Source organism: Chiroxiphia lanceolata, chromosome 10 (assembly GCF_009829145.1).
Source record: "Chiroxiphia lanceolata isolate bChiLan1 chromosome 10, bChiLan1.pri, whole genome shotgun sequence".
Taxonomy (NCBI): Eukaryota; Metazoa; Chordata; class Aves; order Passeriformes; family Pipridae; genus Chiroxiphia; species Chiroxiphia lanceolata.
In genome coordinates this window covers 21,584,576-21,655,506 of record NC_045646.1, presented here as the reverse complement: position 1 = coordinate 21,655,506, position 70,931 = coordinate 21,584,576, and the positions used below count along the sequence as shown (strand labels likewise).

Genomic DNA, 70,931 nt, shown 5'->3' with positions numbered 1-70,931 from the left:
AGCTGTGGCTGTGGACTGCAATCCCAGCTGTGCCCAAGCCCAAGACAGAGTCTTCCAGTTTATTTTCATACCCCTTGCCCCTGGGTGGGAAGTGTGGTCCAAACGTGTCCAAACCTGGAATTATTTTATCCCTACAAGGACAGATTTCATACCCGAGCTCACCCAAACCAGGATTTCAAAGGCAAGTCTCCATTTTTCTTCAGCAAGAAAAATATTCCGACAGTATTTTCCTTTGACCTTCCCAAAGTGTTTTAATAAGACTGAAACAATCCATATTAACTGAGATTGAAATGTTTCATTTCCACGCTGCTGCTCCAGCTCCTGTGATACGACACGAATAGAGCAGAGCAATTTTACAAATGGTTTCAATAATGTCCCACTAAAGTGTGCCAAAAATCAATTTTCTGAGCAGAGGGCTCTTTTGCTTGAGAAAATATCCCTGGGGCTGTAATTCCAGGTTGTGTGGAGTGGGTGACCTCTGAGGACACCCTGCAGATCCCGCTGCTCCAGCAGCTCTCAGGTTGGGATTGGAGGGCAATGAGACCCTCACATTGATCCTTCACAGCAGCTCCTGGTGCTGCTGCAGGAGGAACAGCAGCAAACACCAGCAGGGGTTGGTCCCTCTCCATTCAAGGCACGAATCCATGTCCCTGAAGGGCAGGATTTCCATGCACCCCCTCACCTTTGGATATCTCACCTCTCCAGGGTGTGCAGCCTCCCTCATGGCACCCACGGATGGAGTCAGGAAGAGCAAAGAGACTTTGGGCACCCAGAGGTGCTCAGGAATCCTGCAGTCACCTCCTGGGCAGCAGCACTGCCCTGGGAACGGAGCAACAGCCCAGCACAGGATCCTTTGCACTCCCAGATTTCCATGGAGCTGCTGGAGCGAGTCCAGAGGAGGCACCAAGAGGATCAGAGGGCTGGAGCAGCTCTGCTGGGAGGAAAGGCTGGAGAGTTGGGATTGATCAGCCTGGAGAGGAGAGGCTTTGGGGGGAACTAAAGGGACCTAAAGGGTCTACAAGAAAGATGAGGGGAGGGCCTGGAGGGACAGGACAAGGGGAATGGCTTCCCACTGCCAGAGGGCAGGGATAGATGGGATATTGGGAAGGAATTGTTCCCTGTGAGGGTGGAGAGGCCCTGGCACAGGTTGCCCAGAGCAGCTGTGGCTGCCCCTGGATCCCTGGAAGTGTCCAAGGACAGGCTGGACGGGGCTTGGAGCAACCTGAGCTAGTGGGAGGTGTCCCTGTCCATGGCAGGGGTGGCACTGGATGGGCTTTCATGTCCCTTTTGACCCAAACCATTCCATGGTTCTCTGATTTTCACCCCCGATATTTCCAGCATTCCCAGCCATTCCCAGCACCAGGATGTTGCCCAGGGAAGCTGTGGCTGCCCCATCCCTCCGCACGGGCAGAGCAGGGAGGTTTCCCGGGTGCTGTTTCCAGGTGTAAAGTAACCTTTCCTCCTTAAAACCTCTCTCTCAGACCGCATTTTCCTCCTCTCCCTCTCTGCAAAAATCTTCCTGCCACCTCCTGGAAGGATCTGCAATTGCTGCGCTGCCTGTGAACAAGGGAAACGGGAGCTGCTGGAGAGCTCTCCAGCTCTGGGAGTAGGTGGGAGCTCCCACAGCCCCTGTCCTGGTTTGGGGCGGGTTCCCAGCCCCTACACTCTGCAATCAAACCCTCTTTTCTGCTGCTGCTCCCTTCCCTCCCCACGAGTGCCTGTCTTGCTTTCAAGCCGATGTTATCGGTGGTAAGTGCCAGTGCTTCCCCCCAGTCATTGTTTTCTTTTCAAGGAAAAGACAGTAAGGGAATTGGGCTAAAGCTCAGGAAATTAGTGAGAGCGATTGAGATCCACCCCTGCCTCACCCTGTGCGCGTGTCCAGCCAACAATCCCGACGGGGAGGTGATTATTTGTGTTCCGAAGCTGATGCCCAGCAATTCAACCCGGATTAGGTGTTATGCAAACACCTCTGGCCCCAAAAAGACACAAATAAGAGCACAAAGAAATGGGTGATTTATTGAGGTGCCAGGAAATATTGGAGCTAAAAGAGCAACGAAGCAATTTTGGCAATCAGATAAATATTGGGATGCATTTAGACAGTGATCTCAGGCACAAAGTGGGATTTTGGGGTTGTTCTGTGCAGGGCCAGGAGCTCAGTTTGGTCCTTGTGAGTCCCTTCCAACTCAGGATCTTCCATAATTCCTATTCCGTGGTGCAATTTCAGCAGGTTCAGGATAACTACATTTAACACCGACTTTGTTTTAGCTGGAATGTTACCTGGGATAATCCCCTCAGTCCTGGACGCTTGTTCTGAGCGTTATTTTGGCTCACTCATTCCCAGACCTCTCCAGTCACCTTCATTTTGACTTGGGAGAGCACAATCCTAAGGCATGTTTTGTAAACACAGCCCTGGCTCGGAGGTGCAGCCACGGGAAGTGCTGAGGGCAGGGAATTGCACTGGATAACAACACAGTTCATCGGGGTTTTTATTATAATTATTGTGCCAAAGCTCTGCAGAATCTCTCCCATATTTATCAAGAATTGATCCTCCATGGAGAGAAGGATCAATGAATCTTCCAGCAAACCCGAGGCCTCTGGCCTTGGATATTTCCAATATTTAGAGGGCTGATTTAACCCCCAAGGCAGGATGTGTGTGCACACCTATAGAGCTGGACAGCACATATTGCTTCAGCTGGGAGTCTGGGATGTTCCTGCACCTCTGCATCTCCTCTAGTGCCCCCAGAAATGGTGTTGGGGGGAACAAATATCTTCCAGGTCGTTTATAGTCAGAGGGCTTTTCCGTTCCACCGATTTCCAGGATGGCATTTCTCTCTTCAATCCTTCTGCCACTTCCAACTCCCCTGTCTTTGAGCAGCTGCTTTGAAGATTTTACAGGTTTTTCCCTGCCTGGATAGTAATTGTGTTTGTTTTTCCAGCTTCCTGGGTTTTTCCTACAGAGCACTGGTTGTGTAGAAAAGGAAACAGGGAATTAATGAAACCTCATTTTCTCTCCGAGTCCTTATTTGATTTTTTTCCCTTTGCTCCACCACTGCTTCCCTCTGTTTCCACACCTCCCTGGAGAATTTATGCCCAGTGCAAAAACAGGTGAAGAGCCATTTGTGTTTTCTTTCCAGGCTTCCAGGAGCCGAATCGTGGCCCCTTCACACTGGGGGGAATTCAGAGTGACTGTGGGGAGGAAAACAGTCACAGTGTGGTCACAACACCTTCAGCTGGAGACCAGGGGGAAAGGCAGATTCCTCCAGCTCTCCCTGTGGGAGCTTTTCCGAGGTTTGATATCCATTCTGGGAAGGCTCATGCAGCAAGTGAGGGCTCAGTGCCCTTTTTGGGATCAGGGTGTTACTGGGAATGTCTTTGGGGATGCAGTGGGAGGGGGTGGAAGGGCTGTGCTGCAGCTCCAGCTCACACTGATGCCTTTCCTGGGTGCTCCTGGGCAAATGGAACGTGAGCTTCCCTGCAGCTTCCCTGCTCTGAGCTGGTGCCTTCAAACACCAGGGGACACTGTGAGACTGAGCAGTGACCAGGCTACTCATGGCCTCAGCAGCACCTGCTGCTCCACAGCCCCCCAGAGACACCCCCAGTGACCAGCAAACACCTCCAGAGACACCTGCAGTGAAACCCCCTCCACAAACACCCCATGACCAGCAAACCCCTCCAGAAACACCCCTCGTGACCAGAGAACCCCCTTCAGAAACACCCCCAGTGACCAGAGAACCCCCTTCAGAAACACCCCCAGTGACCAGAGAACCCCCTTCAGAAACACCCCCAGTGACCAGAGAACCCCTCCAGAAATACCCCTAGTGACCAGAGAACCCCTTCAGAAACATCTCCAGTGACCAGAGAACCCCCTTCAGAAACATCTCCAGTGACCAGCAAACCCCTCCACAGACACCTCCAGTGAAACCCACTCTAGAGACACCTCCAGGGACCAACAAAGCCCCTCCAGAGACATCTCCAGTGACCAGCCAAGTCCCTCCAGAGATACCTGCAGTGAAACCCCCTCCAGAAACACCCCATGACCAGCAAACCCCTCCAGAAACACCTCCAGTGACCAGAGAACTCCCTTCAGAAACATCTCCAGTGACTAGAAAAGCCACTCCAGAGACACCTCCAGGGACCAACAAAGCCCCCCCAGGGACACTCCCAAGGAAAATCCTTCCAGAAACACCCCCAGTGACCAGCAAACCCCTCCAGAGACATCTCCAGTGACCAGCAAAGCCCCTCCAGAGACTCCTCCAGTGAAACCCCTCAGAGACACCCTCAGTGACCAGCAGAGCCTTGTCCTGGCTCCTCCAGGCCGGGCAGTGCCAGGTCAGTGTCCCTGGGCAAGGAGAGGCCGTGTGGGACCAGAAGAACAGGATGAAAGGGGACATTTTCCTCCCTAAGGGTGACATCCCTCAGGGCAGGGCCCACACAGTGGCAGCTGGGGGATGCCCCCCAGGAGGACCCTCCCTCTGCCTCTGAGGCAAATGTCAGCTCTTTCCCAGTGCATCCCAGCCTGGGATCACAGCCTGGAGTTCCCCAGGCTGTGGGGGAAGCTGGAGGGGCTGCTGGCATCAGATGGAGCAGGGAATGGAGAGGGTCAGCTTGGCTGGGCCTCTCTGCTCCCACCAAAAGCACCTCTCCATCTCATTCCTGAGCACAGCTCTCCATCCCACCATCCCTGAGCATACCTCTCCATCCCACCATCCCTGAGCACAGCTCTCCATCCCATCATCCCTGAGCACAGCTCTCCATCCCATCATTCCTGAGCACAGCTCTCCATCCCATGATTCCTGAGCACATCTCACCATCCCCTCATCCCTGAGCACACCTTTCCATCTTCTCATCCCTGAGCACACCTCTCCATCCCACTGTTCCTGAGCACACCTCTCCATCCCATCATTCCTACCTCTCCATCCCACCATTCCTACCTCTCCATCCCCTCATTCCTGAGCACAGCCACGTGTTTGATCTCCAGACCCTTGTAAGGACCAAGTGCAGGCTGGAAGGGGCTGGAATGTTTGGCTGCTTGGAGCAGAGTCAGTGCTTCCCCTGGCAGACCTCCCTGGTGGCTTTTAGTCCAGGATCCCGCTGGGAAGGGGGTTGGAATAACTCCCAATGATTCCCATTCCTCCTCTTTGCACGGCCTTCAGGTTCTGGTCTTTATTTACACAAGTTCATCCTGGAGAAGGGAAGTCTCCAGGGACACCTTAGAGCCCCTTCAAGGGCCTAAAGGGGCTCCAAGAGAGCTGGAGAGGGGCAGGGACAAGGGATGGAGGGACAGGACAAGGGGGAATGGCCTTAAGCTGAAGGAGAGCGGGTTTAGATTAAATATTGGGAGAAAACTCCTCCCTGTGAGGGTGGGGAGGCCCTGGCACAGGTTGCCCAGAGAAGCTGTGGCTGCCCCTGGATCCCTGGAAGTGTCCAAGGTCAGGTTGAATGGGGCTTGGAGCAACCTGGGCTAGTGGAAGGTGTCCCTGCCCATGGCAGGGGGTGGAATGAGATGATCCTTTCTAAGCCAAACTATTCTGGGATTCTGGGATTCTAAAACTCCTTTGCCTCAGGGAGAAGTTCAGCAGCCCAGAGGACATTTCCCCTCGGAGCAAGATGGAAACCAGCCCTCAGTGCCCCCCTGAGCCAGCCCAGGGAGGACATGGCAGCCCTCCCTGGGGGAATTCCATGGATCTTTGTAAAACAACATGGGAATGTGGAAGAGGGCAATGAAAGCAGAGTCACCAAGGCTCAGCTTAGCAAAAGAAAAGCCTGAGTTTAATTGCTTTGCTGAATCAGGGCCCAAAAGCAGCTCTGTCTCCGTCCTTTGATGGCCAGGATGGTGATGCCATGGGATGAAGGCACCTCCAAGGGGTTGGAAGGCCAAGGGTTTGCAGAGGAAGACCTGGCAGAGCAATGCTGGGCTCTCCAAAGAGCTCCTCCCACACAGTGAATTCCCCCACAATTAAAGATATATCTGTTTGCTTTCAGGAGATTGATCACACATTTAATCAGCCACTGCTTGGATATAGAGTATCACTGAAAGGGAGAGATAATAAAGAAATCATTCTTTTAAAGGAGTAACTGCATTGCAGATCAATTCCTTCAAAACCTTCATGTGCACAGAAATCCTCTGGGATGAATATTTCATAAGGGGAATAACACTGTTAAATTAATAAAAACCCTGCATGCCTAGTTATGAACTACAAAGATTGCTGGAGTTGTTCTAAAAAAAAAAAAAAAGTCCTCCTGTTCCTCCTTTGTACATCAATTTATGACACAGCCATGGCTGGAGCCCCAGGGAAATGGAGCAGGAAAAGGGACCCTTTTGATGTGAGGGCTTCTCAGTAAGTGGGAAGAGCTGCACAGACATCCCTGTCCACTGAGGGCAGGAGGCCCTGCTGGGAAGGGGAAGCTGGATTCTCCAGTGGGAGAATGGACGTGCTAAAATGAATTGTGCTGAATGTTCCTCTCTGCTGGCTCAGGCTGTGGGGAGAGCTGGAGTGACCTGAGGAGAAGGGATTGCTCCTGTAAACCATCCCCAAATGCTCCTGGGCACCTCTAGTTTCAGGGCTACACCTTCCAAAGCAGTGCCTTGGCTGGTGGGGGGGTGAAAGGCTTCGTTTGGCTCAGGGCACTTGGCTGGTTCAGCTGGAGAAGAGGAGAGTGAGGGCAGAGCTCAGCAGGGCTGCAGCTCCTCCCCAGGGCCAGCTCCAACCTCTGCTCTGGGGGGACCAGGGACAGCACCCAGGGAATGGCTGGGGCTTTGCCAGGGCAGGCTCAGGTTGGATCTCAGGGAAAGGTTCTTCCCCCAGAGGGTGGTTGGGCACTGCCCAGGCTCCCCAGGGCAGTGGGCACAGCCCCAAGGCTGCCAGAGCTCCAGGAGGGTTTGGCTGATCCTCTGGGGCGCAGGGGGGGATTGTTGGGTTGTCTGTGCAGGGCTGAGGGTTGGACTGGCTGGTCCTGGTGGGTCCCTTCCAGCTCGGGAGATTCTGGGATTCTGGGATTCGATGATTTCGTGTCACGAGGCCCCAGATTTGGGGTGTTCACCTCACTCAGGGGGACCCAAATCGGTGCTGAAAGGACTCCATTGTCTCACCACCCCCCTCACACCAGAGCAGAGCTTCCCTCCTGTGTCCCCCAGAAACCCCATCTCTTTTATAATCCCTCCATTCCCATGCTAAGACTCCACCTTATGCTTTCCAGGGGAAAATAACCCTCCACTGGAAAATTCCCAGCCCTTTTCACTTCTCCATCCATCCCTCCTGTCCCTACCAAGGCTCCTCCTCTGCTCTCAGCACCTCTGCCCAGTCAGCTCCTCGCAGCCTCGGTGGCAGCTTAGGAGAGGCTTTTCTCCTGCAGGCTGCTCAGAAACTTCAGAGGAACTCATCAGCTTTTAGCAGGGAAAGACAGAGAGGGCTTGAAACCCCCATATTGATCTTCCTTTCCCTTTGAAATGGTTCCGAAGTAGCGCCAAATAAAAATAGAACAAAAATCTGTATCAACCTTCTCCTCCTTGTAGCTGATTTGTCTACTTGGCATTATTTCCTCCAGCAGGGAAGAGAGTGAGGAGCACAAAGGGGACAGAGGCGCGGGATAAATAAGGAAGAATGTAAAAGTGGGTGTTTTGAGTTTTTTTTAATGTTAACTAGATAATGTATTCATAATCTTCCCTGCTTACCATGAAAAAAAAAATGAGTGCTTGCCTTTTGAAGCCCTCATCTGGCAGGGAGAGATAGCAGATTTCTAAGAGCATTTTTTATGCTCCTTTGATGACTGTGAGGGGGGAAAAAAAAATATTCTGAGAGCAGAAATGACATTTTTCTATAAATTTCACAGAGCTCTGCAGGCAGGAGGCATGGAGGCATTCATTAAGATTAGTTGGAATTACTTAAGCACCGTGAATTTTCTCCATCAAGTTGGTAACTGGAACACTGAGGATTAGTTATTGATCAGCTGCCATTAATACTTGGGGCTCTTTCCATGCCTGTTGTTGGGCTTTTTGTTGCTTCTTCCCCCCTCTCTTGTGCGAGAGGGATCTGTGAAATTCGAGAATTAAACAGGCTCAGCTTTGTTTTGGGGAACAAAAAAATCAGAGCAGAAAATGCGAGTCCTTTGTTGGTGCAAATCTTTACCTGCTTTGCCTCCCTGCTCCCCGGGGGGGGGTTACAGCCCAAGTTTGGGGTGATTTCAGAGCCCGTGCTGCAGTCCTTTTGTGGGACAAACAGGCTGGTTTGGCTTGGAAGGGACCTTAAAGATCACCCAATTCCACCCCCTGCTGTGGGCAGGGTCACCTTCCACCAGCCCAGGTGGTTCCAAGCCCTGTCCAAGCTGGAATTGAACACTTCCAGGGATGGGGAAGGCAGTGCCTTTCCAGCAGGGCCTCCAGGAGTGGGGTGGGGTCTCCCAGCGGGGTTTGAGCCCACCAGGCCTGCAGATGGATTTGGGGAGGCAACAAAGTGGGAGTTTCTGGGATGTGCTCTGGAAGGAGGTCTGAGGAACAGCATGGTGACCCTCGTGAGAGGCCACAGGAGACAGCAGGGACCCCCTTCCCAGCATGTCTTTCCTCTCCAGGGGGATGTGATGGGCCACAAAGGCATTTCCAGAGCTGTGCAGACACTGCATCCTCTGCCAACCCAACCCCACCCACGGCCAGGGACCAGCAGCTCCCAGTCCAGTCTGGGATCATTGCTGCTTATGGGATTTAGCCAAGGTTGGAAACATCATTTGAATTGCTTGGGACCTTCAAAGACCTCAGTCTCCCCATCCACCTCTCCAGAACTTTTACTTTTCCCTTTGATTCCTCCTGAAAAACACTTCGTTTCTAACGATGCTCTTTGCCACGGAGGGGCACGGCCACAGATTTGGGTCCTTCCCAGCCCAACTTCAGCCCTGCCAGGCTGGAGATCCAAAAGTACTTTGCACATTAAGCAACAGTGTTGTGTCCACTTATTAGCTCCAGTGGGATTCCCTCCTCTGCCCCAGGTGACTCCCAGAGCTCCCCAGCCCTGCACACGCTGCTGACACCTCCCCTCGAGGCACAGCCCTTCCACTGCCCCTCTCCTCTCCTTTCCAAGAAAGATTCCCTGAGCTTCTCAGGGGACTCTTTGGGAAGCTGGGGAGACCCTGAACACCAAACCCTGATCTTCACTGGAGCGTTCACAGCCTGTTTGAGCTGTAAAGTGGTGTCAGGCAGAGCCATCTGGGCAAGAAGGAGACAGGCAGCAGCAAACTCTCACGTTGTGTTTGGCCAAACCACTTCTCCAACACCACCCTGAGCACAGCCCCAGCTCCAGCAGCACCTGTGCACTGGGATTGTTCTGACTGTCGTGTCCAAACCCACCAATCCCTGTCACCTTCCCCTCTTCCCCCTCCTGGCTGCCACAAATCCCCTGCTCAGAGGCCCCGTGGAGGATTCGCCGCGTTCCTCATCGGAGCAGCTCCGGAGTGAATGACAAGGATGACTCTGCAAATGAGCAGCTTCTGAAGGAGCTCCAGGCAGCTGCTGCTGCAGGAAGGAAACAAGGCTTCACTTTGCTACAGGTAGCTCCTAAAATGGTTTGTGTTCTTCCACGGGGGTCAGTCCAGCTGCCAGAAGCAGGAGCGAGGTCGGTCACACCTCGTCCCGAAGGAAGTTCTGGGGTGGAGAGGGGGGGACACTCTCTGTTGTCCAAACAGAGACAAACCCAGCTCAATCCAGACATTTCTACTGCCAAAGTGCAGCGTGAAGAAGGGGGAAATGACATCTTTCCCCCTTGAGCAATGAGTCATGTTAGTACCAGGGAAGAGTGGGAGATTCCTCCTCACGGGACACACGGCTTGGAGGTGACCACTCCCTTCTCATCATGATAATGGGAAGCCAACAACATCATCTCTTCCAGGCCTGTGCAATTTGGGGGTGGCAAAGGAGATGCGCCAGTTCAAGCAGCTTATCTACACTTAGAAGAGCCAGGTTTGGGCCCAGCCTGACTTTCTGTTTGAACTCAGACCCGCTCGGGAGCTTTTAGGCCCCAGTTTGTGCCTGGTGAGAGGGGATTTATGAAACATGTTTCTCTGTTAAGGCCCTTGAAGCTGGAGTGTCTCCTTGCCCTGTGCCTTGCTGCTGTGGCACTCAGGGAGGCTCTGGGGCTCCCTCAGCATTAACCTCCTCTTTAGCCTTCCCTGGGGTGCCCAAATACCCTTTCCTGGGGTGCCCAAATACCCTTCCCTGGGTACAATCAGGAGCAGAGGATTTAGAAACAGATTTCCAGCTTTCCTCGAGGATCCTGGGGCTGACAGAGAGCCCGTGGTCAGACTGAAAGAGGGGAAATTTAGACTGGATATTGGGAAGAAATCTTCCCCTGTGAGGGGAGGCCCTGGCACAGGTTGCCCAAAGAAGCTGTGGCTGCCCCTGGATCCCTGGAAGTGTCCAAGGTCAGGTTGGATGGGGCTTGGAGCAACCTGGGCTAGTGGAAGGTGTCCCTGCCCACGTCAGGGAGTGGAATGGGATGAGCTTTAAGGTCCCTTCCAACCCAAACCATCCCATAACTCCATGATTCCATGGTTGTAATGGAGAGCTGGCTGGTTGCTGGAATTGGACAGCAGAGGGAGTGTCCTGCTGCCATCAGGAGGGAAGTGTTTGCTGTGGGAGCTGTCCTTTGGTTCTGCTGTCTGGCACAGCACCAGTCCACAAGGCTGGGAGGAAAGCTCTGAATTATCTCTCCTTAGGGATGTATAAAGTCCTGTGGAATGTCCTGCCTGGGATATCTGCTCTTTTCCTCCACGTGATGTTTGTCCCACGGGATGCCAGGACATGGCTGGACTGACTTTATTCCCCAGTTCCAGCTCTACGAGGACATTTCACCTGATATATATTCCCAAATCCTGCTGGGATCCACCCAAAAGCCAGGAAATATGATTTATTTTCTGCTTGGTGTCCAGACTCTCTGATTTCCATACCCTGTCTTTCCCAGGGAATGCCAAAGCCCTCTCAGCTTTTGCAGAGCCCCAGCAGGAGCCCAGGGCACTCTCTGCCAGGAGGGGCTGCAGATCCAACAGTCTTGCATTTGCATTCCTGGCTGGGGCAGTTGTTAAACGAAGAAATGTTATTTCTGAAAAGCTGAGCAATAAAAAACATGGAAAGGAAAGAGAGAGGTAATTCCTGAGGGAACCACAGTACAGGGAGAAAATCCTGAAACAATACTTTTCATACATTCAAAATCCAGCCCTGTCTCTCCCCTCTCCTTCTGTCCTTTTTCTTTCTTTTGTTTGGTTGGTTGGTTGGTTTTTTGGCAAGAAAAACAGTTCATCAAGTGCAATCTAAGCCTAAAAAAACCTCTCTAAAAATCCTTTATGCTGGGGAGGGTGGGAAAAGGGGAGAATGATATGTCAGTGGAAACAACTCTGCTGGAATTACGTTCAACTCTTCTGACAAAGGTAAAGGAGATCCTGGTGGAAAACAGCACGATTAGGAGAGCTGGGAAGGACAGGAATCCTCGTGGGGAGGGGGAAGGCAGAGGAGAACTGGCAATGTCCTGGTTTGCAAGGAGGAAAGATGGACAAAGGGAAGGTTTTTCCAGCCCCTCCTGTGTGTGAAATCCCTCCTGCTGAGGCAGCCGAGTGCTTCCCACTGCAAAGGAGTGGGTGGGGAGGAGCTTCCCATCCCACCCAGGAACTGTGGGGCTGGGAAATAGGACACAGACAGATTTTGCAAGGCCCATGAGGAACCAAGCCACCAACCCACACCAAGTCTTGCTCCTGAGGCTTTGCTCTGGGATAAGGGAAAATCTCCATGGAGCTGCCTCCTGAGTGTCCCAGATGCTTCCCACCCAAGAAAACACCCCTGCTAAGAGCAAGGAGCACAGGGAAATGGGTTGGGCCTGGCAGAGGTCCTTAAACTGCTTGAGGAGACCACAGAAGCTCGTCTGGTCACCCCTGGGCATCTCTGGGTGCTCCTCAAATCCACAAGGAGCAGTTCGGGCTCGCAACCAAAGCCAATGTCATGTTTAAATGAAGGGCTTGTTGTTCTGGAGAAGGCAGGGAAATTCTCAGCATCACAGACACCTTAATTAAAACCTAACCCCTGAATTATTCAGCTCCAAAGAGTGTTTTCTCCTCCCGGACTCACAGAACCCCCGTGGCAGACTCCAGGATCCCGCTCTTCTCCGGCAGGATGCATGTGGCTCCACCACTGCCCAGGGCTGGACAACACCTGTGGGGAAGAAATTTTCCCTGATGTCCAACCTGACCCTCCCCTGGCACAGCCTGAGGCCGTTCCCTCTCCTCCTGTCCCTTGTTCCCTGGGAGCAGAGCCCGACCCCTCCCAGGCTCCCTGCTCCTGTCAGGGGGTTGCAGAGCCAGAAGGTCCCCCCTGCACCTCCTCTTCTCCAGGCTGAGCCCCCCCAGCTCCCTCAGCTGCTCCTGCTGCTCCAGCCCCTTCCCAGCTCTGTTCCCTTTCCTGCACACGCTCCAGCCCCTCAATGTCTTTCTTTTCATTCAGGGCCCAAAACTGACCCCAGGATTTGAGGTGCAGCCTCCAAATAATTCCAAACTTGCCAGTTACATAAGTCTCTGTATTCACTTAACTTTCTGAAATAATTGGTATTAAATGTTCCCTTTTGCTGTTGAAAGGGGATCACAGATAGTTTTTGGAGTTTGATAGTCATTACTTTCCATCCCTCTGTTCCTCATAGGGCCAAATGCTTGGTTTGAAGTTGTGGGAATATCTTCAGCAGTGCCAATGAAATATTTAGGATTGTCTAAATAGATTCAGCATAAATTTTCCCTCAAATATGGCCCCAAACAAAACAGCAGATGGGTTTTGGTGCCGTGTGGGGCAATCCCTCATCTCCACTAGCCCACATTTCCTTGGGACATGCACAAAACAGCAGCAGCTCCTCCTCACAGGGGTTTTTATTCTGCTTCCAAAGCCCCTTGAGCTCTGTTTCCAAGCGAGTTTCTCCCCAGCAGCCTGAGGGCATGCTGTTTTCCCAAAGCATCCATGAGAAACCTTGGCTGTTTCCATGAATACAGTGCCCAGAGGAGTCTGCAGCCAGATTTAGCAGTGCTTATACCCAGGCAGGGCTGAGCTGGGTTATTCCCAGGAGACACTCTGGCAGAGCACCTCCATCTCTGCCTGACCACTGATGTTTCACAGCTCTGCTAGGAAGGGAATTGTTTTTGTTACGTAGCCCTTGGTCACTCCCACTCCCATGGGAATTCCCTGTCCATGGCAGGGGCTGGCACTGGATGATCTTCAAGATCCCTCCCAAGCCAGTCCAATCACAATTCTGTGATTCCAGTGGGATGTGACCAGAAGACACACAAATTCCTCCCTGAAGGAAGAACCCCCAGGTTGGCACATGGACATGGACTTGCAAACCAGTGGTGAGACACTTCTGCAGGAATTTGATCAAAAACCCCCTGACTGAGATAAGTCTGTGGATTCCACACCCTGCTGTGACCCCCCCAAATCCCTACCACAGGGTGTGTTTGCCATCCCCAGCAACGTCCCATCCATTTCTTGCAGCCTGACAAGTTTTCAGCCTCAGCAAAACCTCCTGGCACTGATTTCCTCCTGGCACAGCAGCTGACTGTGTGAAAAAGGAGTATTTCCTTCCATCCATTTCCCGGGCGCTCCCCTCGCGCTCAGATGACGAGAACAGAAGCTCCCAATCTGCTTGCTTTATTTCCCGGGATATTTTGCATACCAGCCTTGCCACGTGTGGCATCACCATCCTGGGGAGGCAGCAGGAAAATCTGCAGCAGGCTGAGAGCTGGGAATGATGGGAGAGTATCAAAGAAATGGAAAAGCAAAGCCAGTAAGGTTGGGCCGGCGATACCGAGAGGTTTCTCCCCCTGCGGAATTCCCTTGATTTCTCAGGAAGCTGCCACAGGCTTTCACAAAAACCCCTGCTGCTTCCCAGGGAATATGCTGGAAAACTGAAGGCCGTGTCCCTGGGAAGCCAGACAGGCCTCGTGTCTGGAATTCAGGTGACCTCTGCAAGGGGACTTCTCGTCAGGCTGTTCCTCTCCCCTCCCAGCTCTCTGGATGGATCTGTCAAGTGGGTTTTACACATGCACCCGTGCAATCTCGGCCTCCATTTGTATTCCATCTGCCTCCAACAAATTCTGAAAGCCTTGCCTGGGCTGCCTCATTTGTATGCACTTAATCTGGCTTTATCCTGTTTTATGGAGCGTCTTCCTTAAATTGATTCAGGCAAAAGCATAGCAGGGGCTTTGCATAGATTTCGCATGCATGACATTTCTGCACAGTTGGTCCCATTATACACCAGCCTGAGCACATTCTGCCCATAAAAACACCATATTAAACAAGGGAAAAAATGCAGCAAAATAAAGAGAGCCACAGGAGGAGGGGGGTGAACGGAGCTGACCACTGCCCACTTCTCCAGGATCAGCCAGTCCAACCCTCAGCCCTGCACAGGTCCAGCCCCAACAGTCACCCCCTGTGCCCCAGAGGATCAGCCAAATCCTCCTGGAGCTCTGGCAGCCTTGGGGCTGTGCCCACTGCCCTGGGGAGCCTGGGTAGTGCCAACCAGCCTCTGGGGGAAGAACCTTTCCCTAAGATCCAACCTGACCCTGCCCTGGCACAGCTCCAGCCATTCCCTGGGTGCTGTCCCTGGTCCCCCCAGAGCAGAGCTCAGTCCCTGCCCCTCCTCTGCCCCTGCCCAGGCAGTTGGAACTGCACTGAGGTCTCCCCTCAGCCTCCTCTGCTCCAGCTGAACACACCAAGTGCCCTCAGTGTCTTCACATGGCTCCAAATCAAGGCCCTTCCCCATCTCTGTGTCCCTCCTTTGGACACTCTCTGATGGCTTCAGATCTTTCTTACATTGTGGTGACACTTCCTTACGTTCATTCCCAGAGGATCCAGTTCCCCTGGCAGCTGCTCCGTGGCCTCCTCTGCCCAGACACGTGGTTGGCTCTGCTGAGCTCCTGGAGCTGGGTCAGACCTCGACTCCCAGCTCCCCTCAGCCCTCCTGGGACTCTGGCAAGGGGAAAGTCATAGCTGGGTACAAGCTCAGGAGGCTCAGAGTGGGGTAGGGCAGTGTGGGGACCTCTTGGGGGCTCAGCTCGTGGCAGCAGGAGCAGCTGGTTGGCCACAAACCCTCCCCTCTGGGGATGAACCACAGCAGCAGAGGGAAAGCAGCACTGTGAGAGAAGGAACCTGCAGGGACAGGACAAGGGGAATGGCTTCCCACTGCCAGAGGGCAGGGTTAGGTGGGATATTGGGAAGAAATTCTTCCCTGGGAGGGTGGTGAGGCCCTGGCACAGGTTGCCCAGAGAAGATGTGGCTGCCCCTGGATCCCTGGAAGTGTCCAAGGCCAGGTTGGAGCAACCTGGGCTAGTGGAAGGTGTCCCTGTCCATCGAGGGGGTGGCACTGGATGAGCTTTGAGGTCCCTTCCAACCCAAACTATTCCATGATTCTATGGGTTCAACCATCCTGCCCTCTGCCATTGCAAACCAAACCAGTCCAGTCCACCAGACGTCTGGAATTATCATGGAAACATTTACATCTCTTCCCAGCTCCTGTTTGCTCCCTGCAGCCCTGACCCCCGAGCAGCAGCAGGTGTGACCAGGTGAGTGCTGGGGAGGGAACAGCACACAGTGTTACTCAGTATTTTATTAGAGAGAATTAATACTTCTTTAAAGGCCTGCTAATGATTTAACAATATTATTGTTGTGTTAAGGCTGGGGGAACTGGAGAAAGAGCACTTGTGTTAATATGTCAACACGTTAAAAAGCAGCCCCATTTAGGCAGACACTGGGGTTAATGTGTTACATATTAAAAACTCCAATTTCCTTTGCTGGCTACAAATAACAACGCAGATTATTGACACTGAATGATTTGCAATGTACTCTGTTACATTTTGCCTCTTGTGTTCCTGTGCTCTGCCTGATTTATGATGATTGGGGTTCTGGCTCTATAAATTCTCTGTGTTAAGAAAATCTGAAGCTGGTTTTATAGGATACAGTAAGAAAGGGGGGAAAAGCCTACACTGCCATGCACAGATAGGGGATGAGGTATTTTATAAAACCCTATAAAACCATTCTCAGAGTTATAGCAGTGTCTTATTGGTTTAGTAGGAGCCCAGTGGACCTACCCAAGGGAGCTGCTGCACCTCAGACTGTCCCTGCCTGGGGTTCCTGCCCTAAGGAAGGTCCCACAGAGCCTGCTGGGGCACATCCCACCCCTGATGGATGAGCACAACACAGGGCCATGTGCTGGCTCCGGAGCCCTCCCTGCCCAGCCCTGTGGGAGGTGGTGCCCCCAGCACCCCCAGAAACCCCATAAATGCCCCTCTCTCTGCCCACAGGGAGCAGGAACTCCTGGCACCAGGAACTCCTGGCATCAGGAACTCCTGGCATCAGTCACCTTCCCCCTGCTCGAGCACGGGAGGCAAATCCAACACATCAACCAAATGGGACAATGAGGAAAGCAGGGGCTCCTGGGGCTAAGCCAGGCCTAGGTGGCAGTTTAGCAAACAGCTGATGACAGACTGAGTTTTGCACTGATAAAAACCAGGCAAAAATACTCCTCTTCCCCTCCCAGATCCCCAAGCAGAGGAAAAGCAGCTCCAGTTTCTCTGGGAGTGCTGCCGTGGGTGAGGCAGGGCTGCTGGCCAGCCTTGGTGTCCTGATGGCCCCTGTGGCTTTCTCACTTGTTCCAGGCTAAAGCAGGGGGTCACGGGGTCACCCTGAAAACCTGAGCCTGGGAATAGGCAGAAAAACTCCACAAGACATTTGTGTGGAAGGAGTTCCTGCACACATGGATCTGCTGGGACAGGCCAGGGCAGGGCCAAGGGACAGCTTGTCCTGCTGCTGTCATGGCCTTCCTGTGATAAGATCAACTCAGTTCCTTATTTTCAGTCTGAAAATCCATATATTCAGCCTGAAATCTGCTGCCAGCAGGTAGAGGTATTATTTTATTGTTTCAGCTCAGGGAATCCACCTGCTCCTGAGAGCAAAGCTGGGGAGCACAGCAGGTTATGCCCTCATTAAAGAGGTGCTGGGTAATTATTGTATTACCCTGATTATCCCAAATATTGGAGCCTGGAGGGGTGCTGTGGACCTTTCTGACTTCCTTCCCTGGGACACTCCTGCATCTCACCCTACATCCTGGTGCAGGTTGTCCAGGAGATCTGGAGGACTCAAGAGCAACTCTCAAATTTGGGTTTCATTTCAAATGTCCTGGTGAGAAGAAGGTGTTTCCCTGCCTGGCTGAGCTGGGCCTCAAAGCCCCAATATCTGCTCCCACACCACTGAGCCCAACTCAGTGCCCAGCTCAGGACTGACTTTTACACACAAGTCATCAATAAACCCTCCAAGGGCCTTGTATCAGAATCAAACCCAGCGCTGGAAATCATTAGATCTCCACTCAGTAATTGATACCACGCATTTCAGATGTGGAAATGAATTAGCTTTTGGCTTAGGGGGGATTTCAGGCTGTATCCAATTTCATTAGGCAAGAAATTCAAATGATGAACCAATAGTCTTCATTGTTCTGCTTTTAGAAGGGAACCCTTTGTTATCTCTTTGCCTCTTTTTTTGTTGTCTGCAAAGTTTAAAGAGCTCCAAAGAAACCTTCTGGGTTAGTGAGATGCCAACATATGATCCCCCACATCTGCAGAGCTCGGGATTGCAGATGAGTTTTGCTCCTGGGTGCCTTGTATCCCACCATTCCCGGCTCAGTTCCCCCTGCCAGGGCCACAACATTCCAAAAAAACCCTTGGCCCAAGCAATTGGAAGAGCCCTGGGAAGTGAGGTGGGAGCTGAAACCCTCCCTGCCTTCCACATCCACATCTCCTCTCACCAGGACAGCGCTCACAGGTCCCCTTCCCGCTCAAAAACCTTCACTCATTTCAAAACACACCCCAAAAAAAAGCAGGTTTTCAAATTTCTGTTGGCCTGGGAAGTCCAGCAGGGAGCAGCTCTTCCACCCTGAGCTGAGCTGAAGGATCCAGACTGGTTCTTCTCCCCCTCATCCCACCCCAGACTGGGCCAGCAGGAATCTGGCCATGCCTGAGCACATTCCAGGGAGCGGGGAATGGGAAGCAGTTGGTGCTGCTGCTTGGGCCAGTTGGAATATTTCAGCTTGGATTTCCACATCAATAAATAAAAAGCAGGACACCCCCTCCCTGCATTGCTTGGTTTATTTTAGCTGCAGATTTGAGGGCAGCAAACCAAGTTGCCCATCTCAGTGTGTCACAAGGCAAAGTTTGCACAGTTTGGGCTCGTTTGGTCCTTTCAGAAGAGAAAGGTCAGGAAAACAACAAAACACCCTTTTTATCCTTCTGTAAAAAAAAAAAAAAAAGTAATTTTGGATCAATATTTAGGAAAAAAAATTAATGGTTTTTGGTGTTCCCAAAGTCTTCAGTTCCACCCATGGGAGAGGCAACAGGAGTGGGCAGAGGTTTGGAAAATGCACCGATCAAGGAAAAATTGAGAGAATTTGGGCTGATTAATTCACAGAAGAGAACACTGAAGGGAAAACACTCCGGGCTATGGGAATATGTGTTCAGTGTCAGCAAAGAAGAGAAGGATTTGTTCAGTGGGTCCATGGAGGAGGACAGAAACATCTCCTTGTCAATGGGTGTAACAACATCTTAAACAAAAGGGTTCTGCAGGACCAAACTCGAGAGCAGATCTTGCAAACCCTCATTTTTAAGTGCCCTGAAATGCTTTTTGGAGGTGAGGAAATGATTCCTCTTATCCTTGGATATCAGACTGACTTAGTGGGACACACACCAGTCTCACATCTGTTATTTTTAGGGTGCTCATGTAGCTTTTAGGGCTGCTGGGGGGAGAGACAGGCCCTTGATCGTGGCATAGGTGGCTTCAAAAAGGACCAACAACAGCACTGAGAGGACTCTTAGTTTGTCCCAGGCTGGTGGCAGCTGGAGGAAGAGGTGGGTGCCTGGCAATGCCTGGCAGCTCCGAGGATTCCATTTCCTTCTTCATCCGTCTTTAATCAGATAAAAAAAACATGTCAAAGCTCCCCAACCATAAATCTGAAATTGGGGAAATTTATGGGAGGGGAAAAAAAAAAAGAAAAAAGAAAAAAGGAAAAGAAAAAGCCCACAGCTCCTCTTTTGTTTGCTCTGGGCAACATCCCAAACTCCCACCAAACTGCAGGAGTGATCCGAGCCGGCCTGGAAACACGGAGACTGTCAGAGCAATTGAATCCAGACCCCTCCAGAATCTCATTTCCAATTACAGACAAACCCATATGGTTAAAGAGCAGTAAAGTCACAGAGTCAGGCACTCAGGAGTGAGGAATCCTGGGATTTAAGGGGCTGGCAAAGGCTCTTGGAAGAGGAACGGCAGAACCAGGGCTCTGATGGGAGACACAGCCTGGCTGCACTTCCAGGGCCAGCTGTGCCTGTTTCTCCCTCCAAATGAGGGTCTAAAAGTTTCCTTTAACCTGTCTGAGGCACGACAGGGTGTTTTCCCCTTCCCTGGCTCCGAGGTGGAGAGGGAAATGCTTCCCACTGGCTCAGGGCATCCCATGCCAGGCCCCCGCGGTGCCGCGGCTCCGCAGAGCAAAGTCCCTCTGGCTGATCTTTAGGAGGGTGGGAGGGGTTTAAAAATTCTACTTGAAGAAGGTCCAGAAGCATCAAAAGTCCTCTTTGGTTGCTGTGAACCCCCGGGGGTCACCCCCCTCCTCCGTGCCAAAATCAATCGGAGCCTTGGCCACATTGATCTGGAAATTTGGGATCGGAGGCGTTTTCTCCTGCCAGCTGCCATCCAGAAAACCGGAGGAGGAGGGATGAAAAGTTCTCACCAGAAGAAAGAAAAGCAAAACAAGGAGGAAAGGGATTGAGTTATGTTCCTTTGTAGGAAATAATCAGCTTTAACCAAGATGAGTTTTAGGTCTCAACACACTGAGCACAAACAGGGCTGTTTCATTATCATCCAGCCAACGATTCTGCAATGAAGGATTAACAACATCTTAAACAGATGCTTCCAATGAACTTCCAAAAATATATGGGGTGTTGGGGTTTTTTTTCCCTCTCTACTAGGGATTAGGAGGCTGTAGAGTAATTAGTTCTGAAATATTTTGGCTGGATTACTGCAGACTGTGTATGAAGGAGATGTAACCACCTCTCACTAGTCTGCCTAATACGTCCCTTTTTGTATTTCAAATCCATTCACATTGTCTGTGGATTTGCTGAAGGTATAAATAGGACAAAATCCCAAAATCCCAATTTTCATTCGCTGGGAATTTGTCAGTGCACTTTTTTTTTTTTTTCTTTGAGAACCATCTCAAAAAAACAACTTTTAAAATGTATTTTTTGCTGGAAGACTGACACTGCAGACCTAAAGCTGGGCCCCAGATTTTCTGAAGCGACCCCTGGTCTTGCTTTTGTGGTTTTGAGGTGTTTAATCTTGGTCAAGTTGGGTGAACAACAGTGATTTGGTCGATGAAACCCTCGAGAAATGAGACAACTTGAGAGTTTTTTGCCCCCACCTCAACCTTTGGGGGTTGTCCTTGGAGCCAGTGGGTGAGCATCCCAATGGGATGATCAGGAAGCCCAGCAGGAGGTGGGAACACTCAACACCTGTCAGGGACGCCAACTGCTCCCACAGCTTGGGTACCTTTGCCCCAAGCCAAGCTGGGGACATTTCTGGTGCAAAGACCTGCCAGTCAGCAATTCCTGATGGGAGTTTTTGGGATGGGCAGGTTCAGTGCAGGACTGACATGGCCAAGATGTCCCTCAGGAATTGGTCAGCAGGCACTTCAGAGGGGCAGGGCTCCAAAAACCACCGTGCTGCTCCCAGGCCATTGGAAAACCAGGAGAAAACCGACCCTAATTCACCAAATAAGGGATTCCTAATGAATTGTGAGCTCTTTCCTATTGGATCCTGGGTGTCAGCTGGGCCTGGAAGAGGCCAGGGAAGGCTTTAAATCTCATTAACAGCCAGCAGACACGTGGCCTTGAGGGAGAGGAGGGGAATCCTCCTGCTGATCCCTCTGCTGAGGCTCCCACCCTGCCTGGGCTGAGGTGACTGAGGTGAGGTTGTTTCCCATCTCCCACTGCCCATTGCAATCCTAACTTCTCCTCCAGTCTGGACCAGCAAAGCTCCTCTGGACTGGTTGAAAAATCCACGAAACCCCAACAGAGCCAGGAAACCCAAACAGCCTCTTTAGGAAGGAAAGGACCCCAAATTTACCCCCTGGGAGCAGGATAGGAGGACTAATATGTTGTCATTTCCATCTGATTTACAATTCCTCTTCAAATTGCACTCAGAACCAGTGTGGTTTGTCCTCAGAGTGTTTGTTTCCGAGGACAAAATCTTCATTTACGGGATGCCAATAAAAAGGGCTCATCTCACACTGATACCACCAGCCCCTGGATTTCCCTGCTCTCCAGCATTTGCAGTTGTTGCTCTTGGTTCCAGAAAGAGTGTGAAGTATTTACAACAATACCCCCTTTTATCTTCCAGGACAACCTATCACTGGGATTTGGCAACCTCCGAGGCAGATGAAAGCAAAGTCTCTTTATCACGTAGCCCAGAAGAATTTACAGTCCAAATAAACCAATTTGGAGGAGCCAGAGACAGGGGCTTTCGAGGGCTGAGCTGCTCCTTTGCTGCATTCTGCTGTCTGGGAACAAAATGGAATATTTATAGAAAGGCAAACTGTGTCCATTTAGTCTGACATTTGGAGCCAACCTTCTTGTTTCTAAATATTCATGAAGCAAGTAGACTGTGAGCATCTCACCAGCGAGGAAAACACTCCTTCAGTGCATTTTCCACATAATTCTCTTTTGCATTTATTACATTCTCCCTATTTTTGTTGCTTTAAACATCTTCTCTTCATTACATGGGTTTTGAGAGATGGAGCTGTGTAAAATTGGCAATCTGCTGGAGCAAAACACTGCCTGCACTCATCCTGTGCCCGGGGCTCTGCATCCCAGTGCTCCCCTGGCACCCTGCCCAGCTCCAGCACTTCCACACCTTCACATCTGGCAGCAGGCATCGCCCTCTGGGTCACGGTGTGGGCACAACCTGGTTGAGTGTTGTCTGAACACAAGGAGAAAATTCCTTTGGAGCCTCCCTGGAAGGAGGGGGGACAGTGGCTGTTGGCCTGGGTGACAAATCAGAGGGTTTGCAGCTCATAAATGCCCTGGGGAAATGTCACAGAACATCTGAGCTGGGAGGGACCCACAAGGACCACCCAGTCCAACCCTCAGCCCTGCACAGGCCCAGCCCCAACAGTCCCCCCCTGTGCCCCAGAGGATCAGCCAAACCCTCCTGGAGCTCTGGCAGCCTTGGGGCTGTGCCCACTGCCCTGGGGAGCCTCGGCAGTGCCCAACCACCTTCTGGAGGAAGAACCTTTTGCTGAGATCCAACCTGACCCTGCCCTGACACAGCTCCAGCCCTTCCCTGGGTGCTGTCCCTGGTCCCCCCAGAGCAGAGCTCAGTCCCTGCCCCTCCTCTGCCCCTGCCCAGGCAGTTGGAACTGCAGTGAGGTCTCCCCTCAGTCTCCTCTTCTCCAGCTGAACACACCAAGTGCCCTCAGTGTCCTCACACAACTTCAAATCAAGCTCCTTCCCCATCTCTGTGTCCCTCCTTTGGATGCTCTCTGACGGCTTCAGATTTGTGATTAAAGGAGGTGGGAGGTGAGGGCAGGAGCACCTGCCCATCCCTCAGGAGGTGAGGCATTCCTCCCAGTCCCACAGCCTGTGCTCCCACCAAACCCCCTGGGCTGGGGCAGATGCTGCTTCCCCTCTGTGCTTCCCTGGGGAATGTTCCCTGGCTCAATGACATCCTCTGAAGTGGCACCATCCTGAGGTGACAAAGCTCCTGACACAGGAGCCCTGCACCCTGCACTGCACCCTCTCCCCTCCCCTGAGCCCCTTTGCTGACAGCACCTGCTCCCAGGGCTCATTCCCGCTCCCAGGGCTCATTCCCACTCCCAGGGCTCATTCCCAAGGAACAGCTCATTTCGCTCCTTCCCTGGGGAGTGCCCAGACTTTGTTTCCCTCCCCACGTGCTGTCCTTTGCTTTTTCCAACACTGACTCCAGGTGTCATTTCCCTGCTGCAGCTCAGCCCTGGAAGCTCCTTCTCCAGCTCTTCCCTGTTGGATGTCCTGAAGCCAAGGAATTCAGTACCACGAACTAGGATGTGGAGCCACCCGGGCCACGTGGCAGAGCAGCTTTCCCTTCCTTCCAGGGCACCCCAAAGGGTTAAAGCTGGGTTTTACTGGTACATCTGAGCAAGGTGGCTCTGCCTGGAGAGCAGGGAGCAGTAAAACAGATTAGTACAAGGTCTTAGGACTCTTTTCCTGCAGCATCCTTGGAGAAAAGGTCTTTCCAGAGCTGCATGTGCTGCACAAACCCACTGCAGGGCCCTCAGGGAGGCTCTGGCCTTGCCCAGTTCTGTGCCCTGGGGGACACCCTGGTGCCAGGATGAGGGGTGATGGGTTTAAATTAAAAGGGATTAAATGAAATTTAGCTTAGATACGAAGAAGAAGCTTTTTACAATGAGGGTGGGGAGGCCCTGGCACAGGTTGCCCAGAGAAGCTGTGGCTGCCCCTGGATCCCTGGGAGTGTCCAAGGCCAGGCTGGACCAACCTGGGCTAGTGGGAGGTGTCCCTGCCCATGGCAGGGGGTGGCACTGGATGGGCCTCTCCCAACCTCACCCATTCCATGACTCTGTGATGCCCAGCAAACACTTCACCTTGCAATGCTCCCCTTTTCCCATCACTCTGCCTTCTCCAGAGCCCCTCAGCTCCCAGCAGAGACCTTTGGGGGTCCCAGCAGAGATCTTTGGGGGTCCCAGCAGAGATCTTTGGGGGTCCCAGCAGAGACCTTTGGGACTCCCAGCTGGCTGTTGTGCCCTGCTGGGAAAGCACTGCTCCATTCCTCCCATTCCTGCCCTGCCAGCCCGGCCTTTCCCTGGGACACCTCTGGGTGTCCCTTTTGGGGCAGGATCCAGCCCCAAGCCTTGGGAAGCTGCAGAGCCCATGAGCAGAGAGTCCCTCTCACCACATTCCACAGGTCTGTGAGCTGTGAGGGCCAGTTAGAAAGGGTGGGGACCCATCCCTCAAAAATCCCACTGATCCACAGGTGTCCTCAATCCTATTTCCCACCAATGATCCCAAAGGCCAACCCTCCCTGTCTGTGTCTCCCTCGTTTGGAAGCTTTTCCTTGCCCATCTCCTGGGTTGAATTAAGAATTTGGCAGGAGCTCAGGGCCAGGGTTCCTGGAGAAACTTTGCTTGGGAACAAAGAAGGAAATAATCTGTTTCTCTTTTCCCTTTTCCTGGTCTCTGTGGGATTCCCGTTTCTGCTGTGCCTGGAAAGGGCTGTGGGTTCACTTTTCCTGCCTTCCCCTGTCCCATCTGTCCTGGGATGCTCATCTTCATCTTCCATGTTGCACAACAGCCTCTGCTTTTCCCTTCTCCTTTAACTTTTCCCCCCCCTGGTGCTTTGCCGGGTCACTTCCAGAGGAAATCAAACCCCTCAGAGACCTCAAACCCCTCCCCAAAGACAGAATTTCTGCTCACCCATTGCCAGGGCTCTATTAGGAATTTTTTTTCCAGCTCTGAGCCTGGTTTATATGTACATATATTTGACCTCAGCTGGGTTATTGCAGCCAAAAGAGTAAATAAATTTAATACCTACAGCTGGAACCTGCCCTGGCACAGCCCTATCAGACTCACCCTCCCTAATGGCAGTGGTTGTGATTTATGACCTCCTGATAAAGGAATCCTGATGGAGAAAAGCTGCACTTTAGGCAGGCAGGAGAGGTGTCACATAGTTTATGGGCTTCGAACTTTTATTTTGGGGCTAAAAACACACATATAAAAGGCTATTTGTCAGAGCTGGGTGGAAAATGAAGATATTTGCTGATATTTTTAACATATCGTCGCAAAATATTGCTGGAAAAGTTGGGTTTTCCAGCAAGAAATTTCTGGCCAGGTTGTTAAATATGTTTTCTCCCCAAATATTTATATCTGTCCCTATTTATTCTGACTCTGGCAGGAAGGATTGCTGGAAAATGCCATTTTTTGGCTCTTAATGTACAGGACTATGTATGGATACTCGGGGAAGATGAAGATGTTGGAGCCTTTAGGCCTAGAAATGATAAATCGTGACTGTCTGGGGTGAGATAATTACAAAAGAGTTGCAATTATCATTGTTGCTCATTAAAAATCCAGGCTCATTTGCATGCAAGGCTGCCTGGTTTGGTTTCAAGAAGGTGAACGAGCTGGATTGACAAATTTGTTAAATCTGCTTGAGAAGCACAGTTGAAAATAATAACAATAATTAGTAGTAATATAATTGATCTATTTTGCTCTGTGCATGACAGGAATTCAGTTTAAATTGAAGCAGCAAATTAAAGCAGCTTTTAGCACACTAAACAATATTGCTGGTGAAAATGGCTATTTATATCTGCCAGTAATTGTTATCTAACTCTGAGGGATGCAGCCACTCTGCAGTAACCTTGTGGTGCAGAGAGAGGAGATTGGAATCTCTGAAGAACAGCTGAAAATTCCCAATAAAATGGACCATATCTGAACCATCAGGACAGTTCATTGCAGAGCAATAACCCCCCCCACACACCTCATGACATCAACAAGCTGAAGATTTGCCTTCAAAAGGTGACATGAAATTCAGTTCGGGGGTTCTTGCTGATGTTTTCAGCTTGGGAAGGGAACAAATGAACCCTGCAGGTCTGGGGAGAGCATGGATTGAGAAAAAAAATATCAAGAAAAACAGTCAGTTTGGGGAAGAACGCCCTGAAAATGAAAGCATTGGAAGTTGTAACGGGATCCTGGGAAAGCAGAATGAGGATCACAGGATGTGCTGAGCTGGAAGGGATCCACGAGGATCACGGAGGATCCACGAGGGTCCAACCCTCAGCCCTGCACAGGCCCATCCCCAGGGGTCACACCCTGTGCCTGAGAGTGAACAAGAGGGACAAATCCTGTTCTGTTCCCCCTGGAGTTCTCTCCCAGCCTGGGGAGGGTTTTCCATCCTGCTGGCTCAAGGTGGATCTCTGACTTTGCTCCATCATTCAGAGCTGAGTTATAAAACCCCCGAGAAAGCAGGGCTGGTTTTCGGGTCCCATGGGCACAGCCAGCCCTGAACAGACAATCAGGGAAAGGCTCAGGGAAGGTTTGTCCAGGGCCAGGCTTGTCCCACCCCACAAGAACTCCTTTCACCCCAAGCTCCTGCTGCATTCCCAGCCCCACAGCTCTGAAGGCTTCTGGAAGCTGCTCCAGTGGGCAGGGGCTGAGGTTGCACATGGGCTGGTTGGGGTAACACAGAGTGTTTCCTCTCCTCCTGCTGAAGAAGAGGCTCTGAGGAGGAGGTTCCATCCTGTCCCTTGGCCTGGAGGCTGCTGTGCCCAGCTGGAGCAGCCCCTCCTGTCCCCGTGGTGACCCCTCTGGGCTGAGGGTGTTCTAATTCTCTGCTAAAACCCATTTTTGGAGTCAAACCCTCCTCAGCACTCACAGTCTTGTCCCTTCCATTCCCCTCCCTTGCTGGCCCTCCCCTTGTCCCCATGGGCAGGACAGGAGGCCAACATCTACCCCACCAACTCTCTCTGAGGGTCCTTCAGGAAATGTTGACAAGTTGGAATTATTTGAGCTTCTTTTTGCAGTATGTGAGTGGAAGAAGCATCGTCCTGCTGTGCCAGTCAGGGCCTGGCTGCTCCCCAGGGCAGCTCCTCTCTGATGTCCTGGGATTCCCATGGGCACCCTCTGCCCATGGCTCAGCTTCCCGGGGGGGAAACATCTCCTTCCCACTCCAGGGGTTCCAGGGGAATTGTGGAGGAAGGCAAGCTCGTTCCATGCAGATTCATGGAAACCCAGAGTGGTTTGGGTTGGAAGGGACCTTAAATATCCTCCAGTTGCAACCCCAGGCCATGAACACCCAGCTCCAGGCCCCAGAGCTCACTGTGGGGCCCCTCAGTGCAGCTCTGTTGGACAGGGGGTATGGAAATGTGGTGCCTTCTCACTTTTCTCTAGGAATGCTGGGAAACCTGCTGAGCTCCTCAGGCACAGCCAGGATCAGGACAGGAAGCTGGATCTTCCTGCACATGGAATTCACTGGGACACATCATTTACATCACTGGACACCAACCTGCTGGAGAGAGTCCAGAGGAGGCCCCAAGATGGTCAGAGGGCTGGAGCAGCTCTGCTGGGAGGAAAGGCTGGAGAGGTGGGATTGTTCAGCCTGGAGAGGAGAAGCTTTGGGGTGACCTGATTGTGGCCTTGCAGGACCTGAAGGAGCTACAGGAAAGATGGAGAGAGACTATTTCCAAGGGCCTGGAGTGACAGGACAAGGGGGAATGGCTTCAAACTGACAAAAAATAGGGTTAGACGGGATATTGGGAAGGAATCCTTCCCTGGGAGTGTGGGGAGGCCCTGGTACAGGTTGCCCAGAGAAGCTGTGGCTGCCCCTGGATCCCTGCAAGTGTCCAAGGCCAGGTTGGACAGGTTTTGGAGCAACCTGGGCTAGTGGAAGGTGTCTCTGCCAACGGCATAAAACTGGAACCAGATGGTCTTTAAGGTCTCTTCCAATCTAAACCAGTCTGGGATCCTATGCATTTGGAAAACTTCTCTCCCCCTTTGCTTTCTTTACATCTGCAGCTGAGCAGATTTTCCCTGTGTTTTCCTGCAAGTTGATACTAAGAAATTTCCAGCACCAACATCTTCTCAGAGCCAAACTCCTCCCCAGAACGTGGGGTCTGGGTGAGGGATGGGGTTTGTCCCCCCTCCTAGTGAGGAATGACTTAATCAGCTGGGGCAGTTTCTGTGTTTTGATGGACTGAAGGAGCAGGACAGGTCAGATCAGGGCACAAAGCCTGTCCAGGTCAGAAACCCCCTCCTGGTGTTGGTTCCATCACCCCCCCTGTGGGCATCCCTGCTAGAAGAGCCTCCAGGAGAGCTCCTCTCCCCTGGCACTCTGTGGAGTCGAGTCCATAAAGTTAATGGAGCTCAGAGAGGGAACCATCCAACCAGAGGAGACTTTTAATTCTTTTCCCTGTTCCAGGAGAAGATGGATCCTGTCACACACTGCTGGTAGTGGGGGCTGCCTGAGCCCAGCTTTCCCTGCAGATCCCACATCCAGCCCAGGGCATCCCAGTCCTGTGGGAGCCCCAGCCCAGCCAAGAAAGCTGTTTGTACCTCCTAGACCTGCTCCCTGCCCTGCCTTGCCAAACCTAAACCCACCATTTTGATTTAGGTGGGATACTGGGAAGGAATCCTTCCCTGGGAGGGTGGGGAGGCCCTGGCACAGGTTGCCCAGAGAAGCTGTGGCTGCCCCTGGATCCCTGGAAGTGTCCAAGGCCAGGTTGGACGGGGCTTGGAGCAACCTGGGCTAGTGGGAGGTGTCCCTACCCATGGCAGGGGTGGCACTGGATGGGCTTTAAGGTCCCTTCCAACTGAAACCAATCCATGATTCAAAGATTTCAAGCAACCAACACCTCCTCATTCAAAGCCTGGTGATGTCCCCAGGGGTCCTTCTACAGACATGCCCCATCTGGGGAAGAGACCTTGAAGGCTCCTTCCCAGCACTGCCTGTCCTGGAGCAGCTCTGTCCATCCCCCTGAAGGGGAACATCTGGCTGAGACAGAGAGCACAGTGGCCAAGGCTGAGCTTGAGAGGCCCTGCCAGACCTCCCTGGCACGTGTCACACCTCACCTGGCTCCTGCTGCATTTTAATGAGGGCCTTGCTTTCCCAGGGACTGGCATTAGCTGAACAAACTATTTCATTCCACTGATTAATTAACACAGGAAAGAGCTGTGACCTTGCTGTGGAGGTAATAATGTCCCTGTCACACCCCCACGAGGGGATGGTTTAAGTGGGTGACCCCCCAGAGCAGCTCCAGCATTGCTGGGTGGGGAAATATTGGGATGAAATCCTGTTTCCTGAGGGGGTGGTGGGTGACCCTGGCAGGGCAGAGCACACACAGAGAGGAATTATCTGCTTTGTGTAATCAGGAGATCAAGAGATAATAACAGTGTGGGAATGTCATGAAGTCCATGCCTGGCTCCATGTGCACTATCCAGCCACGTGCCAAGAATTCGGGATCAGAGGCATCTGGGCTGTCAGAGAGTGGGGCTGAAAGAAAAGCAGAGCCAACTCTGCCCTTTGTTCTGGGCTGAGCAGAGGGAGGCAGGAGGGGATGGAGGGGGGAGAGAGGCTCCTCAACGTGAGGCTGCAGCAGGGCATGGAATCTGCCCTGGGAGCACTTCCAAAGCCCTTGGATGGATTGCCAGCCCACTGACCCGCCCTGGGTGTGCTGCTGGGGATGGACTGAGGGACAGGAGCTGCTCCTCAGCTTTCAGGTGAGAGCCAGGGGCCTCAGAACCTTCCCCTGCATCTGGTGATGGCAGTTTGGCTTTGGTGGAGCCTGTCCCAGTGGCAGGGCTGGTGGGGGCCCTGTGACCCAGCACTGACCTGGCACCACGAGGCCAGTTCTTCAGACACCAGTCCCAGGGAGCTTTTCCCTCCCTCAAATGGTGCTCTGCAACCAGGGCTGAGGTTCCAAACCCTGAGCCCCCGGGCTGGGCAGCACTTGCATCCTCAGGGAATGCACAGAGATATTCCAGCTCCTGCTTCAGGCCTTCCTGCTCTTCCTAAGGAGGGTTTGGTGGCAACTCCCTCCAATTCCTTCTTCTCCATTTGCTCTGCAATTAAGGTCGTTTTCCTCTGCAAATTCCTGCTCATCCCATTATCCCAGAGTCCAGTGGCTTCTTCAGGACACTTTCTGTCTGAAGGTCAAAGAGGATGAGGCAGCACCATCGTCCTCTTTTCCTAAGGGTCACTCTCCCAATCTGTGGGAACACACAGAAAGCACTGGATGCCTTTTCCTCCTTTCCCATCATAACACAGCAATAATGGAAACATTTCCAGTTCCTAACCTGATGTTGCTCCTTCACCACCCTCTAAACCTTCTCTGAGGTTCTTGTAATAAATTCCTCACTGGAGCTGGTAGGAAACATCTCAGACGAGTGTTGTGGGCTTTTTTTTCCCCCACAGGAAAACGCAGTCGGACTGAAATCAAAACATTTGGAAGGAAACGTGTTGATTTCGACTGGGAAGGATCAAAACAGATTGTTTCAACCCTCTCGGTTTGTTTTGACAGGACCAAAATGTTTCATTTCCATGAGGTAAAAACAGTCGGGGCTGATTTTGCTCCTAGTTCAGTTTTGACTTTCACTTTTCAGGAAATCATTGTATTTTTGTCATGAGAAGCTTGAATAGGAGCTCGTGGAAGTGTCAGAGTGGGAAGCCTTCAATATTCCCGGTGTCCCCAGGCTGGAGTGGGAGCTCTCCCCCATCACAGCCACCAAACCAGAGCAGAAACAAACCCACCCCCACCTCTGGGGCCAGAGCTGAGCAAAAGGAACAGCAGCAGCTTCGGGAGCCTTTCCTCAATTTATTTCCTCCCCTCCTGATCTTTGCTGCCAACCCTTTGGGTGCTGCTGGAATTCCCCACCCTGTGCTAGAAAACCTTTCTAAAAGCAAACCCACATCTTCCTTTCTCACCCTGCTGGGCTTCAACCACTGTTTTGTCACTGGAAGGCAGGAAAAGGGTTTAATGTCTGCCAGTGAGGACTTGCTGCAGACTAAGGGAAGCAATTAAAGCCAGGTAACACACAGGAATTAACCTTTAGAGGATAGAAGCAGCTAAAATGCCTCCTCTTCCTCAGCCTCTCTGCATCACCAGGTGATTCATTCCTCCATGCTGCTCATTGCCACGCTATAAAGCTTGGAGAAAATTAGGAGGCAGCTTGAAATAATGCCCCCAGCTTTAAAAAGTTCATTTCCTGGCTCCATTTTTCACTCTGCTTTCCCGTTTGCTCGCTGATTTCCCACACAGCTTTGCCCAGGCATTTGGGGATGTATTTGCCTCTTGTGCCTCGCCATGACTCGAGAAAAAAAATGGGTTTCCTTCAGGAGTGGCTTGTTTTCTATATCTCAGCCACGTCTGAATGCCCTGGATTGCTTTAGGTAGAGGAGATGGGGGTTAAACGGCCTGAGTTCCCCCTCCCTGTGGGGGTATTGCTCAGGTGCCACTTTCTCCTTTCTCCCATTGATTTTTTTAGGAGGTTTAGTATTTTGGAGATCCTTTTCTTCCAGCAGCTGAGGTTAAAGCTGGCCGAGTTGTTAATATGTTCATTCAGATTGATCCCTTAAGCTTTATGTCTGTGAAAGCTGAAGAGTTACAGGGGTTTGAGCAAATGGTGCTGGGCTGGGGTGGGAAAAGACCCCAAAGCAGAAAGCAACAGGTCAGAGGGGCCTGGGGAGGGCAGGAGGAGGGGACAGGGACCTCAAACACTGCCCAGAGTCCTTTATCAAAGCACCAGAAGAGCTTCTGCTGGGAGGCAAAACAAATCTCCACATGTCTGGAGTCTTGCCCGTGGTTAATTCAGTGGGTCCAGCTCAGCCCTCATCCCACAGGTCAATGGTCACAGGGAGTGTCAGTGTTTTAGGGATACATTAGGAGCGGGATAAGGGTTGGAGTCTGTTCAACAGGCAGAGCAGCTTCTCACCCTGCAGTTCAAATGAGTTCCCTGCAGTTCTGGTGGTGAGTTTGGGCTCATCCCGTGGCCTCTCCCCTGTCCCTCCCCGGAGGACACAACAGCTCCAGCAGCAAACAGCCTTGGGAAAATGACAGCATGAAACCACATCACTGGGTTAAAAATGGGAAAGAAGGAAAACAGACAGAGAGAGAAACGGGGCTGCAGCAGGAGGGCAACCCCCCCCCCCCCCGAGACAATATTCTGGGGCTGGTGGTAGCCCAAGATCACTCGTAGGAGCCCTCAGAAGTTCATAAACACCTTTATTTGTAGTTTCCACTTTGACTTTGCTCAAACTGGAGGGTACAAATGCGTTCCTGTCGCCGGAGCTGCTGATTCTGCTACTTCTCCAGAAAGAAATGGCTTTGCCTTTTTTTTTTTTTTCCGGCTCGTGCCTCATAAAACAGGGATTAAGAGGGGTTTTTTTCCACCACAGTTTTTGTAATAGCGCAGCCCCAAAGCCCTTCAATCAGCAAACTTGAGCACGACCTGACAGCCTGAAGTGCCATTCCTTAACCCACAGGACAAGCAGGGCCATTTGCTCACGGGTGAGTGCAGAGCAGGGGACATTCATGTCGGCTCCTGATTGCCTTTGGCTCGGAGCCACGGTACAAACACTCGGCACCAACTGCATTCCTGTGCCCCATTCCAGCTGGGAAATGGCTTTGCTTGGATTTCAGCGGCTCAGGAGCGCCTGGAATTCGGATTCTTGCAGGAAGGTGGGCGAGGAAAGGACGGCTGGGAAAGGATGGGCGGGAAAAGTTCTCCAGCGATGCCTGTGAGCACGTGAGGAGTGAGAGAGGACCCCCAGGAGGTGGGACAGGACACCCAGGACATGGGACAGGACACCCAGGACATGGGACAGGACCCTCAGGACATGGGATAGGACACCCAGGAGGTGGGACAGGATGCCCAGGAGGTGGGACAAGACACCCAGGAGGTGGGACAAGATATCCAAGAGGTGGAACAGGACCTCCAGGACATGGGACAGGACCCCCAGGAGGTGGGACAGGACCCCCAGGAGGTGGGACAGGACCCCCAGGAGGTGGGACAGGATGCCCAGGAGGTGGGAAAGGATGCCCAGGAGGTGGGATAGGATGTCCAGGGAGTGGGACAGGACAGCCAGGACGTGGAACAGGACAGCCAGGAGGTGGGACAGGACCCCAAGGAGGTGGGACAAGATGTCCAGGAGGTGGAACAGGACCTCCAGGAGGTGGGAGAGGACCCCCAGGACATGGGACAGGACACCCAGGAGGTGGGACAGGATGCCCAGGAGGTGGGACAGGACCCCCAGGAGGTGGGACAGGACCCCCAGGACATGGGACAGGACCCCCAGGAGGTGGGACAGGACCCCCAGGACATGGGACATGACACCCAGGAGGTGGGATAGGATCTCCAGAAGGTGGGACAGGACACCCAGGGAGTGGGACAGGGCAGTGAGGAGGTGGGACAGAATCTCCAAAAGGTGGGACAGGACCTCCAGGAGGTGGGACAGGATGCCCAGGAGGTGGGACAGGACACTCAGGAGGTGGGACAGGACACCCAGGAGGTGGGACAGAATCTCCAAAAGGTGGGACAGGACCCCCAGGAGGTGGGACAGGACCCCCAGGAGGTGGGACAGAACACCCAGGGAGTGGGACAGGGCAGTAAGGAGGTGGGACAGAATCTCCAAAAGGTGGGACAGGACCTCCAGGAGGTGGGACAGGATGCCCAGGAGGTGGGACAGGACACTCAGGAGGTGGGACAGGACACCCAGGAGGTGGGACAGAATCTCCAAAAGGTGGGACAGGACCCCCAGGAGGTGGGACAGGACCCCCAGGAGGTGGGACAGAACACCCAGGGAGTGGGACAGGGCAGTAAGGAGGTGGGACAGAATCTCCAAAAGGTGGGACAGGACCTCCAGGAGGTGGGACAGGATGCCCAGGAGGTGGGACAGGACACTCAGGAGGTGGGACAGGACACCCAGGAGGTGGGACAGAATCTCCAAAAGGTGGGACAGGACCTCCAGGAGGTGGGACAGCACCTCTGGGCACAAAGCTCCTGTTGAAACCTACTGGAAATGTCTCTGGGTGTTCAGTTCTCCATGTCAAAGAGCACATGAACCCTCACATGGAAGAGCTTCCTGAAATGACTTTCAGCAGCCCAAGGTGGATATTCCTTGAAATGACCCTGGGCACCTCTGTGGGCAGCTGAGACCCTCCATCCAAGACCCTTCTCTGCCTGCAGATCAACCCAAAGCTGGCCCAGCTCCCAGTTCTGCCTCATTCCCCACCCCGATCCCTCAGAGCTGGGTTGGGATCGCAGGGATAACTCCACCAGCCCTGGTCCACTGTGCAGAGCACTGCAGGGAAATGGCCAGTTCTGGGCTCCAGGCCAGAATCCACAGCAAATAATGTAGCCAAGGATTGGGAATGTTCAGGTTCAGCAGAAACCTGCCTAGAACTGGGGAGAGGCAGTGGGGGCACTCAGGGAAGACAAGGATGGTGTTGGCAGGGGGTGAAGGACTTGGTTCTCAGAGGCCAAGGTGGGGGTGCAAGGGGGGGCTGAGCTGCTGCACTGCTGGACCCCGCAGTCCCCACAGCACAATCCTAATATCTGATGCCCTTTAAAAATGCTACAAATTACTTTCAGAAGAGAACTGAGGTGCTTGGCATGAGGCTTCCCAAAAAAAACCCCTCCAGTTGTCTGCACAAGCTCTGTTAGAGCCACGTGGCACAGACTGGAATCCTGGATAAACTTCATGGAATCCTGGAATGTTTGGGTGGAAGAGACCTTAAAGATCATTTAGTCCAGCCCTCCCACTTGTTGGATTTGTCATTCCTGTGGACAGGATGATGGATTTGGATTTCCTGCATCCTCCTGTTTTCAATGATGGCCCTTTGTGAAGAAATACGACTGGGATGGATTTGCTTTTAATGGATCCAACTGAAACGATGGCAAAACATTTCAGTCAAAGTGCAGGATCTGGAATAGGAGTAAAGTCATATCCACACACTCCTAACGACCCAAATGTAGGATTTCAGAGCAACAATCAGCTTTCCCGGGAACAGCCCAACGTCGACTCCAAACACTGATTTCAGTGCATTATGTGCTCATGTTCCTGCAGGCAGAGCTGCACATTCCTCAGGGCAGGAACCAGGAGGATTTGGCAAGTTTATTTAAACCTACAGAGGATGCACTGAACCAGGAGTGCCATGGAGATCAGGTCAGACTGTCCCACTGAGGGGTGGAGACAGTTCCTGGGGAGAACTGAGCCAGGTGTCCCTGGGGAAGACGGGTCAGGCTGAAGGTCCGTGTGCTGGGCAACCCTGGAGCTGCTCCATCAGCCCTGGAGCTGCTCCATCAGCCCTGGGGACCAGGCTCGGGGCTGAATTGCAGGATTTTCGAATTTTCATCAGGAATTGGAGGGACAGGAAAAGGGGGAATGGCTTCAAACTGCCAGAGGGCAGGGTTAGATGGGATATTGGGAAGGAATCCTTCCCTGTGAGGGTGGGGAGGCCCTGGCACAGGTTGCCCAGAGAAGCTGTGGCTGCCCCTGGATCCCTGGAAGTGTCCAAGGCCAGGTTGGATGGGGCTTGGAGCAACCTGGGCTAGTGGAATGTGTCCCTGCCCATGGAGGGGGTGGAGTGAAATGATCCTTAATTTCCCTTCCAACCTAAACCATTCTGTGATCCTGTGAAGCTCTGGAGGTTTTCTGGGCCATGATGGGACAGCAGGAGCACCATGTGGTGCTCCCAGTGGTTGTGGTCACCCCCCTTTCCAGAAAAAAACTGCAGGAGCTGGGACATTCCTCGTGGAGCTGGGAGTGCCGCCACCACCATCCAGTGACAACACATCTTGTGTCCACTACCAGGGACAGTCTGAAAATACAACCAGGCTATCTCTGAGTAGGTGTCCTTCCTACTATAATAACTGGGATAAGAGAAAAAAAGTTCAGAGTGAGAGCAGTCTTAGAAATCCGTTAGTTCTGACTCCAAGTTTAAGCAGCATCAAGTTTTTCCTCGTGCCTTCGATTAACTAGTATTGAATCAAAACAGTTTGTTCAAGTCTTTAAAGTAATATAACATTTATAAAGTAATATTTTCCAAGCAGGAGGTATTTGGACTTTGTGTTTTCTTCTGGACTAAAAAGCTCCCTTAGGAAAAAAAATCTACAAGTGCCTCATTTCTCTCAGGTCTTTTGCACCTGTTACAAAAGAAAAAAACTTTCATAATAAGCACAAAAAATTTGTGCATCAGGAACACAGATTTGGTCACCACTATGTAAGAAAGATCTGAAGCCATTAGAGAGCAGGGATCATCATCCCTGTGGAGGAGGATTCCTGTGGGCACAGAAGGGCTGATCCCAGAATCCCAGGATCCCTGAATCCCAGAACATGCTGAGTTGGAAGGGACCCACAAGGAGGACACTTCCCAAGTCTGCTCCCCAAGAACCTGTTCCATAAATTGTCATCCAGGTTTTTAGGAACCTGCTGCCCAGGGTTGTACCAGCTGTGTGATGCTCCCAGTTACTTCCTGGCAGGTTGAATCCCCCCCAAGGATAAGGACAGTTGACTTGGAATTGTCCCTTAGTTCCTCCAAGGATAATTCCTCAGTCCCATCCCTCTGGCTGGGAGGTCCAGAGGAGAATCCCACAATGACACCCACATTGTTTGTTGGGATCTCCAGGCACAGGGCTCATCCCACCAGGGTTCTCTTGTGCCAGGGATGTCAAATCTCTGGGGCTGGGCCAAAGCTTGGAGCTCCTGTCTGTCCCTCACACTGCAGTGTTGGGCTGGAAATGTTCCAGGTGTGGTCCATTGTACCCCAGGACCCCTCATGAGGCAGATTGAGGGATCCCACCAGTGCTGGTGTCCCCAGGTTTTGGCACAGCATCACTGGCCAGCCTGGGCTTGTCCCTTCCCCCTTCCAAGCCAGTTTAAAGCTCTGCCAACAAGCCCTGCTGGCTCCTGGGCCAGAACTTTCGCCCCGCTGAGGAAGGTGCATCCCACCAGGTGTCTGCAGATCAGGTGTGGAGTAGATCATCCCATGGAAAAAAAAACAAAACCAGAATTTTTCCAATTAAACCAACTCGGAGCCACTCACTGACCTGATGGATCTGCCTCTTCCTATCAGTATTATTCCTCATATAAATCATCAATAAAGATATTAAACAGGACTAGGCCCAACACTGATCCCTGGGGACACTTCTAGTGACCGGCTGCCAACGGGATGCAGCTCCATTCACCACCACTCTCTGGGCCCGGCCCTCCAGCCAGTTCCTGACCCATGATGCCCTCAGAGACCCCTCAGCCTGCAGAAGGCAGCAAACATTCCCATTGCCAGCTGGCAGAGCATTCCCAGAGGGAAAGCAGGCTCTGTCCTGATCCCACCTGAGGCAGGAGGGCTGGGCCTGATCTGTGAGCAAAGACACAACATCAGAGCAGCCCAGGAGAACATGAGCACCTTCAGAGAACTGTGTGACAGAAGGTCAGGGGCAGATCCTCTCTTGGTCCTGCCCCAGGGTTGGATCCCCAGTCACAGTAGCCCCCACGGGGTCTGGAGGGGGAGCACAACCCACCCACCCACCCAGAGCCTGTCCTGGTTTGTTCCCCAACACTTGCACTTAACCCCAGAGCTTGGCAATGAGGCTTCTCCTGCCCAAACCTGAATTCCCAAGGAAAATGCTGCTGGTGGAGAGCAGGGAGAGCCGTCCCAACAAGCTGCTCCAAGAGGAAGGGCACAGGGAAATGCAGTGAGGAGGTTTAACACAGGAACCACCGTGGAGGAGGACAACCTGCACCCAGGGCTGCAGGAGCAGCACAATCACCCCTCCTGTGTGCTCAGATCTGCTCTCAGGGGCCTCAGCTCCTTCTTTCCAACCAAGCACTGAAAGAATGAAGATCTTCAGATGTTTATGGGTTGGACAAATCTGGGCAGAAGTTCTACAGCTGTGTCCAAAGCCCTGTTTGTGACAGCAAGGTGACTCCCCCCCAGTTCTCCAATCCCTGTTCCAAGTGCTGGAGGTACAAGAGTTTCTCGAAGAAGCCACTGTCAGAGTGTGTTTAAACCAAATGAAACTGTATTTTTTCATAATCTTGTTCATATTGATCCCTCCTATGAAACCAAGGAACACGTAATCAGCTTTTCTATATATCACAGGCTGCTAAAGGTCACCCAGATATCTGCAGCAAGCCAAAATATGAATTATTGCTAGTATTTCCAACCTAAAGACAGAAGGCATCTGTTACAGACAAGGACAGGAGAGAGAAGGATGTTACCAACATATTCTTTAATTTATGTCATGGAAGAGAAAAGCCCTGACCAAGCACCCTGCACCTGCATAATTTAATGGACCCTCCTTTTCACCTGTATCAGTGGAGCTGAGCTGGGTTCCTCGTGCTTCACCTCATGAAGTGATTTTCCAGACCTGGATGCTCTGGGAGCAGATTCTGGTCCCTCCTTCTTGTTGGTCCTGCAGCAGAGAGCACCAAAACCTGACTCAGCTCCCCAGGAGATGATCCCCAGCCCTGCCCAACCAACCCCTTGTGTCACACCGAGGGCTGCACGTGGTTTTTTGGGAGGTGAGGAGTTGGGAGGAGGAGCTGCAGCACACCAAGCATCAGCCTTAATGTTTGCAGCCCTCAGGCTCCAGATCCCAGCCCTGCCTGTAGAAAGGGTGTGAGAAATGGCCTTGTTCCCTTCCAGGACTGGAGTTGTGTCCAGAGCCCTCCTTGCTATTTAACCAGGAGTTCAGTCACAAAGTCTTCCTGTGGTTGTCTTCTGGAGTTGGACCCTCCTGTACCCTCTGGAGAGAGGAGGAGTCTCTCTGGGAATGACTCTGGGTTGGATCCAGCCTGTCCTCACCACCAGCTCAAGACAGTGGGAAAGGATTCCCCTTCCAGAGTTAAATGCCAGATGGGGACAGTTCCTGGGCCAAAGAGCCCAGGAGGGCTGAGGAAGCCTGGACAAGTCATGATTTGGTTTTAGAGGAGGAAAATGGAGGAGGTGACATGCTGGGACTGGCAAAGCTGACAGGTGAGGCTGCTCCTGGCTCCTGGATGGGATTCCAAAGGCAGGAGGGACCTCCTTGCCCACAAATGCTGGGCTCCACTTCCCCCCACCCTGCCCAGACATGGGCAAACAGGGCCGTGTGGCAGAGCTGTTTGCACTCTGAGTGCTTCTACTGTCCACTAAGAAAATTAGAAAGCACCAGTTTTGGCAGCCAGAGTTCCTGGATAGTCCCTGGAATGGCTTTTCCTTCCTGGTTGTACCCGTGGACAACTTCTCCTTGTGACAGGGAAGGATCCCTGCCAACCTTCCTGGCCATGCACTTGGATTGCCCTGCAGGGAAGGACAAACATTTGTGTGGCCAAGGTAAATCAGGGCTTTGTTTTCCCAGCTCCTTTCCCTTTGTTTGTAATTCCCATTTCCACTTCAGTGGCTGCATCGCTGAGCATTTACATGAGAAAGCCCTTCCTGGAGACAATGAACCATGAAATGCTCCCAGAGCTCTGGGATGGACCAGAAGAAGAGGAAAACATGACCAAAAACATTCCTAAAGAGGGAAAACCCCCCTCCAGGTATGGCCCCAGGTACCAGCAGTGGTGGGGATGGACGATGAGGAATGCAGAGATAAATGTGGTGTCTCCTGATGTCCTGAGATGAAAGCACAAGTGGAGTCAAACATTTGGGTCTGTCTGTTCTCCAGGAACGTTTGGAAGGAGAGTTCTGCTTGTGTTTTGTTGAAATAGAAGCCAGACTGCGGAAAAAATCATTAGGAGCTGTGTTTTTTTAATTATCTGTGATTTATTTTTTTTGCCTCATGCTAATGGATCCCAGACCATTCCAAACCAAACAATAATAGCTGGGGGGGAGCTGGAGGGATCCCTTCCTCTGCCAAGGCTGAGCTGTTGAGCATCTAATCACAACCAGGAGATGGGAACCGAGCCCAGAGCTCTTCAGTGTCCACTTCCCAGGAAGAAAGGAAGATGGAAAAGCATCCCAAAGTGTCCAAAGGTGGTTTGGATCCAGATGTTTCAGCCAAGGCTTGAAGGTGAACACACCTGAGAGACCATCAGGGCCCTTCCCATCCCATTCTCTGGAGTAAGGAGCAGGAGAGCTGGAGCAGAGCAAGCACAGCTTTCCACAGCAACCTGAGCCACAAATCCATTGGTATCCCTGGATAATCCTTTCTTCCTGTACAAGAATAAGAGGATCAGAAGGGATGGGAACACAAAGCAGCTCAGACAAACAGAAGTTGAGTTTCCCTGGATGGGTTCCATCCATTCCCTGGGTGCTGCCTGTGCCAAAGGATATGGTGAAGGCTGGGAGCCCACTTGGGATCAAGGGCAGAGTAGACAAGACCAGGGAGGAAAAATCCATGGATACAGATAAATTCCAGGACAAGAGGCAATGGCCTCTAGTTGTGCCAAGGTTGGTCTAGGTTGGATATTAGGGAGAATTTCTTCATGGAAAGGATGATGGTGAAGGAATTTAAAAGACATATAGATGAGGCACTTGGGGACATGGGTTAGTGGTGGCCTTGGAAGTGCTGGTGAATGGTTGGACTTGATGAGCTCAGAGGGCTTTTCCAAACTTAGTGATTCCAGGATTCTACAGACAGACAACAAATCCCCTGAGCTGGAGCCTGAGGGAGTGTTTGTGGGGAGAATTCCCTGGCTCCCAAATTAATTCACATGGAAGTGGATCCTTCACCCCAACACACTGTGATCTGCCAAGGTCTAGAGGGATGACTGTGCTGGTACAGCCTTTCTTCCTCTCCCTGGTTGGTCCAGGTGCTCAGAAAATCCATTAAAACTCCCATGGGGCAGGCTGGATCCTTGTTTAGCAGCCATTCCCTTCCCAGCTGGGGTAGAGCTGCTCCCCAGTGCTCACCACACCTTGTCCGGGGAATACGAGTGGATTTTCAGCCCATGGAAGGAACATTCCTGCCAAGCAGAACCTGCAACCCCCCTCACCATGAGCTCAGGGCAGAGCCAGGAGGGGACCCGACCCCTAGGAGGTCAAGGAGACAAAACAAGGCTCGTCTCATGAATATGGAGCAGCAGAAGGGGAACGTGGGGAGCAGCGAGGAGGATTCGCCAACAGCGGTCACGGCTCAGCTCACCAGAGCAAATCCTGATGAGTTCAGCAGGCTGAGAGCGAGAGCTGGGGAGAAAGGGCCACTTAAGAAAGGCAAATTCTCTGTTAGTGACGTTTGGTGTCTCAGAGCTCGTTCAGGAACCGCCTGGGGCACGCACAAGGATTCCTGACATCTTCCATTTACCCCGTCTCGGGCTTCTGGTGAGCCAACTGCTCCAGCAGCACTGCTGGCCTGTTTATTGGCACTGCATTAACCTCTGCCTGGAATGATCAGCCTCAGCAACTTCCCAGTGGCCTTTACACTGTCTGCAGCTCAATTCCACAGCAGATAATGTTATTTATTCAGCACATTGCTAATGTGGGATTACAGCGGGACCCCCGTCTGGAAATGGAGAGAACCCCCTGCAAGAGGCTGGTGTGAATTCATTAGGAATCAGTGCTGCTCAAATCAAGCATCTATGGAGAATATCTGAGCAGTGACCTTCATACAAAATGTATCGTGCAACACTCGCTATTAAAATAATCATAAACACAGTAAGCAGTAAACAAAACAATCAAGATCTGTCTGGAAAATAAATGCAGCGAGGGGATGGTGGATGGAAGGGGGATTAAATTGCCATTTAGGTATTACAGGCAATGAAGGGTTGGTTGGGTTTTTTTTTTTTCCCTTTTTTTCCTCTTTTCAAACAATGTTTCCAAAATCAATAGCAGGGGGAGGGCAATGGGGTGATTAGGAACGTGGTGAGTAATTGCTCCAGTTTGTCCCCGCTCGTGTTCGATGGTGGAGCATCTCTCAGGAAAGGAAGCTGGTGGAGCTGGCCCCTGTCAATATTTGTCCAGAGCACAGGGAGGATCCTGCAGGCTGGCTGAGCTCTGGGTGCTTTTTCAGCTGCTGCTTTGCCCCTGCCAACATCTGCCCTTCCCACCGGCTCCAAACCCAACGGTGGCGGTGCCGGATGACACAAACAGAGCAAGGCAGGGCCATCCTCTGACCCATGGCATGGGCAAACAGAGCTGCAGGGCCATTTGCCAAGAAGGATGGCAGGGCTGAGGGTTGGAGCAGACCCCCTGGAGCCCTGCTGGGGCCGTGTGGAAGCACAGGGAAGAGGCTCCTCTGTCTTTCCGAGGTGCTCCAAAGGAAGTCTCGCTTTGATTTCCAGCCTCGTGCTGTCAGGAAAGGTGATGCCCCTGGAATTGAGATTCCTTTGGGCATCATGGAGAGGTACCAAAGGCTTGTGTCCACCAGGCTGGTGGTGGTTGTGCAGGATCCAACAGCTGTCCCTAAAAACAGAGAGCTCAGAGTGTGCCTTGAGGAGGAGCAGTGGGTGAGCAGTGCTGGGCTGGTCACCACCCCCAGAGGGGGATCCCTGAGCTTGGGGGGCTTCACAGCACCATGGAATGGTCTGGGTTGGAAAGGACCTTAAAGCCCATCCAGTGCCACCCCTGCCATGGGCAGGGACACCTTCCACTAGCCCAGGTTGCTCCAAGCCGCATCCAACCTGGCCTTGGACACTTCCAAGGATCCAGGGGCAGCCACAGCTTCTCTGGGCAACCTGTGCCAGGGCCTCCCCACCCTCCCAGGGAAGGATTCCTTCCCAATATCCCACCTAACCCTATTTTCTGCCAGTTTGAAGCCATTTCCCCTTGTCCTCTCACTCCAGGCCCTTGGAAATAGCCCCTCTACATCTTTCTTGTAGTTCCTTTCAGGTCCTGGAAGGCCACAAATAGGTCACCCCAAAGCCTTCTCTTCTCCAGACTGAACAATCTCAATCCTCCCAGTCTCTCCTCAGAGTCCTGCAGGAGTCTCCATCCCTGTCAATAATCACCACGTGGTCTCCCAGTGCCCACCTTGATTTGATCTCCTTAGAAGGCCTCCTGGTTTGAGCAGAAACCCTGTTCTAGTTTTTCCCCCATTTTCCACAGGTTTCCTGGAACTCTCCAGTTTTTCCTGCCAGCCCTGTTGCACAGTTCCCCGCACAGCTGCACTCAGAACATCTCACCTGCTGCTCTCACTGCTGGTCCCTCCCATACCCTCAGGCACTGCCTTTGCTTTTCCACTGTGTGATATCCCCACCAACTGCACATCCAGCCCCTGGCAGGAGACATGGAAAACCCCTGGAAGGATCTCAGGATTCGGGATGGAGGCTGTTCCTGCTGTCTCACTCCCCTCTCCCACCCTCATCCCACCAGCTCACATTGCCTTCTGCATCCAGCTCCTCTCTGTTCCTGCAGCTCCTCTGCCTCCATCCCAGCCTGCAGCCCAATCCCTGGGAACACATTCCTTTCGGTTCACTCCTGCCCGGATCAGCTCCAGTCTTCAGCTACACAAGGAGAGAACAAGGCAGAAATGAGGGACAGCCTTTTGTCAGAGGTTTTAATATATTTGGTGAGTTCCAGTGAAGTTGGAATTTCCCCACTTTCATTCTCTCCACGTTTCCCGACCTCTGTGTCACAGCTTTTTTTGCTGATCAGTCTTTATTCCACCCTTCCTGCTCCTTTCTCCTTCCTGGAATGTTCCCACCTTACTGCTCAGATATGTTTAGTCACCCTGCCACAGCTGGGATTTTTTTGCATCAGATTTTCCCTGTCAACCAACTTCCAGGCTCCCTCCTTAACTTTCAGGCCTCCGGGTTTTCCAGCAAATTCCCAACAAATTTCCTGGATTTCCCCGACTTTGCCTTTGTGACTTTGGGAGAGATCCATGCTTCCTTCCTTCCCCTGCAATTCCAAATTACTTTGGCATGGTCAGCCCCCACAGTTACTTCCTGTGACCAATTCATGAGCTGGAACCAAGTTCACCAGGTTCTGGGATTCTAAGATGACAAGGAATTTCTTGGATTGGATCCTCCCCAAAGAGACTTCTTTGCATCTACAGGGGTTGTTTCCCTGACGTCTCCTTTCCCCTGTGTGCCAGGAGGTCCCAGGTTTTCTTCCACCTCTCCCATTTTCTACCCCATGAGACATATTGGGAAATGCCACAGTTATAAACCAGTGTCCACCACGTTCCCACTGGAAATATTCCCCCAGCCCTTCCCTCCTCTCTGTCCCTTCACCACCTCATCTGCCGCCATTAAGGGCTCTCCTCTGCCCTCATAAGTAATGAAAATATTCATTCTATGATCTCATCTGAGGGTTTTTTCCCTTCCTTTAGTGGCAATGCTCAAGGAATGAGGCAGGTTTGACATTTGCTCTCAGTTTCTTTTCAGTGCTCCCACCCCCCTGAAAATCATTCACCCTGAGAAAGAGCTCCTTTAACTGGGAGTTACCAACGAGCCCCCGTCGCTGCTTCCCTCCTGATGAGCACTAATGAACCTAATAGCAGGCTTTTATCAGTCTCCCCTCACATTAGATAGTTTATTGATGTACTTTGCTGCCTATTTTCTATAATGAAAACTATGAAATTGCATATCTATCATGTCTAAGCAGTGATGGAACTCCGAGCCAGCTTTAATTGTTGCTTTCTCTCAGCCAGAAGGTGAGTTTAGAAGCCATAACTACAGAAAGCCCTGGAGTTATTTCTTTCCCCTAATAAATAACCCTGCTTTCCCATACAGGCAGAAAATTCAAACTGATAAATGAAAATAAATTTTTCATGCGTGTGGCCTAATGAGCTCGTGGGACTTCTCGCCACGGAAAGTGGCTCAGCCTGAGAATATTCCAAGATGAGAAAAGCTCAGGCATGAAATAGGTACCCAGAAACCCAGAGTTATTAAAGGTGTGCCTGAGAAGGGTTTGGAAGGGACACAGAGCTGAATATCCCAAGTTTGCTGCATTTTTTCCAGAGACTGGGACGAGCCTTAAGGTGGAGCAGGAAAGATTGAAAGTCTGGTACCACTTTTTGAAGTATCTGCTGAGAAGCAAAGGCAACAACTCGCTGAGAATCCGACCAACCAAAGCTTGGATTTCCACAGGGCTGTTCTTCCATAGGATCCCAGAGTGGTTTGGGTTGGAAGGGACATTAAAGCCCATCCAGTGCCACCCCCTGCCATGGGCAGGGACACCTTCCACTAACCCAGGTTGCTCCAAGCCACATCCAACCTGGCCTTGGACACTTCCAGGGATGGGGATGCCACAGCTTCTCTGGGCAACCTGTGCCAGGGCCTCCCCACCCTCACAGGAAGGATTTCTTCCCAATATCACATCCAACACTTCCCTCTGTCAGTTTGAAGCCATTCCTCTTGTCCTGTCACTCCAGTCCCTTGGAAATAGTCCCTCTCCATCTTTCCTGTAGCTCCTTCAGGCCCTGCAAGGCCACAATCAGGTCACCCCAAAGCTTCTCCTCTCCAGGCTGAACAATCCCAACTCTCCAGCCTTTCCTCCCAGCAGAGCTGCTCCAGCCCTCTGACCATCTTGGTGCCTCCTCTGGACTCTCTCCAGCAGCTCCATGTCCTCCCTGTGCTGGGATCCCAGACCTGGATGCAGTAACTCCAATCCAGTGAACATGTTTCCACAGGGAAAGAAAAAAAATCTTGATCATTTAGGCTTCATATAAATCTTTATCCTCCTGTTTATAATAAAATAACTTCCTTTAGTTCCTAATACATTGAAATTGGTTGTTAATAATCCTTATTTATGGGATGAACTCAGGGTACAATATCAGAATAAATGCAATAAAACAACTGGCACGTTTCAGGAAATTGGGCAGTTTCACCTAAATATTTTTAATCTTAAGAAAACATTGAAATATTCCTAAAATAGGAACTTTTCAGAGTTTTTGCTAAAATCAGAACTATTTCTCACTTTTTTTTTTCCCACAGATGAGTAGATTTTGGTGGGGTTTAAGCAAAGAAGAGGGTGATTTTAGGGGTTAAATGACAGGGGGCTGAGGGGTCACCGTCGGTCACAGTCATGGTCAACACAAGGGTGGGGGATCCAGGTGATGATTGTCAAGATTCCAGCAGCTGCTCCAAACCCCCCTTGGCTGTTCAGTCCCATTCCTGGCTGGAGGATCACCAGCAACCCATTTTTAAGCTACTCCAGACTCTGGGGACAGGTTTGTCCTGCAGTTTATCCGAAGTTCTCCGGACAAACCAAAGGCAGAGAGGGAACAGCCTGCAGGCAAAGGACAAAGCCTCCATCCCACTTCCTTGGGGGTTTTCCCTGGTTCCTGGTAGGACCCACAGCTCCTGTCCCTTGCTCTACCCTGGCCTGCAGTGGAGGGGGACACTCAGGGCACCTCCAGGTCACGCCAGCTGTGCCACATCTGGAGGTGTCGGGGCTGAGACGGAGTAACCCTGACACCTAGTGGCTTCCAGAGCCCCAATCCCGACATCCCCGAGCTGAGCCGGGCAGGGAAAAGCTGGAGGGAGACACCACGGACTGTCTCCAAAGGGTGCAGCCAACAGCTTTTCCACGGGGCAAACCAAGGAATCCAAATCATCAGCACCCCGAGGGATGTTGTTAATAATGTCATCTCTGGGAAATTCTTCGGAGCCTGTTGTTTTTCAGGGATGTTGTTAATAATGTCATCCCTAGGAAATTCCTTGGAGCCTGTTGTTTCCCCCTCAGGCTGCTGGGTTTTGGTGCTCTGGCTCAGACAATCCCTGTGCCCTGGGAAGCCTGCCCAGGGGATGATTTTCCATGGTCCCTTTGGGCAGCCAAAGTGTGGAACCATTGAAGGTTCCTGTGTGCCTGGAAATGCTCCAGGGATGCTCCAAGAGCAGGAGGAGGTGCCAAGCAGGGAGTTTTCAGTGTGATTTCTTCCTGTTTTAACGGGGAAGGAGGAAGATGCTCTTGAAAGCTCAACAGAGGGCCCAGCTTCCCACTCCTGCTGCCAAGGTGGCTTTTGCAGGAGGGATTCTCCAGACAGAAACACCCACTGCTGGCTCCCAGAGGGAGTGAGGGAGATTTTGGGAGATGTGGGTGGCCTGGCTGCTCCCTTGCAGGGGATCAGGTGCCTCAGTTCACTCAGCTTTTGGTGTCCCCTTCCCCTGGCTCTGCCACCAGCTGGGTTTCCAACCCTGCTACCACATCCCCCAGCCCCTGCCCGGGTTCCCTGATCCACCTGCCAGCACATCCACCCAGGACAAGCTGCAAAAGCTCCCCAAGCTCCCCCGGGCAAGAAAATAACCCCAAGGGTGGAAACCACAGAGACCCAGAGGCGAAAGGGAGCGGTTTTATTAACACTCCCCACGGTTAACCAAGGCTGTGCCCTCTGCAAACAGAAACGCAGGTCCCGCCGCGGCCGCTGGGGGAAGGAATTCACACCAAAGCAGCTGGAAAAGCAGGAAAAAAGCCGTGAACAGTCATCCCGGGGAGATTCCCGTGGCTGCTGTTCCCGCCCGCGGTGCTGCAGCGCTGCGGGCAGGGCTGGGCAGCCCAGGGAGGGAGGTCACACCTTTGCCACCGCTTTTACCTCCTGGCACCGGCTTTCTCAGCAACGTGGCGAAGCCACAACCTCCCACGCCAAGGGCTTTCCAGCTGTTGGTCCTTCAGCACTGCCCAGCCGGGAAGTTTGGCACTGCCAGTCCCCTGAGCCGGGCAGGGGTGTCGTGGTGCCCCCAGAACTCCCCCTGAGCAGGTGAGGCAGGGCTGGGATGGGGGAGGTGAAACACAACCTTCCAAGGGTGTTATAACACTTGTAACACACTGTTACTCCCAGGGGAGCCGTCAGTAACTCCTCAAGGACATCCCGGGAATTCTGGCTCGCTGCCTCCTTCTCCTGCAGCAGCCAGAGGGAGCCCTGGGATGGACACACAAACTCCTGCCACTGGAACCCCTCTGGCTGTGGCTGCCACAGGCACTTCTGGCACATCCAGACCTCGGGGGTGCAGCAAATCCTGCTGGCACAGACCCCAGGGCAGCATTTCCATGGCACTGGCTGCTCCTGCTGGGTGGGAATGGCCACAGAACGGGAAATCCTGGTGCTCTACCACCGGGAAATCCTGGCTATCCCAGGGAATGCAGGGTGGTGCTTTACCACCGGGAAATCCTGGCTATCCCAGGGAATGCAGGGTGGTGCTTTACCACCGGGAAATCCTGGCTATCCCAGGGAATGCAGGGTGGTGCTTTACCACCGGGAAATCCTGGCTATCCCAGGGAATGCAGGGTGGTGCTTTACCACCGGGAAATCCTGGCTATCCCAGGGAATGCAGGGTGGTGCTTTACCACCGGGAAATCCTGGCTATCCCAGGGAATGCAGGGTGGTACTTTATCACCGGGAAATCTTGAGTATCTCAGGGAATGCAGGGTGGTGCTTTACCACTGGGAAATCCTGGCTATCCCAGGGAATGCAGGGTGGTGCTTTACCACCAGGAAATCCTGGGTATCCCAGGGATTGCAGGGAACAATTTGCCTGTTTTCATGGAATCAGTCACAGGACAGTTTGGGTTGGAAGGGAACTTGAAGATCATCCAGTTCCAAGCCCTTCCCAGGAGCAGGGGCAGGGACAGCTCCCACCAGAGCAGGTTGCTCCAAGTCCCATCAATTTTGAGAACATGAGGATTAAAAGGAGGATTCCCTCTGAGCACTGCTGAGGGCTGGGAAGGCTCTGTCCCATCCCTACTGTCCTCTCCAAGGTCTCCCAGAGTGTCCCATCTCCACAGCCCACACATCCCCCTCTCCCCGTGCCCCCTCCTCTCCTCCTGCAGATCCACCCTGATTTCCCCTCCCCTCCCTCCCCAGCCGTGTTTACAGTCACAGCATTTCTCACTCCTCAGGAGAGTCACTCCCAGGGTGAAATTTGAGTTTGTAAATTATTAAAATGTTATCAAGAGCGTGCAGACTTGCCCTGGTTGGTTGTTTTTTTTTTTTTCCCCTGTTGGTGAATAAGCTGATGTATAATTCAATTTTCCCCCCACAGTTTCTTCAGTAATACTTAAAAATTATACACACACACACACACACACACACACACACACAGAGGCAGATCCAAACCTTATTTCCATGTGTTTAGAAGTCTCTTTGGGCCAGAGGCTTTATCTCCCTCTCTGAGCTGAGAAAAGTTTGGGTGTTGTCATTATATGAATAATATATAATAATAATAAATTCAGAATTCCTCATTTCTGAGCGTTTCTTCATAATAAATTATTTTAAATGCCTTTTCTGAGAGAGAGGGAACAGATGAGAGCACATATATGGCACACAATTATTGCTCTTTGATATTACACAGAGCGAGAACCAGTCAGTTTGCTGACAGTATTTCCTTAAAGAAGACCCACAATCCTGCTTATAATTTGGATAGTTTTTAATTCTTTGGGCTGAAACTTCTTTGGCTGGGTTCCTAACAGGGTTCAGCTTTCCTTGTAGAGCTGAAGTAAGCAAACTCTCATTTTTCTCTCTCACATTTAAATAGCTTTATGACCTTGAGGAGCTTCTGTGCTCCCAGGCAGAGCAGCTGAGGTAGTGGTGGCCTCCTGGAGGAACATCCAAACTTAGTCCAAGCCAAAAGCTCCTGGCAAAGCCAGTTTACACCATCCCTGCAGCTGTTGGTTGGTGACTGGAAGCTGAAACCTCAGAATGTGGGCTCTGACCAAAGGGAAAAAATCAACAAAGGAATGGGAAGGAGGGAGAGAGAGTGGAGGGGTGATGGTTTAGCAGTGGGACAGGGCTGGAAAGGATGTGGAGGAGCAGATGGAATAAGGCTCAAAGCCCAGTCCAACCTGACCTTGGACACTTCCAGGGATCCAGGGGCAGCCACAGCTTCTCTGGGCAACCTGTGCCAGGGCCTCCCCACCCTCCCAGGGAAGAGTTTCCTCCCAATGTTTAATCCAAACCTGCTCTCCTTCAGCTTAAGGACATTCCCTGTGTCCTGTCCCTCCATCCCTTGTCCCCAGTCCCTCTCCAGCTCTCCTGGAGCCCCTTTAGGCCCTGGAAGAGGCTCTCAGGTCTCACTGGAGCCTTCCCTTCTCCAGGTGAACTCCTCCAGCTCTCCCAGCCTGGCTCCAGAGCAGAGGGGCTCCAGCCCTTGGAGTATTTCTGTGGCCTCCTCTGGACTTGCTCCAGCAGCTCCATGTCCTGATGTTGGGACCCCAGAGCTGGACACAGCTCTGCAGGGGGGTCACCCCAGAGCAGAGCAGAGGGGCAGAACCCTCTCCCTCGACCTGCTGCTCCCGTTGTTACACTGATCCATAAAATACATCACATATCACATAAAAGGAGCTGTTATCCAGGCTCTTTCTGTGGGATGCAAGAGAAGCTCTTCCAAGGGGAATCACCCCAGCCATTCCAGGGTCTCCATGCAGCAGTGATTCCCATCCCCAAAACCCTTTTGGCTCGTCATGGTAAAGCGGGTCCTGTCAGGGAGTTCATGCTGGGAGATGAGTGCTCTGGGTTAGTGATCTCTGCTCTGATCTCATGTTCCCCATGGAGCTGCTCTAATCCACTCACTGCAGCTCCACAGGCTCTCAGCAGGTCATCCAGCTGAGAAAGGGAATTTTCTCCTCTTGGCAGAGGTTTTCCTGTGCTCCAGGACCTGGATCTGCACATCTCTCCCAGACAGGCCACCGAGTGTTTTGGTGGCACTTGTTCACAGAGCTGACACATCCCAGTCCCAGGGCCAGAACAGCTCCTGGAGGGAAGCAGGAGCATTAACAGGAGCTCTTCCCATTACACATCTGGCAAGTCTGGCACTTTGGGAACATCAACAAGATGCTGATGTGAGAACACTCCCCAGGAGCACATTTCAGAGTGAAATGTGGCTCATTGAAGCACAGGAACACAGAATGTGCTGAGTTGGAGAGAACCACTAGGACCACCCAGTCTAACTCTCAGCCCTACACAGGAACATCCCCCAGAGTCACCCCCTGTGCCCCAGAGGATCAGCCAAACCCTCCTGGAGCTCTGGCAGCCTTGAGGCTGTGCCCACTGCCCTGGGGAGCCTGGGCAGTGCCCAACCAGCCTCTGGGGGAAGAACCTTTTGCTGAGATCCAACCTGAGCCTGCCCTGACACAGCTCCAACCATTCCCTGGGTTCTGTCCCTGGTCCCCCCAGAGCAGAGCTCAGTCCCTGCCCCTCCTCTGCCCCTGCCCAGGCAGTTGGAACTGCAGTGAGGTCTCCCCTCAGCCTCCTCTGCTCCAGCTGAACACACCAAGTGCCCTCAGTGTCCTCACACAACTTCAAATCAAGGCCCTTCCCCATCCTCGCTGCCTCCTTTGGACACTCTCCAGTGGCTCAATCTCTCCCTGATTTGTGTTCCCCCAAACTGCCCCAATGTTGAGGTGAGGTCACTCCAGGTGGGAGCAGAGGAGGACAATCCCCTCCCTGATGCCCCAGGACAGGGATGTCCCTCCTGGCTGCCAGGGCACTGCTCACTCAGGGACAACTGCCCACCCACCAGGACCCTCAGGGCCCTTTCCCAGCTCTGGTCTCCAGCCTCTCATTCCCAGTCTCTCCATCCATCTGGGGTTGCCCCATCCTAGGGCAGAATCCAGCACTTGTTGAACTCCATAGGGTTGGTGATTCCCAGCCCTTGGACCTGCCCAGGTCTCTCTGCAGGCCCTCCTTGCCTTCCAGGGACTCAGTAGCTCCTCCCTGTTTTGTGTCGTCTCCAAACTTGCTCAGAGTCCCTTCCAGTCTTGCATCCCAGTCGTTTGGGAAGATGTGGAATCGTGTGTTTGGGTCAGGAGGCTCAAGGGTTGCCAGGAATGTGGGCTGTCCCTCCACACGTGGCAGAGGCAGGAAAACAACTGGGAGAGGAAAGGATGTAAATCATGGGCATATAAACCATGTGAAGGGAGTTGCAGGCAGATTTTTGAGCCCAGAGCACCAAAAGACAGCTGGGGAGGCCCACCTCCAAGGTCCAAAAATGTGGTGGTTTGAGACCCTCAAAAATCCAATTTCCAAGTCCAAACCCCCCTCCCACAATTTGCTTCAGTGTGAGAGGGTTTTCAGACAAAACACAGCTACTCAGCATTGGGGGAAGGGGAAAATACTCACAAGGTTTATTTACACACTTATATATATAGGTAACAACTTAACTGTCTCTTCTATGATAAAATAATATATTTACATTAGATTAAATTTCTCTTTTTTCTTCAACGAGAGTCCAGGAAGGAATGAGAAAAGTCCTTTTGTCACTTTTCAGGTCACAGTTCCTTCCAATTAGTTTCTGTGGTGTTAGTTAGTGTCCTTTATTTTTAAGGCAGCAGGTTTGAGTGTTGCAGACAGAATTTTCTGTTCTTACTTTGTGAAAATCCCAATCCCTCGAGCCTGAGCCTTCGGGGGACTTCTTTAGAGACTTTCACTCCTCCTCTTTGCTGCTGCTGCATTTCAGAGCTCCCTTCACCCTGACATCGCTGTCCTGGGGGCGAACACTGACAGCACAAATCCCACTCTGTGCCCAGGAGAGAATTCCTGACCAAAATCGACGAGGAGAGGAGGTTTTTGACTCTCTCCACCAGCAGCAATGGACACCACACTACAGACAAGGAGTGAAGGATTAGCTCTCTCTCTCTCTCTCTAATGGAAACCAATCCATCCAGGGGTTTCTCATCTTGCTGAAATAACAAATTGCCCTTTTAAAGCATCTTCCAGCCTGGTTCTGCCTCTCCCATTAATGAATCTTCCCATATATGAGGAGAACTGTAAATACAGATCTCCATGGATCTGTATTTCCAGTCCCAAGATCTGGGACTTGAAATCCACGCTCCTAAAAGGGCATCTTTTTGACCCAAACAGGTTCCTCCCCCTCATAACTGACTGTTCTTCTCCCAAGTGGACTTGCAGGAAGAAGGAGACAAATAACATCGATCATACAAAGGTTTGGGTTGGAAAAGACCTTAAAAATCCTCGAGTTCCAACCCTTGCATTGCTGCAGGTCATTAATTACCTGTCCGCTTATGGAAGACAAACCTGGATGCAGGTTCTAGCTAAACATTTAATTACAAGCAGAAATCACTTTTCTCTGCTGGACATAAATATATTCAAGTGCACTGGATACCCCTTTCATGCAAAGAAAGTAAATATTTTACAACCACATCAAATTTTTGTGGTTTTTTTTTTTTTAATTATTTTTTTTTTCCCACTCTCTCGCTGCCTTTCTATTCCTTAGGTTTTTTGGGAGTGAGAGCAGAAATAATTAACCAGAACAAGCCAGTACAGAGAAGCATCACGAGCTCTGAAGTTGTTTAGCCTGGAGAGGAAAATGAGAAGTGATTTGATTGTGAGGGATATCGTGAGCAGTAATAGGAATATACAGTCATTTCCCATAAGCAATGGGGCTGCTCAGCTGGAGCGTGGTTAGAGCACAGCAAAGATAATATTTTTAACTCAGAGCCTGGTGCTGACATGGCAAATGAAGAAGAAATCTGAGTAAACTCCAGCCAAGGTCTGCTGGTGCCCTCTCAGCCTCTGGGATTGAGTGATTCCTACTCGAGGTGCAAAGCTGTTGTGCAGAGGCCTGTCCTTCTATTTGCTCTGTGGAAAAAAATGCTGATTTATGGCTGTGGACTTGCCTGTGAGTCGCTGTTTACCATGGGATCTGCTTCCCAGAGAAGTGGATAAATTGGATAAATGAGAGTTGCTCTTTCCGTGCAGCAAACCTTGTCAGCAAACATGCATTATTGCTGTGATTAGTCTGAGGAATCAGATGCATTTTTCATGCTTTTCTAGTTGCACAACTTCCTCTAATTCACTCCTAAAAGCCCATCTGTTTAAATGAGCTTGTGATGCCCATTAATGGATGGTTCCCACTCCTGGGCTGCCACGGGATGCTGTGCCGGGAGCAGCTGGATTGGGGGAACCCAGGAAAGCCCTGGGAAAGCAGGACAGAGCCTGACTGCAGCTGAAAAAAGAAACTAAAAAAAAAAACTAAAAGAAGAAACTGAACCAGTTTCTTGACTAAATCGATACTTGGCTGGGGCTTGACCCCAAAATCTGACATGAAATCACTGCCCGGCCACTTCTCGTCCTCCCCTGCCGTGCTGTGTTCCTGCAGGACAGGATATTCCAGCTTTCCTGCTGAGAACCAAGTGCAATAGCCTGTGGATTTTAGGGCAGCCTCGATGGCATCTGAGCCCCCCAGTCCTCTGCAATGAGGGGGCCCCTGCCAGCCAAGGAAATCCCTTTAAGTCCCCATGTCTGGGTACGGCCCCAAACCCCAAGGCAGCCGCCCCCCTGTGCTGCTGCAAACAGGGTTTGGGGGTGGCAGCCCCAAAAATGAAGGTCTGGGGGTATCACAGCGACCTGTGGGGTCCCAGGGGCATGAGCTGCCCCATGCCCACCCATCAGGGACACAGCAGCACTGAGGGCAGCCCTGGATGGGGATGGATGGTTTTCCAAACTGCTGTTCCTGCTGGAGCCTCTTCCCACCCCCGGCTCCGCAGGTCCCAGCCTGATGGAGGCTCTTCTAGGATGCGTGTTCCTTAATTGCCAGAGCATCTGCCTCGCCCCGGGAGCGCCAGGGAAATGGCATTTATTTCCCGGGCTCTCGGCAAAGTTTGGCTGCAGACGGAGGAGCCGCCGCGGCCGCTCCGAGGCAGCTCCGACCCCCCCATCGCCCCCAGGGGAGCCCGCAGAGCCCAGGAAAAGGTCAACGCCGTGTTTATTTGAGCCTTTGCGGGGACCTTTTAGAGTTATTTGCCACAAAGGGCTCGCGGGGAGCTGGTTACCGTGGGCTGCAATGTGCCCCGCCGGCAGCACAAGGACTGGGAAGCTGGTCCCTGCTTGCCAAAGGGGCAAAAATTGATCTAATGTGACTGCAAACCTCCCTTTCTCCACCCCAGTTTAGGGCAGCAAATACCACAGGGACCAAATCCATGTCCCTGCTCCCGAGGCTGTGACAAGGAGCGCAGTTTGTCCAAGGAAAAGAGCGACTCGGGAGACCCAGCCCCGAAATCCAAACTGGCCTTTGAATCCCAGCCCGCGTCGCGTGTGCCTCGTTTGTTAAAAGCCTGGTTTATTTGCCCCCTTGAGCTCATCAGTGTAAATATTTGCCCTCTCTCGTCACACTCGTTAAATGCTTTGGATCAGAGCTGGGAGGGAGGAGGTTTCCTGGGGGTGGGTGGAGGAGGTTTCCTGGGGGTGGGTGGAGGAGGTTTCCCTGCCCAGGAGGAGCCGGCCCAGCCCTCGGTTCACCCCGTCTTTGCTGAGCTGCTCAGCACGTTTTCAGCCCCGAGAGCCCCACTTAGGGACCTGTATCCTTGTTTATTTGACTGCTTTTGTGCCGAGAAACCCACATTTCCTCATCCCGAGGTGGGTGTGACCCTGGGAGCAACACGGGCTCGGCAGGGGTGTGAGCTCCTTGGATTTCCAGCTCCTTGGATTTCCAGCCAAACTGCACTTCACGGGAGGCTCGGGAGCCTCTGGAAGGCTCTGCAGAGGGAAACGACATCAAAACCCAGGATTAATGAAACAGGAAGGGTTCAAGGTCAGCTTGGACGGGGCTTGGAGCAACCTGGGCTCCAAGGTGTCCCTGCCCATGGCAGGGGAGGTGGAATGAGATGAGCTTTAAGGTCCCTTCCACCCCAAACCATTCAGTGACTCTGCGAACTTTAATTCAGGACAAGGATAAAGCATTTTCACAGGTCTGCTGGCTGAGGGGAGTGAATGTGTGCAGCAGGGAGGACCCTGCTGTGTGCCCCAGGAGGATGAGCTGAGTCTACAAACCCTGTCTGTGGCCCAGTTGACACATCCAGGGGGCTGCAGCCCTTGCTGAGGCTGGGAATTAGTGGCAGCTCTCCAGGGCGACCTCCCTGTCCAAGTCCTGCTCTCCTGTGCCCGGGGGACAGGCAGGAATGGGAGAAGGAACCAGCAGAGAGGCCCCAGAGGTGCACACCAAGTTTCCAAGGCCGGTCCCTGGAGTTTGGGTTCAGCCCTGACCTCCTGGAGCTGCTGTGACAACCTGAGCCCCTCAGTGCTGCAGATCCTGCTCCTGTGACAACCTGAGCCCCTCAGTGCTGCAGATCCTGCTCCTGTGACAACCTGAGCCCATCAGTGCTGCAGATCCTACTCCTGCTGGGGCTGGATGTGGGAGCCTGGAGCAGGAATAACCCTCCTGCACTGCAGGGCTGCTCCCGTTGCTCTGACAAGTCACTACCTGGACTTCTCTATTTTTTGGTGGCTTTTCATCACTTTTCACAGGTTCCACTCCCTTCGGTTTGCTCTGCAGAGCCCCCAGGGGATGGCACACCCGTCCTGCTCCATGCCATGCCTTACCTCGGCCTTTCCCACGTGCCTTGGGGGATAATCTTTAAGTGACCCATCCAAAAAAAGCCTGGTTGTTATGCAGGAGCACCAGAAGTGCTTCTAGAATTAGCAGCTACTCCAGGTTGCCCTGTTCATTTTGAAATGTGCCACTTCAGAGCCCTTCAAGGGCTTGATTTGGGAAGTAAATGGGATTCAGAGCAGGTGAAATGTTAAGTAATTACAAATTATTGGAACACTTCATGTTATGAAAGCCCTTCAAATAATTTTAAATTGCTTTGTACTAATTGTGATCAGTGCTCCATTCATTTCCAAAACCCTCTTCAAACCACGAGCCGTGGGATATTTTGGGAGCTGGAACCCAGTGCTTGGCTTTTTGAAAAAAAAAAAAAAAAGAAAATCCACACAAAATTTCTTTTTGGAATGATGCACTCCTGAAAAAGGATCTGAAAAACGCTCTTACCAGTTGCATTTCCCAGGTTCTTCCATATTGCCTGGAGCAGCATCCCAAAAACAGCATTTCATGTTGGATTTAGGAAGAAATTCTTCCCAGTGAGAGTGGTGAGGGACTGGAACAGAATTCCCAGAGAAGCTGTGGCTGCCCCTGGATCCCTGGAAGTGTCCAAGGCCAGGTTGGACAGGGCTTGGAGCAATCTGGGCTAGTGGAAGGTGTCCCTGCCCATGGCAGGGGGTGGCACTGGATGGTTTTTTAAGGATTTTTTCCTACACAAACCATTCTGGGATTCTGGGATTCTGTCCACCTAAAAAAAAAAAAAAAAGGGAAAACATGCAGCTTTTTTGTAGGGTTTTGCTGTGTTTTGAGAATGGCAACAGATGAAAAGCCTGGAAAATCCCAGCGCTTCTGGCTCCTCATCCTGCTTCTCCCATCCCAGCTTCTTCCTGATGATCTTTTCAGTTCCCAGCACTCCAGGTCTGACTGTCCACCCTTATCCACCTTATCCTTATCCAGCCCCACGGTGTCACTGGGATATTGTTCTTCTCCAGAAGGCTTCAGAGTAACAAGTTCTTATTTCCCTGTTTAACAGCCAAGGTCTGGCACAGGTAACAGAGGCATTTTCCCCCCTTTTCCTTGTGTTTTATCCCCTTTTCCTTGTGGTTTTTTTTTGTGACACAGCATCCAAGGTGTTACTCATGTCCTGGCCTTTGCTTGAGTGAGAAACCATCTTCCCATGTCTGCTGGCAACATTCCTGGGAATCACAACCTTCTGGGTCTCCCCACCTCCCTGCACCTGGAGAACCCTCCTCTCCCTCCTGCTGCTGCTCCTCCTGCTGCTTGTGCAGCTCATCATCCTCTCCTTTCCCCGGGAAGATGCTGAGGGGTTATGGAGTCGAGGGTTTGAAGCACCAGACAAAGTCAACAACAGCTCCTCAGGGTCTCCCTGGGGAGTCTCAGCTCCAAGACCTGAGCTCCTGGGTCTGTCTGTGCCCTCCCTGGGGCTGGAGGGGACCCCAACCCCTCTGCTCCTGTTTGGAGGGAGGGCTGGGGGGCTGCTGAGACCATAAATGGGGTGACCTCACTTTTAAAAAAAAAGCATGAACTGGATGATTGTCCCATGATCTGTACCCAGAACAATTCTTACAGTGATCCCAGACTGGTTTGGGTTGGAAAGGACCTCAAAGCTCGTCCCATCCCACCCCCTGCCATGGGCAGGGACACCTCCCTCCAGCCCAGGTTGCTCCAAGCCCCGTCCAGCCTGGCCTTGGACAAGCTGCAGAGGGGTGACTGCACTTAGAACATCTCCTCACCTCCAACCACCCCCTCCCCAGGCCCCAAAACACCCTTCCCTGCTGGGAATCGAGGGGAGGAGACCTCATGGTTATTATCACCTCAGTTCTGGGATTCTCACCTCAGTTCTGGGATTCTGGGAAATGCCTCCCTTAGAAATCCAGCTGCAGGGGGATTCTGGCACAGCCACACCCATATCCTGCCACCCTTGCCCTTCCTGGCAGCAGTGGGAGATGTTTGTCCCCTCCTCTTCCCAGTCAGACATTCCCACGAGTCTTGTAAGGGCTTTATGTCCAAGCCACCATCTGCACCCCCAAGTGGGGGTTGAATAATCCCCACTTTAGCAAAGCTTATGGAAGAGCTTGCCAACCTTGCTGCCTTAAGAAACCAGGCTGCAAAACGTGGAGGAAAACCAGCTTAAAATCAAAAAAAAAAAAAAAAGAGAAAAAAGAAAAAGGCCTAATTTACTAATTACAACAGCAATAAAACTCAGCCATTAAAAAAGCAGTTAAAGCTGCAAACCAACAACTGCTTCCACAGTTCTCCCCAACAGCCTTTACAAGGCCCAAGTTCTCCAAAGCCATGAAAATGAATAGCTCAGGATATCATAAATTTTATGCTGCTCCCAGAGCAAACCTGCACACAGTATTCCAGAAAATGCATATTTCATCCCCCTCAGCAGCTCCCATGCAGACTCCAGGCATTCTTTGCAGGGTAATTTTATAATGTGCACACAACTCAAAGCCTCTTTGTAAAAGAAACATAAAAATGATGCATGTGCATATTAAAGACTCGTATTTATCAGTCTCAAATGTAAGTTCACGTACGTGCTTAATGTTCCCATAAATCAGCAGCTCTCCCTGTTAAACCATATATGAGAGTGTGTTATGGAGAAAAGCTATTTATGAACACTGGAGCCAGTAATGCAAGAGCTGGTTGAGAAAATGTTTGTGAAGAAAAGATTTCCTATCCGAAGGAATTACTCAGAGGATACATCATGAAGGGAAAATCAAAATAAAACCCCGTCAATTAAAAAAGAGGCGAGGACTTGTGGCTCGAGGAGTGGCAGGAGGGGGAAGTGTTTATTTGGGGTTTAATTAAAGCAGTGCCCCTAGATAGTAACAGGCCTCAGGTGCGTGTTTGGGTCTTTGAGGACTCTCTGTAAAGTCTGGACTAAAGACAACAAACTCTGTCCCAAGGGGGGAAGGGAATGAGAGGAGCTTTAAGGTCCCTTCCAACCCAAACTATATTATATAGTGATTATATGAAAAGTAGTTTTGATGATGTTTTAACAGAATCACAGAATGGGTTGGTTTGGAAGGGACCTTAAAGATCATCTCGTTCCTTTCCCTGTTTGCACAGAGTTTGGTGTCTTTAGTCCAGACTTTATGGAGGATCCATGGGCAGGGACACCTCCCACTGTCCCAGGTTGCTCCAAGCCCTGTCCAACCTGGCCTTGGACACTTCCAGGGATCCAGAGGCAGCCACAGCTCCTCTGGGCAACCTGTGCCGGGGCCTTTTGCTCGTGTTAAAAATTGGTATTTCTAACGTAAAATAACCCCCCCAAAAATAAACCACATGAAAATACAGGACCTGGTGCTTCTTCCTGGGGCAAACTGTGGCTTCCATCCCCATGTGGGCCACTCATTAAGAACTGGACTTGATGACCCTTGGGGGTCCCTTCCCACTCAGAGCACTCTGAGGAAGAGGAGGAAGATGCAGCAGCACGTTCACCTTGGGCCACCCTTTGCCACCAAGAACCCCCCTCCTGCTCCTCTCCTGGGCCAGAAGGTCTCCAGCTGTGGTGAGAAGAGGAGCCACATCTCCCTTCATCCCTATCCCAGCTCCAGGCACAGGCCAGGGTGATTTTGGGGCTCCCAGGGAAGAGCAGCCCCCACAATCTCCCCCTCAGCCTCCTGCTGATGTTCTGTGCCTGCGTGGCCCCCACATGTGGCTCCAGCTCATTAGTATTAAAATTGGTTCATACACAGTTCACCCACAATTCAGGCTCCAATGAGGTTCCTACTGCTCCTTCCCAGCCCCTGCCACACTCTGAATTCCTTCCTGGCTGAGACCTGTTCCCCTGCTCCCTCCCAGCCCTGCCATTCCACAGAGAGATAAGATCCAGATCTGCTGTACTCTGCTGATCCTCTGTCAGAAATGCACCTTGTCAGGCCAGCATTTGATATTCTTTTGCCATTTCTATAGGGGAGGGGGCGGAAAAGCCCTTTAATAAAATAAAAAAATAAAATTTAAAAAAAAAAAAAATCACATTTCCCCTCCTTTTGTTCGGTAATGACACAAATAGTGAAATGTTCAGATTCCATCAGGGAATGGAAAAGCCCCAGGGAGAAAAGACCCTGACAAAAGCTTCATTTGGAGGTAAAATTGCTGGAGCTGGGGGCACTGCACACTCCTGCTGAGGGGGGGCTTTTTTCCCCTGCTTGCCTTTCATCCCCGTGCATCCCTCAGAATGTTAATACATTTTACAATGGGATGTTTAAAAGGACTGCAGAGAAATGGGGTTTTATCCTCTCTAATGTCTCCCAGAAATCTCCAAGCAATTTACAACTGTGAATAATATCCGAGGAGTTTGGTGGGAGCGGGATGCTGACTCCAGCTGCAGCTCACACCCGCTAGAAAATCACTTTTAATCAGGATGCTTTGGGTAAAACAGGTCTGTGTACGTGTTTTATTTTCCCCTAAAGCTGCCTGATATTTTTTACACCTGCCTCAGTAACTGCTGGAGAAAGAGGGAAGGGGGAAGGCTGAAGGAATTGTGTCCTTAGTAAGATGATGTTGGAGGCAGGATAAGGAAGACACAGGGGATGAGGGCGCTCCATGAACAGGTTTTTGGCACCTGCAGTGCCCTCAAAGCCAGAAATGGGGTGTCTGGAAGGGGTGTGGGACTCCTCACTGGAGTCAGGAGATAACCAGCACCCAGTTAGAAAGTGGGAGAGTCATAGAATCATGGAATCATAGAAGGGTTTAGGAAGAGACCTAAAACATTTAGTTCCACCCCCCTGCCGTGGGCAGGGACACCTTCCACTGGCCCAGGCTGCTCAGATCCCAACTTACAGAATCCCAGAATCCCAGGATATGCTGAGCTGGGAGGGACCCACAAGGATCACCCAGTCCAACCCTCAGCCCTGCACAGGAACATCCCCCAGAGTCACCCCCTGTGCCCCAGAGGATCAGCCAAACCCTCCTGGAGCTCTGGCAGCCTTGGGGCTGTGCCCACTGCCCTGGGGAGCCTGGGCAGTGCCCAACCACCCTCATTCCACCTGACCTGGAATGTTCCCAGGAATGGATCATCCACCATCTCTCTGGGCAACCTGTGCAGGGTTTGGAACAGCCCCTGTAGGAAATGGTCTCCTTGGCCATGGGGTCTTCAGGGCACCAGCTGAGGGGGAGCACTGCCGGGTTTGCTGGTGTGGGGGTGAGTGTTGGACAGGGGCTCCTCACCCCACAGCTCCAGGGCCAGCCCTTGGCACTGAAATCCCCACCTTCAACCCCTCTCCTGCCTTTCCTGATGAGGGGACGTGGCAAACAAACAGCTGGGTGTGCAGCCAGGGAAATTTGAAATCTGGGATAACAGAAGGGGAGTCACGGTGAGAGCTGGAGAACAACACTCTGAGTGTGCAGAGGGAGGGTGAGGAAAGGCACCGTGTACAACCCCAACACTGTGTACAACCCCAAAACCACCAGGTACAACCCAACACCATCATGTACAACCCCAACACTGTGTACAACCCCAACACCACCATGTACAACCCCAACACCACCGTGTACAACCCCAACACTGTGTACAACCCCAAAACCACCATGTACAACCCCAAAACCACCGTGTACAACCCCAAAACCACCGTGTACAACCCCAACACTGTGTACAACCCCCATACCACCATGTACAACCCCAACACCACCATGTACAACCCCAAAACCACCATGTACAACCCCAACACTGTGTACAACCCCAACACCACTGTGTACAACCCCCACACCACCATGTACAACCCCAACGCTGTGTACAACCCCCACACCACCATGTACAACCCCAACACCACCGTGTACAACCCCCACACCACCATGTACAACCCCAACACTGTGTACAACCCCAACACCACCGTGTACAACCCCAACACCACCGTGTACAACCCCAACACTGTGTACAACCCCAACACTGTGTACAACCCCAACACCACCATGTACAACCCCCATACCACCACGTACAACCCCAACACCACCATGTACAACCCCAACCTCACTGTGGTTCCACCTCCCTGCCACTTCTTGTCCTGCAAAATCATTGTGTGGGGCCCTTTTTCCATTTGCATCCGGCCACAAGAAAGCTGCTGGATTTCACTCCCAAATCCACATCTTATCCAAGAGTTTTCCCGTGCCACCGGATGGCCGGGGGAACATCAGGCACAGGAGGATCCTGCTCATGGAGGCAGAGCAGCCAGGAGCTCCTTGGTCTCCTTCCAAGGCCACTGTGCAGGTTTGGGCTGCAAGGAATTTTGGTCCTGGCTTGTCAGGAGACTTCCTGCTCCTCCTGCCTGCATGGAGCAGGAGCACCTTGAGGATGAGGACAGGTAGGACTGAAACAGGAACTATACCAAGATGTCCTGAATACAGTCTGGACTGGCACAGAGCTCCTTGAGGAGATCACCACCACTGTCCCAACCCAGGGGCACCTCTGGCAGCCCAAGCTCAGCTGCTTTTGGGAGAATGAAGTCCACTACTACCCCCTGGAGCCAAGAAGGGACCACAAGGGATATGGTTGGGGAGCAACAGCCTCCACTGGTATTTGCTCCAGCAGCTTTACATGCACAAACCCTCCTGAGCCTGTTCACCTCATTCCAACCCAGGCTCTGGCTCTAATTAGTCTTTAGGAGACCAAGAGGCCATTTGACCATCCAGCCTGGAGAGAAGAGCACCCCAGGCTCCCCCAGCATATCCACTGAGATATTGCAATGCTGGCAGCTCTGGCTTCAAAGCAGCTTCTTTTTCTTCTGTGTCTCGAGCTGGAGATTTAAACCTTCTCAGTGCTGCTCAGCTTTTTCATGTGTATCAATGGATTTGTTCACAAACAAAGCAGGGATCGATCGGTGCAATAATAAAGTATTGATCAGGTGCTGGTAACCAATGAACCTGCAAAGCAATGAGGAACACAGATCACACTCCTGGAGCACTCCCAGTTACTGCTCACTCAGTGCCACGCTCCTGGAGGGGCAGGAGGGCAGGGAGGAGCATTCCATAGCTCCACGTCTTTGCAAGGCACTGCAGCAGCCACTGCTCCGTGGGCTGGTTCCTCTGGGCACCAAACCCCCCTCAGAGGGCTCTGCATCACTGCCAGCCCCTCTCAGCCTCTTCCAAGCTGGAAAATTCCAACTTTCTGGCTGGAATGTCTCTCTGGAATGTTGACAGGGAGAAATATTCCGTTGCAGCTGCCTGTGCAGTGGGTATTTTCCTTCCCTTCCCATTTCCCTTCCCATTTCTCCTCCCAGGAATCCTTCAGCTGACACATCTGAGGGCTCTGTGTGTGGTTTCCCAGCAGGATCACCTGCAGCTTTGCCATCCTAGGCTGAAACCTGGGCTTTTGCTGTCAGCTTCCCTGCTCCAAACAGGAAGTTTGTGTCAGGGTTCCCAAGGGAAGAGGGACATCAAGTTTGGCACTGCTTTGGTTCCAGTAACACTGCCATGGGCAGGGACACCTTCCACTTGAGCAGGTTGCTCAGAGCCCTCACCTGGAATGTTCCAGGAATGGATCATCCCCTAGCAGCACAGGCTGTACCTGCAGTAACAGGCACAAGGACAACAGTGCGAGAGCTGCACCGGGACAGGGTGAAGGTGGAATGGGAAGGTTTCCCACCACGAGGCTCCTGAGCCCTTCTGGAGAGTAAAACTCCCTTCCAGTGTGGGCACAGTGCAGAGGATCCTGCCCAGAGCCCACCATGATCCAGCTGTGCTCCAGAGGGACCATATTCCCTGTGATCCCTGCCCTGCCCCAGCCTAGACCCAGCTCAGCTCACAGCCTCCCCCTAAAGCACCTGGAACTGCACAGATTCCACCCTAAAGCACCTGGAACTGCACAGATCCCACCCCTAAAGCACATGGAACTGCACAGATCTCACCCCTAAAGCACCTGGAACTGCACAGATCTCACCCCTAAAGCACATGGAACTGCACAGATCCCACCCCTAAAGCACATGGAACTGCACAGATCCCACCCTAAAGCACATGGAACTGCACAGATTCCACCCCTAAAACACATGGAACTGCACAGATTCCACCCTAAAGCATATGGAACTGCACAGATCCCACCCTAAAGCACATGGAACTGTACAGATCTCACCCCTAAAGCACCTGGAACTGCACAGATCCCACCCCTAAAGCACATGGAACTGCACAGATCCCACCCCTAAAGCACCTGGAACTGCGCAGATCTCACCCCTAAAGCACCTGGAACTGCACAGATCTCACCCCTAAAGCACATGGAACTGCACAGATCTCACCCTAAAGCACATGGAACTGCACATATCCCACCCCTAAAGCACATGGAACTGCACAGATTCCACCCTAAAGCACATGGAACTGCACAGATCTCACCCCTAAAGCACCTGGAACTGCACAGATCTCACCCCTAAAGCACCTGGAACTGCACAGATCCCACCCCTAAAGCACCTGGAACTGCACAGATTCCACCCTAAAGCACATGGAACTGCACAGATCCCACACCTAAAGCACATGGAACTGCGCAGATCTCACCCCTAAAGCACCTGGAACTGCGCAGATCCCACCCTAAAGCACCTGGAACTGCACAGATCTCACCCTAAAGCACCTGGAACTGCACAGATTCCACCCCTAAAGCACATGGAACTGCACAGATCTCACCCCTAAAGCACCTGGAACTGCACAGATCTCACCCCTAAAGCACCTGGAACTGCACAGATCCCACCCCTAAAGCACCTGGAACTGCACAGATTCCACCCTAAAGCACATGGAACTGCACAGATCTCACCCCTAAAGCACCTGGAACTGCACAGATCTCACCCCTAAAGCACCTGGAACTGCACAGATCCCACCCCTAAAGCACATGGAACTGCACAGATCCCACCCCTAAAGCACCTGGAACTGCACAGATCCCACCCTAAAGCACCTGGAACTGCACAGATCTCACCCTAAAGCACCTGGAACTGCACAGATTCCACCCCTAAAGCACCTGGAACTGCACAGATCTCACCCTAAAGCACCTGGAACTGCACAGATCCCACCCTAAAGCACATGGAACTGTACAGATCTCACCCCTAAAGCACATGGAACTGCACAGATCCCACCCTAAAGCACCTGGAACTGCACAGATCTCACCCTAAAGCACCTGGAACTGCACAGATCCCACCCCTGTGGGCTCAGTGCTGCAGATTTTACCCCCTGAAGCCTCTGCCAGCCCAGTGCAGGAGTGCTGGGGAGGGCACTTCTGTCCCAGCTTCCATCACCCACCTCTGCTGGGTCTCTGGAGAAGCAGGGCCATGTTTCCCCCTGCCCTCTTTTTCCTCTCTATACAAGTCAGGAGCAATTTTGTTTCCATCCCTCAGAGAAGAAAGCAGCCCCCCCTCCGCCCCTCCTGGCCCCGGCAGGGCTGTGATATCAAATTGTTCTTTTTAGAAGAGCATTTGCTATTTCCAAAGGTTTAAGGGAGCAGGAGGGAGCTCATTCAGTTATTCACGGGGACGTGGAGCTGTTAGACACGGATCTTAATGGATAGTATTGATTGAAAGAAACAAAGCAGCAGTTTTCTTTCTCTCTATCAAGGGATTTCTAGGCTGAGATGAGAAGAGTTTGCTGCCTCGCTCTCCTAACAACAAAATACCACATTACAAGGTCCCCAGAAGTCTCCCAGGTGAGAGAAAGAAATGTGCAAGGTGTTAATGGGATAACAAATTAACAGGGAATAGGATTAGCAGGGGCCACAGGCTGGTCCTGGGGCTGCCCAGCTCTCTGGGGTAGAGGTTTAATCCATTCTTGGCACGTCATCCTGGCTGACAGATGAACACAATGGGAACCCACCTGATTCCTGGTGCCACTGGGATCCCCAATGGCAGCTGGGACACAGAGTGGCCAAAACACAATTTTAGGGGAAATCAGCGCCTGCAGGACTTGGAAGCCAGTGTAATTCTGTCCTGGAGCATCTGAGAACTGTGCTGGAGCAGCCAGCCTGGAAACAGTTTCAGGATCATTACCTGGCTCTCTGTTGTCCCATGCAATTTTCCCATCCATCTGCCAGTCATTTTGGAAGGTCGAGAGCAAGGACAGGCGAGTTTGGGGACCTGAGGCTCTGCTTCACCTCATCCTGCTTTGCTGTCACCCACAGAGGGATGGCCCTGGCCACCAAGGCTTCCTGGCCATCCCCACCTGGATGATTGCCTGGATCAGCCATCCCAGAAGTGACACTTGAACCCAAAACCATTTCAGTGCCAAGAGACCTTCAGTCCCAGTTCCGGCTTCAGGAGCTTGGACTGGGCAAGAGGCTGATTGTTCCAGCAGAGCAACCCCTGCCCTTTCTCACTGGGCACCTCTGAAAACTCTCCTGCCCCTCATAAAATACTGATCTTGGGCCTTTTTGATGAGAGAGAGACCCTGTGTCCCACTGCCCACGACAGCTTCAGTCCCTGCTGGTGTGAAGACAAAACCAAAAAGGCTTTCACATCTGCTCTGCTTTAGGCAGGGAGAGGAGGGATGTGCCACAGGGTGAGACCTTTCCCTGCCTTTGAAGATGACGCTGATTTTGGATGGGTTTTGGAGGGACAAATGCCCCCCTCCCCCCAGCCCCTTGGCAGTGGTGCTGCTGGGTCGGGAGCTCTGCATCCCTTCATCCAGCACTCCTTGACAGTGTCTCTCCTTGACATTGATGTGTCACTTATCTCCGAGTTTTTACCTTTTTAAGGGCCCCCCTGTCTTTCCTAGATCATGTTAACAAGACAGCTGTGGAGAGTGGTGGCCCTGGGGGTCTTCATTAGTTCTTCCCAGATTTATGTTCCCTGCCAGTTGAATGCAGTGCTTTGGGCCTGGCAGCACAATGGTGGGGTCACTGTGGGTTTCCAGAGGTCAAGGCCTTGATCCTTTTATTTATTGCTAAATAGGAGGGAGCTCCAAAGCTGTTCAGTCGCTGCTGTTGGGGTCAGGAAGGAAATGCTGCCCTGAGGAGGGATGTTTACACAGCCACATTCAGGAGCTGCACAGTGCCCCAGGTGTAAGGAGCTGTGGGATGGAGCTCCAAAGGGTTTACAAAACCAGCATTTGGTCCTTCAGGACAATGTGTAGAGGGTGGAGACCAACTAGTCCCATTGCTGAAGGGGGTAAGATCAGTGTGGATCCCAGGAGGGGAGCCCCATTTCCATGTAGCCCCTGGTAAATGAGATCCTGAAAAACTTTTACCACCACCCTGCTTTGGAGGTGAACGGGGAGGTAAAATCCACTCCCTATGGGTTGTGTTCAGTCTTCCAAAAGAAGAGCTGAGCTGGAGACCTGAGTGTGGTCTCCCCACCATCTGACCCACTCCTGATCTTGGCTTCCCATCCCCTGACTGACACCTGCAAGCCCTGAGCTCCAGAAGAGGCTGCACCCCTGATATTATTTCTCTTCCCACTGCTTTGTTTCCCAGAACAGGCAGTTCCACAGTGCTCATCTCATCCCCATCCCCACACTTGGTGCATCCTCTCCTCTCCCCTCCCCTGGCTCAGCTGACCCCACGTCCTTGGGGCACCTCCAGCACCACCCTGTTTTTCCCAGTTGCTTTTCCTGCTGCTGCCAGTTGATCTGCTCCTGGTTAGCAATAGAAATGCTACCACCTTCAGGATCCCTCCATCCTTTTCCTCTCCCTCCAGAAAACCTCAAGCACACCCAGAACCAGCTCTACTGATGAACCCAAAAGGTGATGAGCAGGTGACCAGAAAAAGCCACCCCTCCATCAAACACCCAGCTGGGGACAATAATCATTCCAATGGATCCACCTGGATTTACAGCCCCTAATTTGGAGCAGCTGGGGCCAGGCTTGAGCAAGACCTATAAAAAGAGACTCTGCCCACCAGCCCCTGCTCTCTTACAGCTCTAACTCGTCATTTGGTGAGTGAGAGATGACCTAAAGGAATTCCTGGGTAGCTGGAAAACAAGGAGGGAAAGAAACTATTTTATTGCGTAGGCTACCATTGGCAAAGAAGTGATTGCACTGGTGCTAAAAAAAATGGTAAGGGACCTGGAAAATAGCAATAATAATGTATAAATTCCAGTACTCACAATGGCTAATGATGGAGGGAAGGGTTACAGTGGGTTGCTGCCACCTACGTTTCTCTAGAACAGCATCCTTTGGCAAATCCAATATTTCAAAGTGCTCCTGAAGGTTTATTAAAACTGACAAAACTGTTCTGGGTTTGAGGAATAATGAGCTCCTCCAAGCTTTTTTTTTTGAAGAACTGAAGAAAACCACGATTCCTATTCTTGGCTGAATCTGTGGCAGTACAGGTGAATTTAGCACCAGCTGTTTTCCTGGGGGGTGTCTTCAGAATCAGGGAATCCTCGAGGTTGGAAAAGACCTCTGAGATCATGGAGTCCAACCTTGTTTCCCTGATCTTCCCTGCATTACTTTGGGTTAAAGCATCCCTGGGAAACAGGAATGGCCCAGGTGGGGTGTGTTTAGCTCAGCCCAGGCAGAACAACCTGCCTTGACTGGTGAATTCACAGAGGTTTAATGAGCCTTCCATACCTTCCCACTGGAGGAAGGAGCTGGAGTGACCAGGTGTGATGCACTGGGAGAAGCAGCAGCCCAAGGCACTCCTTTGGCCCTCTCCAGTTCCTTGTTTAATATTAATGGCAGCATTTTCTGCCAAGGGAAGGGAGCTCCGTGCCAGAGAGATTTGAATCAAGGTGTTAATACCGAAGGCAAACACCTTCCCTGCTGTTTCACCAGGTTTAAAAAGGTGATCAAGACTTATTAGGATTAAGGTCTCATTTCAGCTGAATTGATCAGGTGGCATTTAGGTGTAATTGAAGCTAAAAATACAGGGAAGGGATAAGCAGATTTAATTTCTATATAAAGTTGTCTCCTCCTCTCCCTCTCTCTCAGTGTTGCTTCCCCTGAGCAACATTGCCTGGCTTTGGTGCTTTGGGGGGTTTCTGTGCCCTGGGAAAGGTTATTTGGGCTGGACCTGTAGTGAAGATCAAGCCAGGGATGCCTTGGTTCTCATCTGAGCTGTTTAACCGTGCTCTCTTCCCAGGGCTGACTTCCCTTCCACCATCCCCCTCGTCTCACAGCTGCAATCCCAGATTTCTTGGAGCAGGCACTGAAATGTGTCCAGGCAGGGACAAACCGGAGCTGGAGGATGAGAGGCGAGGGCTGCTCTCCTGCGGACCAACATTGCCATCTCCCGGTGCAGCTCCATCCCTGCAAACTCCGCAGGGCCGCTCCCGGTGCTCAAGGTCGCCGGCTCCGGGCACGCTGCAGGAAATCCAGGTAAGCAAGACAACTTCCCCAATCCTCTCCCAGCCTTGGAGCTGAGGGGGTTTTCCCAGGATCGGCCTCAGGAGAGGGGTTCTGCAGCCCCACCCCGCCGATCCCGCTGCTCCAGCCCCGGCTCCTCCACCTCGGAGTTGTGTTAATTCTCATTTTCTCGAGCTTCACTAATAATTTCCCATGTGGCACCATATCAAATGCTTTATTGAACTCCAGATAGACTAGATCTACCAAATTTCCCTTGTCTGGAAAACCAATTATCTTATCAAAGGAAGATGTCAGCACAGTCTGGCACAAACTGCCTTTGGTAAACCCGTGTTGCACTTTATCTCATTTTTCTCAGTGCCTTTAATTAATGTTTCCTTCAGAATTTGTCCTGCAATCTCGTGTCTGACTAAAAAGGGGTTAAAACATCCAGAGCTGGCTCACTCATATTTTTCATTTTCCTTATCTTCCCTCAGTTTCCCTCTGATCCAGCAGCTCAGAGGGTCTCAAGCAGTGCCATCTGACCCACAAAACTCAGGAGAAGTCTCTGCCCTCCCCTCTGCAAACCACGTGGGATGGGATGGAGATCCCCCAATCCCTCAGGATTCCTCCAGGTCCCCTCCAGGGTTTTCACTGCACATGTGGCTGCCTTCAGTCCCCACCTCTTCTCCCAGGTTCCTGTCTGCCTTCCCTCCCCAACTCACCTTTATCATCAAACACTAATTATCTGTTTAATTTGGAGGGAATGCTGGGAAGGAAATTCCTGGAAAAACAGGGAATAGCCTGGTCCTGCTTTTGCTGGTTGGCAGTGCCCCTTTCGACCCAAATGTACATATTTCTCTAACTTTCCAAGGGGCTCTAGACTTCCCTCACTGTGAAGATGAACCTTTCTGCCACTCTGGCATTTTTGTCCCTCCCTGTCCTCTCTAATCTGGAGATCACAGAATCCCAGGATGGGTTGGGTTGGAAGGGATATTTAAAGCCCATCCCCTGCCATGGGCAGGGACACCTTCCACTAGCCCAGGTTGCTCCAAGCCCCATTCAACCTGGCCTTGGACACTTCCAGGGATCCAGGGGCAGCCACAGCTTCTCTGGGAATTCTGTTCCCTCTCAGGGAAGAATTTCTTCCTTCTATCCAGTCTGAATCTGCCCACTGTCAGTTTGAAGCAATTCCTCCTTGCCTTCTTGCAACAGGACCTATTAAAACTCTGTCCTCATCTTTGTTATAAACCTCCTTTAATATCTGGAGCCAGAGTGTTGCTCATGGGAAGGTCTTTTCCCATCTCTGATGTCCTGGACACACAGGGCAGAGTTAATGAGGGCAAGTTCTCCATTAATTGAAGCCTCCAAAATGCAATTCTAATTTTTCTCAGCGTGACATGACTGGAATGAAGGTGACAGGGAAGTTGTGACAGACCAAGGCTCTGCAACTTGCACAGCCATTCCAGGGGGAAATCCTGGATTCTGGAGAGGGGTGTGCTGAGATTGTTCCAGCAGAGCACTTTGCCATCCCACCAGGGCCAGAAGTGTGAGTTTTGCCCACCTTTTGGGGATGATCCTGTGCAGGGCCAAGAGTTGGACTCCAGGATCCTTGGTGGACCCTTCCAACTCGACATCTTCTGTGATTTGTAGTTCAAGTCCCCTCCAGCCCTCAAGGGGTCCTTACCCTCATAGCCTGGGGAGCTGAAGATGCTCCCGGTGATCCTCTTTGCCACTGTGCATTCCTTAAAAAAAAAAAAAAAAATCCTGGAAAACGCCGCCTTCCCGGCAGTCTGCTAGTTTTGTTTTGGCAGATGCTCAACCAAATGTTGTGTTTTGGCACGGTGGGATCCCATCTTTTTGGATTCCATCCCGTTGGACTGGTGTCAAAACGTGCTGACAGCCAGGCTGGGCCTCTTGGATAAATCTTGGGTTCTGCTTTCCTGTATCATGACACCAGGGTAGCTCTTGGATTGGGTGGGAAGGGAGGTCAGGAGGGAGCCTGAGGAAGG

General features: G+C 51.9%; 1 long non-coding RNA gene across 1 annotated transcript; it reads right to left on the bottom strand.

Moving 5' to 3' along the window:
* Positions 1-35,047: 35,047 nt before the first annotated feature.
* Positions 35,048-54,982, bottom strand: LOC116791680. Its single transcript, XR_004358819.1, has 3 exons — positions 54,910-54,982; positions 50,809-50,814; positions 35,048-35,070 (listed from the first exon to the last, which is right to left on the bottom strand). It is a non-coding gene; the product is annotated as an uncharacterized LOC116791680 (long non-coding RNA).
* Positions 54,983-70,931: the final 15,949 nt, after the last annotated feature.